Source organism: Lissotriton vulgaris, unplaced genomic scaffold, assembly GCF_964263255.1.
Source record: "Lissotriton vulgaris unplaced genomic scaffold, aLisVul1.2 SCAFFOLD_1381, whole genome shotgun sequence".
In the NCBI taxonomy this organism is placed as follows: Eukaryota; Metazoa; Chordata; class Amphibia; order Caudata; family Salamandridae; genus Lissotriton; species Lissotriton vulgaris.
Window position 1 is genome coordinate 10,573 of NW_028251395.1, and position 72,089 is coordinate 82,661.

The following is a 72,089-nucleotide window of genomic DNA, read 5'->3' on the forward strand; positions in this document are numbered from 1 at the left end:
GCAGCACAATCTGCATGAATTTTTCAAGAAAGGACAGATGTCCATGATGCATTTGTTCTTGCGCAAATTATGTTGTATGTTATTTTCTTATGGATTTATCACATATGGAATGCAAGTGTTATGCTCTTGATATATGTGCTTATGAACTACTGGTAAAAATAACATTGGCAAAGCCAATAGATCTTAACCCCTAAATAGGTTTGCCACCTTTCCAAAAAAAATGTCACCATTTGTTGTTGGTTTAAGAGCCTGTAAAGGCCCAAAATAGGACTTTAAACAAAATCGTATGTATTCATTTGTAAAATGGCTCTTCTGTCTTAGTTTAAGTGAATTATTTGTCATGGATGATTTACTCATGTCTAGAACGCAGATAAGGGCTTAAAATTCCTGCATTAGGTGAGTTTGCTTATTTTTATTTCAACTGAGACATTAAAATGATGGTGGCTCTGCTAGGGAGCAAGTTAGGTGGCAACCCTAAACCTGAACCATATTGGATTTTCCAATTATTTTTAGGTGACTTCTGTGGATGCACATGCATTCCTGGTTGTCAGCTTTGAAAGGATATTTTATGCTTTAACCCCTCGCTGCTAGGCCTCCCCCCCCCCCCCTACGCTAAGCCTTTGGCTAATTGGGGTAGTTCGCGCTTAGGCCCCTGTAACGTTTTGACCACATACGGTATGCATGCCAAATCTGCCTCCTTTTTTTCCAACATCATGGGAATTCAAAAGGTGCCCCAGGTTTTTGGATTCCCTTTGAGGGGATCCAGAAATTAGAAAAAATACAGCAAAATGTTATGTTTTTGGGGAAAAATGGGCTACAAATGAAAGCGTCTGATTTTTTCCCTGCAAATGGTATAAAAAAAAGGGTTGTGATGCTGAAATCACCATCTTCCCAGCTTTCAGGCACAAGCAGACTTTTGTCAGAAAACCAAAATGTTTTACACAGTTTTTGTCATTTTTCTGGGACATAGCCTATTTTTGGTATTTTTTGTGCTTTCAACCTCTTTCCAGTTAATGGTAGAAATGGGTATGAAAGCAATAATGGATCCTGGAAAGCTATACATTTTAGATAAGTGGACAAAATTCTGAATTCAGCAAGGTGTCATTTGTGTAGATCCTTCAAGGTTTCTTTGTAGAGACTAACCGTTGAATATAGGAAAGATTGAAAATTAGTGGGAAAAAAACAGCCATTTGTGTCAACGTTTTAACCTGTAACTGAGCAGGGTCTTGCAATGTTTTTTTAGTATGTACCTAGCAATTCATTTGGGAAAATACATACATGGAAAAATCGGTATGAAAGACACCTATGTATTTCTGAAATTGCAACAAAATATAGAGGGGCAGATTTACAAGCCCCGTAAGCCACATTTGTGCTGCTGTTGCGTCACTTTTATGACGCAGCAGCAGCGCAAAGCCAGCACCATGCTGATGGGTATATACAACATGACACATCTAGGGAGATGCATCACATTGTAAAGCCCTGCACCACATGAGGGCGCTCTGGCATGGGGGGGGGGGGGGGCGCACCGGCGCAGGAACGCCTCAGTAACATTTACGGCCATGCTGCGTCAAAACCCTACGCCTGCTTGAAGCAGGCGTAAGGATTGATGCAGCATGTTAGGCATAGGGGCACCCAGAGCCTCGCTGGAGCTGAGTCGCTCTTGCGACGTGACTCCAGCAATGCACTGCCTTTCCGCCAGGGGATGCAACACGCATCTGACCATCTGGGGCACCACGGTGCAGTGGTGGTGCACGGATGGTTTGGCTTGTTGCAACTGTTCTGGCGCATCCCTACTGATTAGCAGAGATGTACCAGAAGTTGTAAATCTGCCCCAGAGTTTAGAAACAGTATATATTTGCGCATTTCCGAAATTGTTAGTACCCATACTAGTATGAGAATTACGGGCCATTTTTCAAAATGACTTCTTTTTTCACATTGTCTTTCATTTGGAAGGCAGAAATGCATCAAAAATCTATAGGTAATAACAGTTGCTCTACAATTCTGTGTTACTGTAAGTCTCCCGATAAAAATGGTACCTCACTTGTGTATGTAGGCCTAGTGCCCGTGACAGGAAATGGCTCAAAATGCAACATGGACACTTTCTTTTAACAGTGAAAACTGACCCTTTTTTGTAAATTTCCATCGCTGTAGATTTTGAACCCTAGCTCTGCTGGCACATAGGGAAACCTAGCAAACCTACACATTTTTTTAAATTAGACTAAGGGGAATCCAGGACTTGACTGGCTCTCACCAGGTTCTATTACCCGGACCCCCTTGCAAACCTAAATATTTGTAAACAAACCCAAATGTTCCTCACATTTCTGTGGTGGAAAGTTCAGGAATGGGCGTAAATCCACAAAATTCCCCCCACTTCGAGTTCCCCAAAGTCTTCTGAGAAAAATGTGTAGGTAGGCCTCATGCCCGTGACAGGAAATGGCCCAAAATGCAACGTGGACTCACTACATTTTTGCAGTGAAAACTGACCCTTTTTTTGCAAAGTGCCTAGCTGTAGCTTTTGAATCCTAGCTCTGCCGGTACCTATGGAAACTGAGCAAATCTATACTTTTTTTAAAGCAAGATACCTAGGGGAATCCAGGATGGGGTGACTTGACTGGCTCTCACCAGGTTCTATTACCCAGAATCCCTTGCAAACCTAAAGATTTGTAAAAATAACACATTTTCCTCACATTTCTGTGATGGAAAGTTCTGGAATATGCGTGGATACATGATATCCCCTCCACCCAGCATTCCTCAAAGTCTTCCAAGAAAAAGGTACCTCACTTGTGTGGGTAGGCCTAGTACCCACAACAGGAAATGGCCCAAAATGCAACGCGGACACACCACCTTTTTTGCAAAGTGCCTAGCTGTAAGATTTTGAACCCAGCTCTGACGGCATCTAGGGAAACCTAGCAAACCTATACATTTTTTATAACTAGACACACAGGGAAATCTAGGATGGGGTGACTTGCTCATACCAGGTTCTGTTACCCAGAATCCCTTGCAAACCTAAAAATGTGTAAAAAAACACATGTTCCTCGTATTTCTGTGGTGGAAAGTTCTGGAATTTGCGTGGATCCACAAAAGTCTGCTCACCCCATATTCTTCAAAGCCTTCCGAGAAAAATGATACCTCACTTGTGTGGGTGGGCCTAGAGCCCACAACAGGAAACGGAAAAAAAACTCAATGAGGACACACCACATTTTCATAGTGAAAACTGACCCTTTTTTTGCAGCGTGCCTAGTTGTAGGTTTTGAACCCTAACTCTGCCTGCTACTAAGGAAACCTAGCAAACCTATACATTTTTGAAAATTAGACACCAAGGGAATCCAGGATGAGGGGACTTGACTGGCTCTCACCAGGTTCTGTTACCCAAAATCCCTTGCAAACCTCAAAATGTGTAAAAAACACATTTCCCTCACATTTCTGAGGTGGAAATGTTCTGAAACCTGTGTGGATCCACAAAATTCCACCCACCCAGCATTCCCCAAAGTCTTCTGAGAAAAATGGTACCTCACTTGTGTGGGAAGGCATTGTGCCCGCAACCAGAAATGGCCCAAAACGCAACGTGGACACACCACATTTTACAGTGGAAACTAAAACTATTTTGCAAAGTGCCTAGCTGTAGACTTTGAACCCTAGCTCTGCCGGCACCCAGGGAAACCTAGCAAACCAATACATTTAAAACTAGGCACCCAGGGGTATCCAGGATGGGGTGACTTGTCTCGCTGTCTGGCTCTCACTAGGTTCTGTTACCCAGAAACCCTTGCAAACCTCAAAATGTGTTTTTAAAAAAACACATTTCCCTCACATTTCTGTGGTGGAAAGTTCTGAAATCTGCATGGATCCACAAAATTTCACCGACCGCGTTTCCTAAAGTCTTCCGAGAAAAATGGTACCTCACATTTGTGGGTAGGCCTAGTGCCCGTGACAGGAAACGGCCCAAAATGCAACGTGGACACACCACATTTTCACAGTGAAAACAGACCCTTTTTTTCAAAGTTCTAGTTCTAGTTCCTAGTTCTAGGACACCCCCGCGCCGCACGGCCACCAGCTGCTGCGTGTGTCTCCCCGCCTTGTGCCTCACTGCCCCGGCTCCGCCGCGTGACCACGCCCCCTGCCACCGAGCGGCGTGGTCTGTGCTAGCTTCCTGGCCTGTGTACCTGTCTCTGTTGTTGTCATTCGATTTGTATTGATTTGTATTGACTTGTAAGCTGTTCTGTTGAATTGTTTTATTCCCCCATTTGTGCCTGTTTTGCCTTCGTTTTTTGCCGTCCCCGTCTCATCCCTCCCCGCTTCCCGCCATCACCGCTAGCCCCGCCCCTTTCTTTGTGTACCCTCCCCGCTCCCGCCTCCCAGCTGCTCCGCCCCCCGCGCACTTGGCCATATATGGCGACCGTGCGACGCAGGTGAGTGTGACCTAGTTCTAGGACACCCCCGCGCCGCACGGCCACCTGCTGCTGCGTGTGCCTCCCCGCCTTGTGCCTCGCTGCCCCGGCTCCGCCACGTGACCACGCCCCCTGCCACCAAGCGGCGTGGTCTGTGCTAGCTTCCTGGCCTGTGTACCTGTCTCTGTTGTTGTCATACGATTTGTATTGATTTGTATTGACTTGTAAGCTGTTCTGTTGAATTGTTTTATTCCCCCATTTGTGCCTGTTTTGCCTTCGTTTTTTGCCGTCCCCGTCTCATCCCTCCCCGCTTCCCGCCATCACCGCTAGCCCTGCCCCTTTCTTTGTGTACCCTCCCCGCTCCCGCCTCCCAGCTGCTCCGCCCCCCGCGCACTTGGCCATATATGGCGACCGTGCGAACGCGCAGCGGTCACGCGCAGTGGGCGCGCCGATTGTGCGCCGAAGGCACGCCAAAGGTAAGCCCGTCTACGCCCGTCCGCGCCTGGACCGCGCCCAGTGCCAGGACCCCTGGCCCACGGGGACCCCGACCGACCCGCCTGACGTACACCGCCGCCACCCTCATTGCTCTCAACACCGGCCGAACCCCAGGATGCTACCGAGCCACCCCACGTCGCCCCCACGGACCCTTCAGCTGTCACGCATGCAAGTTCACCTGCATCCGGACCTGCCCTGCACCAGCACCCGCCAAGCCGAACACCAGCAGCAACCACATCAAGTGCATCCTGCTCAACACCCGCTCCGTCCACAGACACGCCATCGAACTCTGGAACCTCCTAGACACCACAGCCCCTGACGTTGCCTTCCTCACGGAGACCTGGATGAACGCCTCCTCAGCGCCCGACATCGCCATCGCCATCCCAGAGGGCTACAAGATCACCCGGAGGGACCGCACCGCCAACCAGGTGGGAGGAGGCATCGCCATCATCCACAGGAACACCATCCGTGTCACGACCAGCACCGACAACACCCTAACCACCGCCGAACACCTGCACTTCCAGATCCACACCGACCCGAAGACCACCCTCAGAGGCACCCTGATCTACCGACCCCCGGGGCCACGCACTCAATTCAGCGAGGACATCGCCGAATTCATCAGCCCGCACGCCCTCCCCTCCGCTGACTACATCCTCCTGGGGGACCTCAACTTCCACCTGGAGAACAACAACGACCGCAACACCAGCACCCTGCTCGACAACCTCCCAAACCTTGGACTCAAGCAACTGGTGAGCACCCCCACCCACCTCGCCGGACACACACTCGACGCCATCTTCTCATCCAGCAAAGACATCGCTTTTAACCACGCCACAGAACTCCACTGGACGGACCACAGCTGTGTCCACTTCACCTTCGAAAGAACGACGATCCACCACCACCAGCAACAGGTCGCCCGTAGAAGCTGGAACAAGATCACCGCCGACCAGCTCGCCGCCTCCCTGAGCCAGCACCCTCCGGCCAGCTCAGCGAACCCCAGCCAGGCCGCCGACAACCTCACGAAGTGGATCAGCAACTGCGCAGACGTACTCGCCCCTATGAGGACCCCGCCCAGCAGACCCGGCAGCAAGAAAGCCCCATGGTTTACCGACGAACTCAAGAGCTCCAAGAAGAACTGCCGAGCCCTTGAGAAAGTCTGGAGAAAGGAACCCACACCGGACAACAGGACCACCCTCAAGCTCGCCACCCGGAAGCACCACCAACTGATCCGCGCCACCAAGAAAACGGCTTTCAAGAACCGACTGGACAACAACGCACACAACTGCAAGGAACTCTTCAAAATCGTGAAAGAGCTCTCCAACCCCAACGCCGGAAACAACGACATCACCCCATCGCAAGACCTCTGCAACTCCCTCGCCTCCTACTTCCACAACAAGATCACGGACATACACAACAGCTTCAGCACTCAACCGACCCACGCCACGACCACAGCAACGCCGCCCACCACCACCCTCCGAGCCTGGACTCCGATCAGCACTGAAGACACCATCCGCATGATGAACTCCGTCCACTCTGGATCTCCAACCGACCCCTGCCCTCACCACGTCTTCAACAAAGCCGACGCTGTCTTCGCACCCCACCTGCGGGACATCATCAACACCTCCTTCAACACCGCCACCTTCCCCGAGAGCTGGAAGCACGCCGAACTCAGCGCTCTACTCAAGAAACCCACAGCAGACCCCACCGAACTCAAGAATTACCGCCCCATCTCGCTACTCCCGTTTCCAGCCAAAGTCATCGAGAAGACCGTCAACAAACAGCTGGCCGCCTTCCTCGAGACGAACGGATCCCTCGACCCCTCACAGTCCGGCTTCCGAGCCAACCACAGCACCGAGACCGCCCTCATCGCCGCCACCGACGACATCCGAGCCCTGATGGACAACGGAGAGACAGCGGCCCTCATCCTCCTAGACCTCTCCGCAGCTTTCGACACGGTCTACCACCGCACCCTAGTGCAGCGCCTCGGCAACGTCGGAATCCAGGAGAAGGCACTGGAATGGATCGTCTCCTTCCTCGACGGAAGAACGCAGAGAGTCCGCCTACCACCGTACAAGTCAGAGGCAACCGAAGTCATCTGCGGCGTCCCTCAAGGATCCTCGCTGAGCCCTACCCTCTTCAACGTCTACATGTGCCCCCTCGCGGCCATCGCACGTCAACACAACCTCAACATAAACTCCTACGCCGACGACACCCAGCTGATCCTCTCCCTGACCAACGAGCCCGCCGCCGCCAGAGCCAACCTGCACGAAGGGATGAAAGAGATAGCCGAGTGGATGACGACCAGCCGCCTGAAACTGAACTCAGACAAGACGGAGGTCCTCATCCTGGGCTCCTCGCCCTCCGCCTGGGACGACTCCTGGTGGCGCCCCGCCCTGGGCACCGCACCCAAACCGACGAACCACGCACACAACCTGGGCTTCATCCAGGACTCCTCCCTCTCCATGACCAGGCAAGTCAACGCCGTCTCCTCGTCATGCTTCAACATCCTGCGCATGCTTCGGAAGATATTCTGGTGGATCCCCACGGAGACCAGGAAGACCGTCACCCAGGCCCTCGTCACCAGCCGACTGGACTACGGCAACGCCCTCTACGCCGGAACCACCGCCAAGCTCCAGAAGAAACTCCAGCGGATCCAGAACACCTCAGCCAGACTCATCCTCGACATCCCACGAAACAGCCACATCTCCGGACACCTGAGAGACCTGCACTGGCTCCCCGTCAACAAAAGAATCACCTTCTGGCTCCTCACACACGCACACAAAGCCCTACACGATCAAGGCCCGAGCTACCTCAACAACCGTATCAACTTCTACGCTCCCAAACGCCACCTCCGATCAGCCAGCCACGCCCTCGCCGCCGTCCCACGCATCCGGAGAGCGACAACAGGAGGAAGGTCCTTCTCCTACCTGGCCGCCAAGACCTGGAACTCCCTCCCGGCCGACCTGCGCCTTACCCAAGACCACCTCTCCTACAGGAAGAAGCTCAAGACCTGGCTGTTCGAGCAGTAACGGCACCCCCCCCCCCACCCCCCCAAGCGCCTTGAGACCCTATGGGTAGGTAGTGCGCTCTATAAATGTCTTTGATTGATTGATTGAAAGTGCCTAGCTGTAAATTCTGAACCCTAACTCTGCCTGCACCTAGGGAATTCTAGCAATCCCATACATTTTTAAAAACTAGACACCCAGTGAAATCCAGGATGAGGTGACTTGACTGGCTCTCACCAGGTTCTGTTACCCGGAATCCCTTGCACACCTCAACATGTGTAAATAAAACTAATTTTCCTCACATTTCTGTGGTGCAAAGTACTTAAATCTGTGTGGATCCACAAAATTCCACCCACTCTGCCTTCCCAAATTCTTCAGAGAAAAATGGTACCTCACTTGTGTGGTTAGGCATAATGCCCACAACAGGAAACGGCCCAAAACGCAACGTGGATACACCACATTTTACAGTGGAAACAAACTATTTTACAAAGTGCCTAGCTGTAGATTTTGAACGCTAGCTCAGCCGGCACCTAGGGAAACCTAGCAAACCAATATATTTTTAAAAACTAGGCACCCAGGGGAATCCAGGATGGGGTGACTTGTCTGGCTCTCACTAGGTTCTGCTACCCAGAATCCCTTGCAAACCTCAACATTTGTCAAAAAAACTAATTTTCCTTACAATTCTGTGGTGATAGTTTTGAAATCTGTGTGGATCCACAATATTCCACCCACAATGCGTTCCCCAAGGTTTTTCTGAGAAAAATGGTACCTCATTTGTGTGGGTAGGCCTTGTTCCCGCAACAGGAAACGGTCCAAAATGCAACGTGGACACAACACATTATCACTGTGAAAACGGACCCTTTTTTTGCAGAGTGCCTAACCGTAGAGTTTGAACCCTAGCTTTGCCTGCACCTAGCGAATCCTCTCAAACCTATACATTTTTTTAAACTAGACACCCAGGGAAATCCAGGATAGGGTCACTTGGTTGGCTCACCCCAGGTTCTGTTACACAGAATTCCATGCAAACCTCAAAATAAAAAAACACAATTTCCTCACATTTCTGTGGAGGAAAGTTCTGGAATCTGTGTGGATCCACAAAATTCCACCAAACCCTCATTCCCCAAAGTCTTCTGAGAAAAATGGTACCTCACTTGTGTGGGTGAATCAAGTACCCGCAACACGCAAGGTCTCAAAAGCTATTGAGGCGACTTCAAAATTAACTATCACAAAACCACCTAGTTTGGCAAGGGGGGGTCCCATGAGTTTTTGGCCCCGGGCTCGGCGGCCATCTAGGGAAAATACCAATCCCACACAATTCTAAAAACTAGAGACCCTGAGGATTCCAGCAAGATATTTCTTGCGTGCGTCCCCCAGGATTTCTCTACAGAGAATCCCCTACAAACCTCAAATTTAGATGAAAAAAACACTTTTTTCTCAAATTTCTGTGTGGGAAAGTTCTGGAAACTACATGGATCCACAAATTTCCTTCTATACAGCATTCCCCCAGGTCTCTCAATAAAAATGGTACCCTTACTCACATGGGTGGGTCAAGAACCCAAAACCTATTGAGGCGACATCAAAATTACCTATCACAAAACAACCTGGTTTTGTTTGGTGGGTCCCGTGAGTTTTTGGCCCCGGGCTCCGTGGACACCTAGGGAAACCTACAACACTCACACATTTCTGAAAACTAGACACATGGGGGAGTCCTCCAAGGTATGGCTTGCATGGGTTCCCCAACATTTCCCTACACAGAATCCCATGCAAACCTCAAATTTTGTTTCAAATATCTATTTTTCCTCACATTTCTGTGTGGAAAGTTGTAGGATCACAGGGTTGACACAAATTTCCTATCACCCAGCATTCCCACATGTCTCCCGATAAGAATGGAACCTTACTTTTGTGGGTAGGCATAGTGGCTGCAACAGGAAATGGCCCAAATCGTACTGTGGAAACTTCAAAGTTACCTATAACAAAAAAACGACCTGGTTTTGGAGGGGGACACCTGGGATTTTTGCCCCGGGCTTGCGGCTATCTAGGGAAACCTACCAAACCCATACATTTCTGAAAACTAGACACCTCGGGGAGTCTAATGAGCTATGGCTTGCATGGATCCCCCAAAGTTTCCCTACCCAAAAATCCCTGCAAACCTCAAATTTAGCTGAAAAAAAACACATTTTCTACATATTTTTGTGAGGAAACATAGTGGTAGCACAAACGGCCTACCCCAGAGCGTTTTCAATAGTGTCACAAGTAAAATGATACCTCACTTGTGTGGGTGTCCAAAGCAGAAGTGGCTAAAACGTATTTTTTAAAAAATGTAGCACTTGGAATTCTTGGTGCTATACACTTTTTTCCTATGTCTTGGGCTCTTCCCAGTCAGAGGCCCTTGCCCCACCCAAACAAGTGAGGTATAATTTTACTCGGGAGACTGAGGGGAACGCTGTGGGCTAGGACATATGTGCCGGCACAGTGATTCCACCCAAAAATATGTGGAAAATTTGTTTTTTTCAGCTAAATTTGAGGTTTGCAGGGAATTCTAGGTAGGAAAAGGTTGGGCGACCCATGCAAGCCATACCTCGCTGGACTTTCCAGGGTTTCTAGTTTTCAGAAATGTGTGGTTTGGCATTTTTCCAAGATGGCCGCTGAGCCCAGGGCCAAAAGCCAAGATGACCCCCCCCCCTTGCAAAACCAGGTTTTTTTGTGATAGGTAATTTTGATGTCTCCTCAATATGCTTTGGGCCCTTGCCTGTTGCGGGTACTTGCCCCACCTATGTGAGTGAGATATAATTTTTATCAGGAGACCGGGGGAGTGCTGGGTGGTAGGGAATTTGTTGATCCACGTAGATTCCAGAACTTTCCCACACAGACAATTTTAAAAAAAGTTATTTTTTCAGCTAAATTTGAAGTTTGAAGGGCATTGTGGGTAGGAAATCGTTAGGGGACCCACGCAAGCTATAACTTGCTGCACTCCTCCGGGTGTCTAGTTTTCAGAAATGTGTGGGTTTGGTAGTTTTCCAAGATGGCCATCGAGCCGGGGCCAAAAACCCAGGTGACTCATCTTGCGAAACCAGGTTGTTTTGTGAAAGGTCATTTTGATGTCGCCTTAGTACGTTTTGGGCCCTTGCCTGTCGCGGGTACTTGACCCACCCTAGCAAGTGAACTACCATTTTTATTGGGAGACCTGTGGGAACGCTGGGTGGTAGGAAATTTGTGGATCCACATAGATTCCAGAACTTACCCGCACAGAATGTTGAGGAAAAAATGATTTTTTCATCAAAATTTGAGGATTGCAGGTGATTCTGGGTAGGAAAATGTTAGGAGACCCACGCAAGCCATACCTCCCTGGACTCCCCTGGGTTTCTAGTTTTCAGAAATGTGGGGTTCTGTAGGTTTCTCTAGATGGCTGCCAACTCGGGACCAAAAACTCAGCTGCCCCTATGTATCCGAAAATTACCTTGTTTTGCAAGGGGGTGTTCACATGAGTTTTTGGTCCCGGGCTTGGCGGCCATCTAAGGAAACCTACCAAACCCACACATTCCTAAAAACTAGACACCCGGCGGAGTCCATTGAGGTATGGATGCATGGATCCCCTTACATTTTCCAACGTAGAATGGCTCTCACCAGTTTCTCTTACCCAGAATCCCTTTCAAACCTCAAAATGTGTCAAAACCAAATTTTCTTCACATTTATGTGGTGGAAAGTTCTTAAATCTGTGTGAGTGCCAGACACGTCACCCCATCCTGGATTCCCCTGGGTGTCCAGTTTTTTAGAATGTATAGGTTTACTACGTTTCCCTAGGTGCCGGCAGAGCTAGGGTTCAAAATCTACAGCTAGGCACTTTGCAAAATAGTGTCAGTTTGCACTGTAAAATGTGGAGCATCCACGCTGCGTTTTGGGCCGTTTCCTGTTGTGGGCACTAGGCCTACGCACACAAGTGAGGTACCATTTTTCTCAAAAGACTTTAAGGAACGCAGGGTGGGTGGAATTTTGTGGATCCAAACAGATTCCAGAACTTTCCACCACAGAAATGTGAAGAAAATGTGTTTCTTTTCACAAAGTTTGAGGTTTGCAAGGGATTCTGGGTAACATAAACTGGTGAGAGCCAGACAGGTCATCCTATCCTGGATTCCCCTTGGTGTCTAGTTTTCAAAAAGGTACAAGTTTGATAGTTTCCCCTATGTGCCAGCTGCGCTAGGGCCCAAAATCCACAGGTAGGCACATTGCTAAAGAAAAATAGTCTAGTTGGCTTTCTGCCACCCTGGGGGGAATCGGAGGGGGGGGGGGAATTTGCCCTGAAATGTCCCCAAGGGGAGCAGAAAGACTCAGGCTAATTGTGGAGGGGTGGGGTCATTGGTATGCTCATTCTGGGCAGCCTCTATCCATGCAGCCAGGGTAGTCGCTGGTGCCTAGTGGGCTTTCTGCCCAGCCAGGGCAGATAAGGGGCCACTGCCCCATCTGCCCCCGGGGGAGCACAAAGACTGGAATTTCGCTGTGGTGGCGGTATTGTCATGCCCATTCTCAGCAGCCCCCCCCCCCCCTACATGAATACAAAAAAATCCCTGGTTTCTAGTGCGCTTTCTGCCCCATGGGGGGGGGGGGGGCAGATTTGGGGCTACTGCCCCCATATGCTCCCCAGGGGGGCAGAAAGACTGGATTTTTTGTGGGCGAGGTGGGGGTATTGGCATGCCCGTTTTGGGCAGCCCCCACCCCTGATTCAAATTGGCAAAAAAATCCCTGGTGTATAGTGAGCTTTTTTCCCTTCTGGAGGGGCAGATTGGGGGCTACTGCCCCATCTACCCACCAGGGTGCAGAAAGGCTGTAATTATAGCAGGGTGGGGCATTGACATGCCCATTTTGGGCAGCCCCACCCTAATTAAAAATTTCCCTCAAAAATCCCTAGTTTCTAGTGGGCTTTTTGCCCCCCCTGGGGGCTGATTGGGGGCTATTGCCCCATTTGCCCCCAGGGGGACATAAAGGCTGTAAGTATGGCAGGGGGCATTGGCATGTCGTTTTAGGCAGTCTCCACCCTAATTAAAATTGTCCCAAATAAATCGCTGGTGTCTAGGGGGCTTTCTGCCCCCAGGGGGGCAGATTGGTGGCTACTGCCCCTATTTGCCCCCCAGGGGGTGCAGAAAGACTGTAATTGTGGCAGGTGATGGGGTCATTGGCTTGCCTATTTTGGGCAGCCCCACCCTAATTAAAATGACCCCCAAAAATCCCTAGTGTCTAGTGGGCTTTCTACCCCGAGGGGCAGATTGAGGACTACTGCCCCATCTGTCCCCCAGGAGGGGCAGAAAGTCTGTAGTTATGGCCGGTGTGGGGGCATTGGCATGCATGTTTGGGCAACCCCCACACTCATTGAAATTGCCGCAATAAAAATCCCTGGTGTCCAGTGGGCTTTCTGCCCCCCATGGGGGCAGAAAAACTGAATTTGGCCAATATTTTTGCCCCTCCTGGGGCAATCCCCAAGCAGGGATCCACTGGGGAGATTCCCCCCTTTCCAATGATACCTCTTCCGTCTTTCTACGTGCTCAGGGGGCTGAGATAGACCCCTGAGCACATAGAAAGTAAAACTGAAATGAGCCTAAAGGCTCATTTCAGTTTCGGTTTCTGTGAAATGACGTCAGCGCAACGTGCGCTGATCACCATTTCATAGAAACCACGGGGGCCTCTGGAGCTGGGGAAGCTCTTCCCCAGCTCTCTAGGCTTTGGGGAAGAAAAAGAAATCCCTCTGGTGCCTGCACATGAGGGATTTCCGGTGCTTTGTGCCAGGGTAGCCAGGAGCCAACCTGCGCACACGAGCACCATTGAGCATGACGGCTCCCGGCCGTCGTGCACACTGAAAGGGTTAAGAAAATCCATTCAAAGATGATATCTGCAAATGAACACACATCTATGTCAGCCATCTAAGAATGGATTTTCTTAAAGCTGATTAAAATACATTAGGAAATGTCTGTCATATTTACGTGTGCACATGGAAGTTCTGTCAGACATATTGTAATGGTTCAAAAAAATTTTATGATTATCATCTGCCAATACAACATTGAGCTGAGCTAAGAGCCCGAAGTCTCTAGAGGATGAAGGACATGTTGAGAGGGTTGTTTTAAAAAAGAGAAGGTGACGGCAGAAGATGTAGCAGCAGGAGTAAATAAGAGAAAATAATACTTCATATTCACTGCAGTGAAAGATCTGATGCATGTAGTGAAAGGAATCCTGCCATACAATCAAAACAGAGTGAGAAGAAAAGGCTTGAATGAGAGACAAACACAATAAGAGGGAGGAAAACAAGACAAGAAAACCATCCAAACATGATCAAGGAACTGACAGAAGGACTACTCTATGTTTTGTATTGCTCAATTGGGCTTCATTAATAAACAGCTAACACGAAAGAGGCCCCAAAAAGCCCCAAAACTAGGGAGTCAGCCAAACTCCCTTTTCTAGGTTATTCGGGCAGGTGGAACAACTCATTGAAGTTTTTGAGTGATGAACTAGTCAGTGGTGGCATATGGCATGTTATCATAATGATGCCATGGAGCCCTTAGTTGCATATGGTGGCTGGCAATTGGCCCTGTCTTCCAACTGTTTGGAAGGGTTTGACCAGTGCTCAATTTATCTTGGCAAGTCAACATGATGTGTAAAGGGTAATTTGGGGGTAGAGTTACATGATGAAAGTGGGCTGATTATTCATCCTGATAAGAAAGTTAAGTTAAATTTGTCAGAACTTAAGTAAGATAAGCAGTGAACGATGTAAAAGATTCTGTAAATAAGAACAGTGAGATAAAATAGAATTAGACAATATGCAGGTAGGTGTGGCTCCCTGAGGATCCTGTATACCCATGAGGACAAATGACCAGTATTTCATTAAGAAGGAAGCAACACGTAGGTCAGATGAGGGGGGGCAGTAGGACCTCTCTGAGTACTGAACACTAGATCATTGGACAACATGTAGTCACACCTCATGACAGAGGACCAGTAAGCAATGAACTAATGAGGAAAGGGCAAAAATTAGAAACATAAGTGTGGGAAAGGGAGATAATTATATAGCAAAGTAAAAGTGGAATGATTTGTTCCCTTCAAATATATTTTGATGAAAAACTTGTGAACACTCAAATGAATGACTTAAAAACATCCTATCATAAATTTCATATATCAACTTTTTCTAAACTCAAAACCTAAATAAAGGGGTACAAAGCCAAATGTTTGGTATTTTGCATTGCAAGTTTAGGTTGTCTTATATTTATTTAAATGCCTCAGCTACAGCTGAGTTTCTCTGCATGTTAAAATATATTTAAAGCATTTGAATAGTGCACATTTTGTCTTTGTTGATTTTCGTTTTTATCAGCAATCACATATCATGTGTGTGCTCCATGTCATAGGCCTGTCTCACAAATTGCACTCTTGATGGACCAGGAGGGGTGACCAAAGCACTACCCTAATAGTGCTGGAAGGCCACTGCCTTGACCCAGAGTTAAGCTCTGTGGCGGCAACCTACTGGGTAGATGATGATAGGAGTGAACAGGTCATTTTTACCCTGTGTCACTGGAGTTAGGTCTGCAGGCTCACTCCCCATTTTAAAAGTTCCACTGCTGTGTGCCTAACTGACCCTCGTGCTACTTGCCTAAAGTGCTGCGTTGGAGTGGTGACTCTGCACTGGTTATATGTGTGCTTGGAAATGGTACAGTACGGGGATAGAGCAGTGCTGTGAAGAACATGCATGGGGAGCGCATGTACTGGGTGTATGTTGGCAGTGTGAAATACATAATATGAGAGATGTAGTGCTGTGCAGTGCATGCACAGTGAAAACATGTGCTGGGTATTTGGGTGCTTGCGAAAAGCATAACACATGAAAGGTTAAGTGTTGTGCAGTATGCGTATGATGAATAAGTGCGCTGGCTGTGTGTGTTTTTAAGTAGAACATCATTGCACAACAAAGAAAGGCTACTGTAATGAACAGTGCCCAGAGTGAATGTGTTTGCTGAATGTATGTGTGCCTGTGAGGATACTATGCATGAATGTAGCAGTACTGCATAGAGTGTGCACTGTGTTCACACACTGTGTGTAGTGGGCCTGAAAAGGTACATTACATGGAGGACCCTGGGTTCCAATTGGGAAGCCTCTGCCTACCTAATGAAGACATTACAATTATAGGAATGCCCCAGACAGCTTTGCTTAATGCTGCGTTCCTGTGAGCAGGTGGGGACACATTGGAGAAGGCAGAGAGAGACACCCGCCCCCCAGTCACTGTGAAATGGCGAATGGGGGATAACTCCAACCACTTTAGACGAAAGAGGGTGCTACAGGGATTTACCTGTTAAAAACTGGAGCCCTAACCTCAAGAGAATTATTATTGCTTGTCAATGCTGAAATACATTTTTGAATGCGTAGAGTTAAAAAGAAAATAATACTTTTTAATATAAAAACAAAACATTGATTTAATGACAATATTAGTTATGAGTCGTGCTAAACAACCTGTTTCTACACTTCCCCTATGATGGAGCCTTTGACTGATTATCTACAGCTATCACAGAGAGTCAAGTGCGGAAGGGGTACTAGGCCCAGTTTCTCAGGGTCCATAGTAGGTCGGAATATAGGAGATCAGGAGTAAATTACCTCAACCACTACGATTGAGCCCATGAGCTCATGCATACCCTGTGGCCCTCTGAAAGAAGTCCTGACACTGTTACTCTTAATTTCTATAATCAAACTCCTCAAATATTATCTCATGTTAAAGTCCCCGGCATACAAGACACCAGACCCCATGAACTGTCTAACCTATCCAATAAGGCCTTGATTGGAGTTCTTTGTATTGCACACCATTAGTATTTGTCACCGACATTTGGCAGCATGCATTCACAGGCCACAATACCCGTGATCATTTTAAGTGTCGTCTTTAGGATTTTTTGGGTCCTTGGCAAAACATGGTTTAAGGGCCCCTATACAGTCCAAACTCGAATGTTATTACCAATTTCCTGGAAATTCAAGCCTGCATGATTCCAAACAGCACTAAATTATATATTAACGGGGTCACATAATTAGTTGAAATATGTCTTGACCAGGGTGACAAAAGTCCTTAAAATGACACAGGGGTAAAAAGAGTCAGTTGTAGCAGTAAGCAAAGAGTGTAGATAGAGCAATAGAATAGTCAGAGATCAACAGGAGAGAAAGTTCACTTTCCAATAGAGTCTCTTGGAAGGGAGGGGAAACTGGGCAATTGCCCAATTTGCCCATCTTGCCTGATCATCCTGTGGTCACAAAAGCCCACCACCCACATACCATAACGCTCTATTAGATTTTCAGTGCTGCATTTGGTTATCGTTTGAGCATTATGTTGGGGTCGTGCCAGGATTAAGTACCTCCGACCACAATGACTGAAGGCCCAATACGCCCAGAACTGAATACCGAATGATCAATGATGCCACCACATCCACTATACATTCTAATACTGAGTGACTGCTGCCTCCATATCTGCATGAACTTTAATATTAAGTGATTGATTACCCTGCAATTCATGTACTATGAAATTACATAATAGCTACAAGGACAGCTTGTTCTCTGCTGAAAATGTACTTGTTCCATAACTACACTCATTTGTTTCAGTAAAACTATAAATAATGCGAGAAGGCACACAAAAGGAGAACACCCAGAGTACATTTATGTCTAGTACCATGAGACAATGAGGGGTTTTGTTTTTGACCACTTACCTCCTTCAGGCACTGCATATGGTTTGCAGCAGCAGATTACTGCCCTCCGACGGGGACGCATTTGCAACTAAACGAAGAGCAGACAGAATCATTAGGTCATTCTCTCTAAAACCAGATTTAATCATTGAGTCATTTTGTTATTCAGTGTTACACCCTGTGCCACTCAACCACCTTCTTGTTGAAATGTAGTAGCTAACTACTGAAGGGAACACCTACATACTCAACTATAATGGTCTCCATGCCACTGGTCTCACTACATTCTATGAGCTTTCTTGGTGTGATGCCCTATATCTCACTCCTGTCTTGAATGGGAAATAAATTGTTTAGTCCAGTGTAACTCTTTCACTTCACATTGAAGGCCTCTAGTAGGGTGAGCACTAAACATGATGTTTTTGCAATTTGGGGAAAAAGATCAATCTCCTGCACTTTTTTTGTAGAGACTAATTTGATTGTGAACAAATCTGTGAACATCCCAATATCAATCACTCTTTTCATCAAGGGGGACACTTTAAAGTAAGCACTATAATATACTCGCTACTTATTCTCCCTAACTTTTATTCTCCCATTGTGAGTGGGGAAGAAACCCTATATCCAGCTCCAATCATGTCTCAGTCACCAAACTAAAACAAAGTTCAAAGCTCACTACAAAAACTGTTCCCTTTCCCTGTGTTTATAATAATACTAAGTGGCTCATTATGATGTCGGTCGGAAAGCACGGCGACCAACTCGGTGTCGGAAACATTTCCGACCAAATCAGATTTTGGGAGTTTGACTGACTGATTACAATGTTTCCGAACTTTTCCCAGAAGTACTCCAATTGACTTCAATGAGAGTGTGTTTTGACTTACAACACAGGCTCCCATTGGAAAATGGGGTGGGTGCGGAAAATCATGCGCCCTGGGAAGCCTGTCACACTGTGCATGGTTGTAAAAAGGGGTCCCAGGGTTACCCCCACATGCCCCATTGGGAGTGCCCTGGGTGAAGGGGGCCTACTATGGGCCCCCAAGGGTGAATTCTAACAGCCGATCTGTGTCAGAACAAACGATTTGGACAGGCTGTCCGAATCAGACATCGTAATCCATTGGTCGCAAACGAGGTCCGTAGACCTGAACAAGTCGGCTCCGACCAATTCGGTTCCTCAGAAGACCATCGGAACAGAGTCGCAACCGAGTAGGACAGTCCAAACGGTGCACAATCATCGTAATCGGTCGGTCGGAAGGGTTTCAAAGTCGGTTGGAAAGACAGGTTCGGAATCAGATTCGGACAAACCCAATGCCGCTCAGAGCCTTTTCGTCTGACATCGTAATGAGGTCCTAAATTGTTTTCTACTCCTATTTTAAAACACATGCATGCCTCGTGTTTTTCCCTTGCTCTCTTGCATCTTCCTTTAGGATCTTTCTACTATATTTGCTGCTATTGTCTCAGGCCTTAACCTCTAAACTTTCACCCTAATTAGTAGTAAACATTTGTATATCTGAAACTCAATCCCTGGTAACGACAATGAAGCAAAATACCTCATTTAAATTTACAGGCAGGAAATAAGAACTCACATTTATGGACATCTTGACCAGAGTAAAATTCAAATGTCAGCTGTGGTTGATGGTGCACACCCAACTGGATGGTAGGCAAACAGCTAGAAAATTAAAAAAAAAAAGTTAATGTGTGAAGTCAAGAACTTCAGTTGTCACAATAGTTTTCGAGTAAAGAATTCCATGAGTTGTGAGAGTCTGAGATCAATGACAGAGCCTGCGACATTAGGAAACATTAAACAATAAGAGTCATATATACCAAAAAATGCTGGAGCATGGTGTTATGCCAAATTTGGCAATGTCATGCTTCGACATTTTTCAAAGTCAGGGAGGTGCCATATTTACACAAATACAGTGCAGCCCAGAATTTTCTGTAGCTCTGGTCTAACAAAGGTGCCTGTGCTGCAGAGGTGATTGTGCACATGCAGGAGGGACAACTTCCCACAGATAAACAATCAATAATGGCGATTTGCTGAGTAGATAGAGAAATATGTGGAGAAAAATGTATAATTTCTCCTCGTATCACCAGTCTAAGACCAAGTATTACCTGGCCTTAGTTTTTGGTGCTGCCCCAGCCTTGTAAATCTGGGGCAGCCTCATAAAGCAATGAGTGTTGCGGTGGAACGCCCACAGCAACACCCATTGTATGTCCACTTGCCACAATGGACTGTGGAGGCAAAGGGTATATTTACAAGATGGCGTTAAGCCACGTTAAGCGGTTTAGCACCACCTTGTAAATATGTGAAATGCTGCAACGCCACCAAAGCGTCAAAAAAAGTGACACTCCAATGGCGCAAAGGACTTGTATAAAGAGCCCTTATATGTTTTTAAAACACTGTTGATTCCAGACAGGTCTGTGAACATACAACTTTATTTTTTAACATGAATAATTTCTGATGAAAGGAATTATTAGAGAAAGAAAATCACTTTTATAACCAGAGTCAGGTGAGGAGAAGGGAGAGTAGAGAGGAAAACAAAACGTGATTTATGTCTAAGCTGTTGTTTTCATGAAACCCCAAATACCCCAATATGTCAATATCAATTCTCCAAAAACAATGGGAAAACATTCATACTGTTATGTTCTGTACTAAAGACTTTATTGCATCTCATCCCTAAAACATAACCAGAATTTGCCTCTATCAGAATCTGTGGGAATGCACATTTTCACCAAGTAACACCCACTTTCTATAAATGACTACTAAAAAATTGCCTAGGTTTGGGATGAAACAGGTTGACACTGTGAAACCTTTACAACCTTTTTTTATTTATTCATAGTGCTTTATGTTACATGGAATCAGCTCAATTGTGCTAATGAAAACAATGCCCTAAAGCAGCACCTGTCTTGTGACACAACTATTCTATGTGCCTTTGACATGTCATTGATGTGTATATTAAAGATGAAGATAAATTCAAAGATGTGCATCTATTAGTGCTGTACTGCAGCATAATTGTTAAAACATGTTGTTGGTTGCATTTGTTGCATTTCAAGCTGTAAGTTAAAAGTATAAGTATTGAAGGCCATAGAGGGTAAGCACAGTTTCAGATGGCACGTAGACCAGTCAAAAAGCATTTTAAATCACCTAATCAACTAATTTATAAGTGACCGGAGTAGTTATGCAGACAAATCAAAATGAGGAAGGGGAAGGTCTACTGGAGGGGTTATAGTGAGCATAAGGGGCATAGGGGAGCAATGCACTCCTCCGGTCAGCAGAATGTGTGGGTGAAATTGGTATTGTGTGAGTAGAGGACAGCCCTTGCCCCTGTGTATGTGTGTGTGTGTGTGTGTGTGTGTGTGTGTGTGTATACATATATATTGTTAGAACTGGCAGCCTTTTGGTGGTCTTCCCCCAACTTTTTTCCTTCTTCATCCACTTTTACTGACCTTGTTTTTGCTGGTATTAGGACTTTGTGCACCTTACTACTGCTAATCAGTGTCGAAGTGCTTGTTTTCTCTCCCATAAACATGGTAACATTGGTTCGTTCCCAACTTGCATATTTAATTTACTTATAAGTCCCTAGGAACATGTTAGTACCTGTACCCAGGACCTGTAAATTAAAGACTATCAGTGGGCCTCCAGCACTGGTTGTGCCACCCACTGAAGTAGCCCTTTAACCATGCCTCAGTTCTTCAATTGCAGGGCCTGTGTGTGCTGTTCACACTGCCATGTCGACTTGGCAAATAAAACCTTTCGTTAGGAACTAATCTTCAATTTTTATACATATAAATCAACCCTATGGTAGGCCCTGGACAATACAGAGGGCAGGGTGGAATTTATTTAAAAGGCAGGACATGTAGTTTTAAGTTTTGCATATCCTTTTAGTGAAAACCCCTTAAATCCTTTTTTACTACAGCAGGGCCTTTGTCTCCGATAGGAACATTGAGATTATCTAATTACATTTTATAAGTGCAATTTCTAATTATGAAGAGGTAGACATTTTGTGTTTGGTGTCTCTAGAATCGCAATTTAAAATACAAACTTATGGTGAAGTCAGGTTTTAAGTTGCTATTCTGAAAATGCAACCTTTAGAAAGATAGCTTTTTCTGACTTTAGCCATTTGCTACTTGCTGTTTGTCTCTGATCACACGTCTGGGGTAGGTGACAGTTGGGGCTTGTGTATCCCCCCTAGACAGGCACCAACAATGGGACACTAAGTGTGACTTGATGGGCCAGCCAGGATCATGGTTCTTTGGCTCAGCGGCCTAACAGGGTCCCTGTAGCCGGCGCATGTTCTATCGCTGTTGGCCTTAACTTTTGACTTTGTCCCATCCAGTGCTACCAGATATCCCAAATAGTGCTTTTAGGCACTAGTTTAACAAAAAACTTTAAAATTCAATGTCTCAAGTTCTACTTATTGGATTTTGGTTGTTTTGGTATTGTATATTTATTTAGTGAAGCTCTATTTTCTTACCTGGTGTGGAATCTTTTTGTGTGGCATTTTCACTGATTTACTGTTTGAAGTTTTGTGCAAATACTTTGGACATTGCCTTTAAGTGAGAGAAAATCACACAACCATACAGCCACTTAGACACCAACTGGCTGACTGATACAGACATTCACACAACCATTCACTCACCCAAACATTTACTGAGACACCTAATCACTCACTTATACAGTCAGTCACACACCTACTGAATCATCCAAAGAGGTACTCACACACTCACTGATGCACCAATACACCTGGTATATAAATTTAAACCATCAAAAACCTTTAAAAAACGCTCACACTCACTGGATGATGTCATCAGTGATGTCCTTTGAAATGTCATCAGTGATTTCCCTGACCGTATCATGAGTGATGTAATATGTGAGGTCATAAGCAGGGCATTGTGGGGTGTGAGTTATAGTTGTATAGTTAGCTCACTAACTATAACAGTTACATGTCAGTGGTTTTGTATGAGTGACACCTGAGCCTAACTATAATGTCCCTGTAAGTTTGGTGTTTTTTGTAAATATATATACATATATATATATATATATATATTCATTCATTCATTCAAGAATCTTTATTCGGTGATTAAAAAACACCATAAAAGCACATTCATATTTACATAGTAAAAAGTCATTAAACATTTCAGGATTCTTTGTACAATGGATTTACACGACATAACTGCGACAGTAAAACCATGTTAAACATTTAAAAATAAAAATAAAAAGAATTCAGTCTTCCCCTCTAGTGAGCCTTAATCGTAGTGCTACCTTAATAAAGTTCATAATGCTACACAGTGTCAAGGGGTCCTCCGCTTTCTGTAGGAAAAGTAATGCATCCCTAGCATGGACCAAGTTAGCTTTTCTCAAATTGTTTACCAGGTATTTGCGTCTGGGCATTGAGTAAAAAGGGCAGAGTAAAACCAAATGAAGGGAGTCCTGCGGAGACCTGTTGTCGCAGCCGCAGGGCCCCTTCTGTTCTAGTGTTGTAACAAACCCCGCTGGAGATGCCAACATGAATGGGAGTAGGTTCAATCTGAATCGGCACATCAGGAACCTGTCCTGTACATTATGCATGAGAAACAAGTATGGCTCCATACCTTCCACACTTTTTACTTGGTGATGGGCCCTCACAGTCTTTTTACACCCTTCGGCCTCATCTCTGCACAGGGTTTTCCGCTCCAGAAAAATTCTCCCCACATGCTGTTTGTTCTGGGCTACAATCAATGCGGGATGAAAGAAGAGGTTCCCAAAACCTAGTTCCTCTAAGGTATTTTTCACATAAAGGAGCCAAGGAATGCGCATACACTTGTCCCTCTTTAGGCAATCTGATAAGATTTCTCTGCCCAGTGACGCCTCCGGGTTCACCCAAATTTTTAGCCAGGCGATAATAGGCCTCAATTTTATCAGATCTTCTATATATGGCCTCCCTAACTCTCTATGGGCAATCAAACCAGCGGTACATTGTGGAACCCTCAGAAGTGACTTCAGGTATTTATTTTCTTCTCGTTGGATGCAAGTGGTATTAACAAAGCCCCATACTTCTGCCCCATAGAGTACCTTGGAGCATGATACAGAGCTGTACAGGTTTATCACCTGTTCCGGGGACCATCTTCCTAGCCTCCTGCCATAGCTAGCGATTGCCCCGTTAGATGCAACCATTTTACCACAGCGTTCCTCCACCAAGGTATCAAATCGCAAGGCGCCATCAAATGTTACGCCAAGGTAGGGAAACGTTTTGACCACTTCCAGAGTATGGCTCCCTATTTTGTATGTGAATTTGGAAGTATTTTTTTTCCCTGCCAGGAGCACATAGGATTTACTAAGATTTGCAGAGAGGTCCAAGGCACTCATAAAACTGACAAATCCATCAATCAGGGTTTGTAGACTCCTCGGTGTGCGTGCAATCAGAACCGCGTCATCTGCATAAAGCAGAACAGGAATGTGACGCGACCCCACCCTTGGGCAATCTGCCTTCAGACCCAGCAGGAACTGCTCTAGATTGTTGATATAAAGGGAAAACAAAAAGGGAGCAAGAATGCAGCCTTGACGGACTCCACTCTTGCAGGGAAAAGAACTAGTCAATCCCCCCTCCCTGTTAAAGCGGACCTTGGCAGTGGTGTCACTATGTAGTTCTCTCAAGATGTTAATTAGACCGCTCTCTATCCCCATACTGAGCATCATGCCCCACAATTTGTCCCTGTTGACGTGGTCGAATGCTGCTGCCAGATCCATGAAACCCATGTAAATGGGTTCATCACTAGCTATAGTGTACTTGGCAGTCAGCATATATAGGTTCAGGCACTGGTCGCTAGTGGACCTCCCTGCCCTAAATCCATATTGAGTGTCCGAGAAGATGTTTCTTTCATCGGTCCACTCGGACAGTCTATTAAGGATTGCCCTCCCCAAAAGTTTTGCTGACACATCAATCAGGGAGATCGGGCGGTAGCACTTTGGGTCGTCCCTATTACCCTTTTTGAAGATTGGCACAATTACTGCCATGGACCAGGACCGGGGCAGCCCGTGAATAATAGCAGTATTTATTACCCTTGTCATAAGAGGGGCCCAGAGTTCGATGTTACTCAAAAACAGGTCAGGGGGGATTCCATCAGTCCCCGGGGCTTTGTTTTTGGTCAAACCCTCAATCCCTGCAATAATTTCTTTGATGGAAAATTCCACCAATGTGGCCTCGATTGAACTGCCCTGTGGGTCTACAGTGGAACCAGACTCATGATTATACAGGCCCCTGTAATGGTTGACCCACTGTTCAGGGAGAATATTGGCCCCTATATCCGGGGAATCTTTTTCCTGGAAAGTTGGGTTATTAATTATTTTCCAGAAACCTGTTAAGTCCTTTCTTTCCCCCGCTTCTCGCAAGTCTGCCCATGCTTCCGCCTGCAAAGCAAGCTTCCTCCTCTTAATCTCCTTTTTGTAGACATCTCTGCACTCTTTAACTTTATGGGGGACCCTTGGTTTGGTTTTAAGGCAACTTTTCAACTCCCTCAGGGCTTTAGAGCAGTCTTTATCGAACCAACGGGGGTTCCCGTCGTTCTTGAGTGGCGCACTAGTCTTTAGTAAACCATCGACCAGCTTAGCTATCTGGTCGAAAGCATCCATTACCCTCGGTCCGTGGACCTCTATGTCCAGACAATCGTTAATAGCGAGTTTCCCGGCCTCTACCAGACCCTTGTAAAACGTTTCCCCGTCTATTTTTTCCCATTTTAAACTCCTGCCCTGGTCTGTTACTCTCTCAGTGACTGTAGGTTGGGCTCTAATTCTTGGACCTGCCAAGTACAGCAGTTCCAGAACAAGGGGGTTGTGGTCACTAAAACCACTCCACTCGATCCCTACACTGGTTGTCTTATTAATTAGTGCCCTAGACACCAAGATGTAATCTATAAAGGAAGAGCATCCTCTGCCCTTAAATGTAGGGGGGAGTGTACCATCCTCCTGTGTCCCTACCATATTAATGGTATGTTCAAGATCATATTTGAACCGTAATGTCCTAAGAGCTAGGCCCAACGGCGTATGAGAGAAATGCGGTCCCTTCTCCATGGGGCATTGGGACCAATCTATATTTGTTTGGACCAGTGCCGGGCACAAATGGCAGTTAAAATCTCCCATGACCACCAACCCATATGGGGGCCCATTTTTTTGACATGTTGTTACCTGGCCCAACCTGTTATCTAGTTCGGTAACAAGGGGGGTATTAGGTCCCGCAGTCTCATTATTATAAATATTTACAGCGATAAATCTAAGACCTTTTCCGGTGAACCTGACTGCCTGAATCCTATGAGAGTTACAATCAAGGCAGGCATAATTTCCCGGTAGGCTCAAATCTGTATAGATAGCCAAACCTCCCATGGCTCTCCCTGATCTTGATTTTTGCGCAGGTACAAAGAAGGACTTGTACCCTTGCAAATGGAAATTGTTCTCCTGGGCCCAGGTCTCCTGCAAGCATATTATATGGAATTTCCTGATGTATTCGAGCCACTCATTGTTATTAACTTTACCAGCCAAACCGGCTATATTCCATGAAATAATTTTTAGTGTATCTCCCACCCGGACCCCGCTTCGCTGCGGCCCACCTAGTGGTTCTCGCCCTTGTTCCCCCGGGACCAGTCCTTGAGCCCCCCCTGTGCATGCAATGTCAGCAACACTAGGTACATCCAACACCTGTCTCTGGACACAACCTGGTGGCACATGGCTGTGTTTCTCCTGCTCTGCATTTTGGGCACCTCTACCCCCAATAGCCCGCCTGCAATTTTCTGTTTGTCAGTCCACCCCCTCAAGGCCATCCAGACAGTGGAACCGATTAAATGTATGGAAGGGTGGCTCTGGGCGGTTAAATGAGGGCCTGGGATTGAACTCGTGATGAACACCCCTTCGGCCCACCCTTTCCCAGTTGTCATAAGGGTGGGTCCCATGTACACGAACCGGGGCAGGTGGGAAGAAAAAAGACACGTGGAGTGTTTGGATTGTTGTCACCTGTGATCTATTCCTTCCCTGGCATATGTGAGCAACTGTTCCAGTGTCCCTGAAGCTCACCAATATGCAATCCCCTATGATGGATTTACGTGTTCTCCCTATCCAGGGTACCCTTCTGACCATTATTATCTCATTACTTAAATGTACAGGTAAGGGTCTGTTCTGGTTTAACCACTTGATCACCCTACTTTTTAAGGTACAAAAATCCTCGGCTTCACCCTCCTTTAGTGGGGGGACGCCCGCCATGACTACTGTGAAGTCATTCGCCTCTGGTGGTAAGTTGGGTCTGCGTGGCCTAGAGGGCGGCTTCAATAATGGGGTGGGTGCAACACTGTCTTTGGACTGTGATGGAAGAACGGTGTTTGCAGTTGCAGGGGGGCTAGGTCCTGTAGAATTAGATGGCTTATTTGGGGCAGGGTTATTCCTCGTGTGTTTGTGATGGTGCGGCCGCAGTGGCAGCCTGTGGGGGAGCAGGATGTGGTACGCTTTTCGGGGCTTTTGGGGTGACAGTAGGTTTAAGAGCCTTTTCGTGGGAATTGGCCGGGTTTTTCATGCTGCTTAGTGTGGCCTCGAGAATGATTAATCTAATTTCCACTCTTTTAATGCTTTCGCTGATAGGTAGCAAAAGTGACCTGAGCAGGAATTCCAGGTTGCCCAGTGGAACAACCGAAAGGGGGGCATTGGTAATGTTACTAGCCATCTCTTTAGTCAGAATGGGAACCGCAACATCCTGTGCCGTGGGTTTGGGGTGTGAATCACCCGCCACTGTCACAGTTGGTGGGGTATGTTTAGAAGGCTTCCCAAAGTCAGAGTGGGAGATCTTGGGTTTATTTTTAGCCTGGGCACCCTTCGCCTTCCTCCTGCGTTTGTTTGGGGGGGGCCCAAATACTCCCTGCGCTGCAGCTGGTTTAGGTTTGGTTGTTCTAGACTTTGATGGTGGGGGAGGTTGGGAAATTAAATCAATCGTCCCCCTGCTTGGGCTTATGCACCTCACTGGGGTTGAGGTCAATGGTATCTATGGGGGCGTTTTTGTGACCTCCCTAAGCAGGATTGGGACGTCTTCGATCAATGTTAGGTCTGCGCTGGGTGTGGGAGGGTAATCTCCTAGGGGTCTGCCTTTCAAGTTGTCTATAGAACGCCTCCGCTCGGCTCTAAGCCGGCTTAATGTGTTCTCCTTATCCCCTTCTCCCCCCGCCCGAGGAAAATAATTATCCAAAGTCATATTTTTGGTTCCTGCCTGTCTTATGGGGGTGCTTTCTCTAGCCGGGGACGGCATAGTTTTTGGGGTGTGATACAGCTATGTGGTAATTTATCGGCTTATGTACTTAGGGGTAGTCGGCGGAACCAAGAGGGTAGGCCCAGCCCGGCCTACTCCGGCCTCTGACGGCCACAGACGGTCCCGCCCTTGTCCCGGGCTTCTCCCGGCACGCTCCCGCTCGCTCCCGCGAAGCGGTAGCCCTACTCAGCCTTGTACTCTGCTACGCCTACTAGGTGACCAATAGGCGGGAGGCGTGGCCAGCGGGGAGAGCAGCCCAGGTGTAGCTGGTTGGGCGCGCAGGGGCTCCTGGACACTGGAGTCCCTGCTTCAGTGCTCGCAGCCCCGCTGACTCGCTCGCCTGCCCCGCACTCCAGAAGGCTATCCCAGGCAGTCAATCAGGCAACAAAGCGCTGCGGGACCCGCGAAGCGGGTCCGGCGAGGCGCTGGCTGGTTCCTTGCTTGACAGGGCGCGCAAACTCCACACAAAGCGCCAAGGTCCAAACGAAGGTCTCTAAGATCCGCTGGAGGGTCCCAATGGGTCAAGGTTCAGTCCGCCTTTAGCTCCGTCGGCGGGGGGCGTGGCCAGCGGGGAGAGCAGCCCAGGTGTAGCTGGTTGGGCGCGCAGGGGCTCCTGGACACTGGAGTCCCTGCTTCAGTGCTCGCAGCCCCGCTGACTCGCTCGCCTGTCCCGCACTCCAGAAGGCTATCCCAGGCAGTCAATCAGGCAACAAAGCGCTGCGGGACCCGCGAAGCGTGTCCTGCGAGGCGCTGGCTGGTTCCTTGCTTGACAGGGCGCGCAAACTCCACACAAAGCGCCAAGGTCCAAACGAAGGTCTCTAAGATCCGCTGGAGGGTCCCAATCGGTCAAGGTTCAGTCCGCCTTTAGCTCCGTCGGCGGAGGGCGTGGCCAGCGGGGAGAGCAGCCCAGGTGTAGCTGGTTGGGCGCGCAGGGGCTCCTGGACACTGGAGTCCCTGCTTCAGTGCTCGCAGCCCCGCTGACTCGCTCGCCTGCCCCGCACTCCAGAAGGCTATCCCAGGCAGTCAATCAGGCAACAAAGCGCTGCGGGACCCGCGAAGCGGGTCCGGCGAGGCGCTGGCTGGTTCCTTGCTTGACAGGGCGCGCAAACTCCACACAAAGCGCCAAGGTCCAAACGAAGGTCTCTAAGATCCGCCGGAGGGTCCCAATGGGTCAAGGTTCAGTCCGCCTTTAGCTCCGTCGGCGGGGGCATGGCCAGCGGGGAGAGCAGCCCAGGTGTAGCTGGTTGGGCGCGCAGGGGCTCCTGGACACTGGAGTCCCTGCTTCAGTGCTCGCAGCCCCGCTGACTCGCTCGCCTGCCCCGCACTCCAGAAGGCTATCCCAGGCAGTCAATCAGGCAACAAAGCGCTGCGGGACCCGCGAAGCGGGTCCGGCGAGGCGCTGGCTGGTTCCTTGCTTGACAGGGCGCGCAAACTCCACACAAAGCGCCAAGGTCCAAACGAAGGTTTCTAAGATCCGCTGGAGGGTCCCCTATATATATTCACTGAAAAAACCATAGGTTATAGACCATTTATAGTTAGGAATTCGCATTTACAAAACCTTATTTTACTCACACAAAACCATTGAAATTCCATATATAGTTAGTTGCACTAACTATATATCGCGCACCCGCAATCCACTGCTGATGATGTCACATATTACATCATTCATGACATGGTCAGTGACATCACTGATGACATCATTGATGACATCTCAAATGACATCACTGATGACATCTCAAATGACATCACTGATGACATCTCAAATGACATCTCATTTGACATTACTGATCACATCACTGATGATATCATTCATGTGATAATACGATGAACCTCTTCAGACTCTAATATAACCTTAGATACAATCAGTGTAAACAGACACTCACAGACTGTCACTCATCCATGGAGTTACTCACACACCTAGTCAGTCATGCAAAGAATCAATCACACCTCCATTTCCTCAACTATACAGTTATACAAACTTTACTTATTCAAACATATACTAACACATATTTACTCTCTTATATAATCCCTGATACAAGTTCACAATGATCCATACAGCCACTCACACATTCACTGGCTCTTATGCACAGTTATTTATATATGTCAACTCTCACATGTACTGTGTTTTACATATGTACTTACTTTGACATGTAGCACTGAGATATCCATTCACTCACCAATACACTCATGCACACAGTCAACCGCCCATACAGCTGTTTCCACATGCACTTTTGAAACCATACATCTAGTGAATCAACTGCTCACACATCTATGCACAGAGTCAGACACCTCCCAGCCACCCACACACACACTCAGTCTCCCATACAAATACTTGGGCAACCAATCAATAACCCATATAGTTACTCATATAGCTACTTATCAACACATGCAACAGTTTACAGAACAACAGACATAATGATGCACAAATTAAGACAGTTTAGTCACTAACCCATGCACTCAGTGAGACACATTTAATCACTCACTCATACAGTCAGTCATGCACCTACTAAATCCTTCATCCAGACACTTATACATCCACTCATTCTTCAATATGTAAGACATATTTTAACTTTACAGAAACATACAGTCACTGGATGTTGTCATCAGGGATGTCATCAGTGATGTCCTTTGAGATGTCATCAGTGATGTCATCAGTGATGTCACTGACCATGTCATGAATGATGTAATATGTGACATCATCAGCAGTGGATTGCGGGTGCGCGATATATAGTTAGTGCAACTAACTATATATGGAATTTCAATGGTTTTGTGTGAGTAAAATAAGGTTTTGTAAATGCGAATTCCTAACTATATATGGTCTATAACCTATGGTTTTTTCAGTGAATTTTCAAGGTTTTGTAAATGCTAATTCCTAACTATATATGGTCTATAACCTATGGTTTTTTCAGTGAATTTTCAAGGTTTTGTAAATGCTAATTCCTAACTATATATGGTCTATAGCCTATGGTTTTTTCTGTGAATATATATATATATATATATATATATATATATATATATATATATATATATATATATATATATACATACATATATAAACATATATCATCTGTATATCTATATAAATACAAACATAAATGCATGCATACATATACTTATATGCATACAGATGCATGTTATTTACATGAAAGTTGAAAAAACACTAATAAAAGCAAAGCTAAAAAGCCACCTCATTACAAACAGAATGGCTTTAACTTAAACGAGGGCGAGATCTATTGCATTTTCAATGCTTGTTTACTTTGGTTCCATCAAGAAGGCATTCAGATGTGTCACACATTTGCCATAAATTCTGAATGTTAGCACTCTAGTTGCACATTAGATCACTGTAGTAAAGCTACTGCTCACCAGGGACGTCTGCTGCTGGTATTCAAAGTGCATGTTTCAGTCTGCATGTCAGAATTTTTTTAATGAAATAGAAGAGGATTTGAGAAGTCACTCAAAATGATCCCTAATTTTTCTTTCTGAAGCACTAATCATATTTCTATGGCAAAATTAACCCCCTCATGTTGTTCCTTTTTAAATTGAGTGTTTTCAGACTTACCACTTCATTCCAATCAAGATGGCTTCTGGTGTGCCATACTTTTGTCATAAGTAAGACTGTTAGCGCTCTAGTTGTTCTTTAGAACACTCTGGGACATTCTGTTATTGGGCTATACTTGGGGTACATCTGGGTGATATTTTGGCTACATTTAGGCTCTTTTGTCTCTGGTGGCCATCTTGGGAGACTGTATGTCAGAATTTTTTAATGAAATTGAAGAGGGTATGAGAAGTCACTCAAAATGTGCCCTAATTTATCTTTCTGCAGCACTAATCATAATTCATATGGCAAAATATACCCCCTCATTTTGTTCCTTTTTAAATTAAATGTTTTAAGAGTTACCACTTTATTCCAATCAAGATGGCTTCAGGTGTGCCATACCTTTGTAATAAGTAGGACTGTTAGCGCTCTAGTTGTTCTTTAGAACACTCTGGGACATTCTGTCATTGGGCTATACTTGGGCTACATCTGGGTGATATTTGGGCTACATTTTGGCTCTTTTGTCTCTGGTGGCCATTTTGGGAGACTGCATGTCAGAATTTTTTAATGAAATAGAAGAGGATTTGAAAAGTCACTCAAAATGTGCCCTAATTTTTCTTTCTGCAGCACTAATAATACCCTCTATTGCATAATATACCCCCTCATTTTGTTCCTTTTTAAATTAAATGTTTTAAGAGTTACCACTTTATTCCCATCACGATGGCTCCAGGTGTGCTATACCTTTGTAATAAGTAGGACTGTTAGCGCTCTAGTTGTTCTTTAGAACACTCTGGGACATTCTGTCATTGGGCTATACTTGGGCTACATCTGGGTGATATTTGGGCTACATTTGGGCTCTTTTGTCTCTGGTGGCCATTTTGGGAGACTGCATGTCAGAATGTTTTAATGAAATAGAAAAGGATTTGAGAAGTCACTCAAAATGTGCCCTAATTTTTCATTCTGCAGCACTAATCATACTTTCTATGGCAAAATATACCCCCTCATGTTGTTTCTTTTTAAATTAAATGTTTTAAGAGTTACCACTTTATTCCAATCAAGATGGCTTCAGGTGTGCCATACCTTTGTAATAAGTAGGACTGTGAGCGCTCTAGTTGTTCTTTAGAACACTCTAGGAGGCTGCAGTAGAACACAAAGGAATCACAAATTTGCAAGCATTCGCGACAAGAATTTGCAATTCTATTAAGGACACGGAGGCGAGGATTATGCTTCTCCATCTTTAATGAAGCTCACAGCAGCCAATGAAAATGCTTGCTTTTCATAGTAAAACGTTAAACAAACTACACATCCCATCAGGACTAGCCCAAAGGCACGCCCCCCTAGTCCATAAGAGGCCTCTGCCTGCCGCCATCTTCCTCTTTCTTGAAGGCGAACAGCTCCAACAACTTAGATAACTTGATAACTCCTCCAACGTGGAAGAAACTTATTCGGTCGCATTATCCTTGCAGTCGTCGACTTTCAGTCACTCTTCTTATCTGGCCCTGCAACAAAGGATATGAGACCGTAACCACCATAACCATTGGGTGGGCAAGCATTTAATACATAACATGCCGGGTGGGATAATCCTCGCCTCCGTGTCCTTAATAGAATTGCAAATTCTTGTCGCGAATGCTTGCAAATTTGTGATTCTATTTCAGGACCGGAGGCTTCAGATTATGCATGTTTAACGCTTACTAAAAACAACAGAGGTAATATCCCCCACCGGCTTATAATAGTATGTCTTGAAGGTCGATTCTGATGACCAATCTGCGCTACGCATTATATCCTGTATGCTGGAACCCAACATAAATGATTTAGATGCCATGGCTCCTCTGACTGAATGAGCCCCGAAAATGGTGATATCTACACCTGCCTCTTCCATAATATAACGAAGCCATCTGGCAATGGTGGCAGCTGCCACCGCTTTAAATGGTTTCTGAATGGCAATCAACAACTGAGAACAGCCCTGCGGTCTATTAGCCGCTGTACATTCCTCATAGGTTTTCAAACATTTTACAACACATAATTTATCGTTCTCATGAAAAGCATTATAAGAAATATGACGAGATAATGTCTTAGTGCGTCCTGAAATGGAAAAAGAAACTCCCTCTGGAGTAAATACTCTACCTGTAATTTCCAGCGCCCGTACGTCCGATGACCTCCTGCATGCCGAGAGGCAGAGTAGCATGGCTAACTTAGCTGACAACTGTTTTCTGGATAAAAGCGAGTTAACCGGCCATTTGTTAAAGAGCTCCAAAACCAAAGACACGTCCCACAACCCAGTGTACTTGGGTTTCGGTGGGTTCTCCACCCTAATTCCCTTGAGCAATTTGCATACCAGTGGATGCATGCCTACTGGTTTACCATCCAGCCGAGCGTGGCCTGCTGAGATGGCTGACCTAAAGTTATTGACCGACCTATAGGCCAAACCCTCGGAAGCCTTGTCCGTTAAGAAATTCAGCACGTGGGATAAGTCTGCCCCCACGGGATCCAGATGTCGTTCCATGCACCAACCCATCCAGTTCTTCCAGGCCGAGGAGTATCGCTTCCGCGTGGATGGTGCCCAGGCTTGCTTGATGAAATTACAAGTCCTGCTCGAAAGGCCTGGCAGCTGCCACTGTTCCCTGAAAGCCTCCAAGCCATCAGCTGGAGCCTGCCTTCCATTACCAAGGGATGCTGTTCCTGATGAGGGCCCAGCAATAGCGTTGTCGATTCCGGGAGGAGTCTGGGACGGTCGCAGCTCCACTGCATCAGTTTGGGGAACCATGACTGTGACGTCCACCAAGGCGTCACCATCACTACTTCTGCCCGTTGCTTGATCACCTGAGACATTGCCCTCGGGATCAGCAGGAAGGGTGGGAAAGCGTACTGCGTCCCTTCCGTCCAATTCTGGAGAAATGCATCCGTTGCCAGAGCCACGGGATCCGGTCTCCAGCTGAAGAATCTGGGTACCTGATATGTTAGTCTGGATGCAAACAAGTCCGTCTCGAACGGACCCCAAATCTCCTGCAGCCAGTGGAACACCTTCGGGAGCAACTTCCAGTCGCTGTAGTCCCTGAGGTATCTCGAGTTCCAGTCCGCCACCTGATTGGACTGGCCCGGCAGGTATTCTGCTATAACTGATATCTGATTCTCTAGACAGTAATGCCAAAAGTCCTTGGCTATCTGTACAAGCATCGACGACCTCGTGCCGCCCAACTTGTTGATGTATCTCACCGCTGACACATTGTCCAAACGCAGGAGGATACAACAAGATGTCTGCCTCGGGGACAGCGTCCGCACTGCGAACGATCCCGCGAGCAGTTCGAGACAATTTATGTGAAGCGAAAGCTCGTCCGGAGACCATCTGCCACCGGTAGAGACATCTCCGCAGCGAGCCCCCCAGCCCCAACGACTGGCGTCTGACTCTATTGTTACCTCTGGAAGAGAGCCGAAGATTGCTCGACCGTTCCAGGCGTCTACATGACCTAGCCACCATTGCATTTCTGTCCTCACCTCCGCTGTGATGGGAAATGTTGTCCGAGTACGACAGACCCTTCCGTAGGTGTCTGATCTTCAACTGTTGAAGAGCCCTGTAATGAAGAGGGCCCGGGAATATCACTTGCACCGATGATGCCAAAACTCCTACCACTCTCGCAATCGCCCTGAGCGAAACTGTCTGACTGATCAACAGTCTCCTGATCTCCTTCTTCAGATCTTTCAGCTTGTCCTTCGGGAGGCTTAGCTGTGCTATCCTGGAATCGATCGTGAAACCCAGGAAGTCTATCACCTGAGTGGGTATCATGACTGATTTCCTGGTGTTGACTACAAAGCCCAGGTTTTGAAGCAACCTTGTCGTCAGAGCAAGGTGACGCAAGAGTGCCTGACAACACTGATCCACTATCAGGATGTCGTCTAGATAGATTATGAGGCGAACACCGCGTTCCCTGAGGTACGCCACCACTGGTTTCATCACCTTGGTGAAGCACCAAGGTGCTGAGGAGAGCCCGAAAGGCAGAACCAAATACTCGTACCACCGGCCTTTCCACCGGAATTGGAGATATCTGCGATGCGGGGGAAATATCGGCACAGACAGATAAGCGTCTTTCAAGTCCAGCCGGACCATCCAGTCTTCCACCTGCAGTAGATCCGTCAAAAGATGGATGCCCTCCATCTTGAAATGATTGTACGTTATAAACTGGTTGAAATCTCTGAGGTTCAAAACTAATCTGTTTCCGCCTCCTTTCTTCTGTATAACAAAGATATTGCTGCAGAATCCGCGAGGACCTTGACAGACCGGTGCTATCGCGCGCTTCTGCAGCAATTCTGAGATCTCTTCGTCTATAAAACTGAGATCTTGTTGGGAAAAATGGAGATCCGCCGGGAGCCCCGATTGAACGAGATGAGAATAGAACTCCAAGCGGAAACCCTGCACAGTTTGTAGCACCCATGCGTCTTGTGTCAGTGCTCGCCACTGCTCTAGGCAGTGCCGAGTCCTTCCCCCCAAAGGTAGAAGTGTAAACTCTGTTACTCTCACCTGCGTTCTGCTGATGCTTGAAGGTCCCCCTGTTGTTATTGGAGTGATAACGGCTCCTGTCGAACCTCCTGCGGGAGGGGTAGAAGGTTCCACCGCGGGTGGAGTCGTATTCATTTTTTCCTCTGCCAAAGTCGCCTCTTTGGGAACCTTGCTGACCTCCACGGCCCGACGAGCGGCCCCCGCCTCGTCCGGCCCTGTTAAAAACTCTCTGACTGAGAGCTCTCTTTATCCCTGACTGCGTCTTGTCCAGCGCCGTAAATGTCCCTACATATTTGGACACATCTTTGACAAACTTGTCTCCAAATAGTTGGCCCGCTGCTAGGGGTCCCGGCTCAGCGTCCGCTAGCTCGGTCAAGTTACTGTCCATTTTCATCAGCAGGGACTTCCTCCTCTCTGACGAAATGGCGCAGTTGGCGTTGCCCAGCAAGCAAATGGCACGCTGGGTCCAGCCAGCCAATACGTCCGGATCCACGGGGGTGGAACTCTCCTTGGCCGCTAGGGCCATCTCTAAGATCTTCGCCAGAGGGCCGATTGTGTCTAACATCTTGTCCTGGCAGCCTGACCATGCTCTATCCAGACCTCGTTTGGGGTCCTTCGAGAACTTCCGAAGGAAGATCAAGAGGCTTGCGTCGATCTCTGGGGTCTCCGCCACCTTGTCTGGGATGTCCGGGCGAGGGCATTCTGATTTAAGGCGATTCCTGACTTCCCTCGGGAAGCTCCTTCTCAGATTGTCGTGTATGTATGCCGTCACCGCCTGAGGCGGCACCCAGTCCTGTGACCTGGGGTGTATGATCTCCGTAGGATCGAATGTGAAAGGAGTATGCACCTGGGCCATCTCCACCTGCACCTTCTTCGGAGGAGGCTGCTCTTCCGATGTGTCGGTATCCGTGCCCGTGGAAGCGTCCGTGTCCGTGTCAGTATCTGTATGGACCCTGCGCTTGGACTTGGCCTTGGCGCCAAAATAGGAATGATCCGCTGTGTCCGGTAGGGTAGCAAGGGCCTGTGCATGCGGCCATGTGGCAGAGTCAACAGCCTGTTGACTGGAAGTGGAAGCTTCCGCTCTCTTCTTCTGCGGTTTGGTATAGCTCTGTGTTTTGGTCATCTCTGTTGTGTTATGTCTTCTATCTCCAAAAGCGCCGGGACGCCTCTTGGCTGCGGCATCTGTGCGCTATACAAAAGTTAATAACATAACATAACAACATAACATAGCCATGCCTCTTGGCAAAGCCCTCCAATTGTTTCCGGATTGGGCGAAGGGCTGTGGCTAGGGCTTGCTGCACTGTTTGTGGGACCGTGGTCTCCATAGCCCTATTGACAGTCGATTGCACAGATGCGTCCAATGCAATGACCAAATTGTCCTCAAGGACAGCCTCCTGCTGTCCGTCATAAACCTCCTCCTCTGCATTTTCCTCATCGTACTGACCCCACTGCGACATTTCAGGGATGGTTGGTCCTGTACGTCAATGAAGAATTGCCAAATCACTGTTCAGCCACAGGAGGGTCAAGGGGGGGGTTAACCCTGCAAGCACACTGGATTCTACAAATTACAAACCCCCTCAGCAAAGCTGTAGTCATAAGGGGCCAAAGACCCAGGCCAAAACACTGTTCACAGAGCGTGTGCGCACTCTAATCACTGGCCTCAATATTTTACAACCTTTACAGGCGTTTATTCAGAGTAGAGGGGCCACCGGTAACTCTCCGTGTTCAAAACGCTATGTCTGACAGTTTGGGGATCGCGCCGTGACGTGCAGCCCAAACGTGACTGAAATCCTACTAGAAACAAGCCCAAATTCAGCGCGTTTGGACGCACGCCGCGGCCGAGAGCCACCCGGACCCTACACGCGTCATCGGCCTATGAGGGACGCCGATGCGCATGCGCGAGACGCGCCTACAGGGAAACCAGCCGGGACAAAAGGCCCTGAAAGTGAAACCCGGTGCCCGTCTACTCCCGGTCAACGACCGCCGCTACCTCACGCCACAAGGCGTATCAAGCCACACAGAGGAATGAATCGAAACACGCTAGGCGCCGCGACGCTAGCGGAAAAAGCACAATACACTCCCTGAAGTATCGATCACCTCACAAGTAGGTAACTCGATAAGCCAATATGCGCTTTAAGCATAGAATAAAGGGTACACTTAATTGTCAATAAATTAACATAACATCATTCACATTGACATGTCGCTAACAGCTAGAGGGACTAAACAATGTGCACTTAGCTCTTGCTGTGAGCAGCAAAGAAAGAGGAAGATGGCGGCAGGCAGAGGCCTCTTATGGACTAGGGGGGCGTGCCTTTGGGCTAGTCCTGATGGGATGTGTAGTTTGTTTAACGTTTTTCTATGAAAAGCAAGCATTTTCATTGGCTGCTGTGAGCTTCATTAAAGATGGAGAAGCATAATCTGAAGCCTCCGGTCCTGAAATAGAATCAACTGACAGTCTCTGTCCTTGTTGGATGTACATGTTTTACTGAGAATGTCAGACTTCATTTTCACATGACTGAGAAAGATAATTAGAATTTACAGAAAATATGCTTTCAGTTTAGCTTATAGATCCCCTTCCAAACCACTGTGGGAAAATCATGAGATATTAGTTTTCTTTCAAACAATATTCATGATATCACAGCAGAAGGTTTTTTCACATGGTAAAATCACCTTAGAACCCACCACAATTCCTAAAACGAGTATGGTACCATCAACAAATGATTTATAATGTAACTAAAGTCCTAAAACCCTCTATTAACTACAATGCTTTTTAATGAGGTGCTATCATGTATATTGGTCCCAAGATGGCTGCCAACACTTCTTGGATGAAGTGCTGACAGCCAATCAGCTCAGATGTGTGGTTAGGCTCCGCCCAGATATATATCTTTTTTTGAACCTAAATTACTCAAAATCCACTGGAGCACATATATTGAGACCTAGCAAAGGCACATCGGGCTAACAGTCCCTACAATTTTGCCAAGTTTCGTGCAAATCCATTCAGCCGTTCGAGCTAAAAGTGAGGCTAACCGCCCTATGGAAATTAACATGGGAAAAACGTGTTTTGGGACCCCCCTTTTTTCTCGGCCCCCCCTTGATGAAACCCCCCCAAATTGTCAGGGGCTGCTCAGAAACAAAATGTTCTTTTTTCCTGAAAATTTCAGCCAATTCCGTCCACAAACGCCAAAGTTATTAGACATAGAATTTTCAAAAATCCCATAGAGAAAAAATCCTAACTATATATACCTACTGGCGACCGCCAGTAGGTAATATATATATATATATATATATATATATATATATATATATATATATATATATATATATATATATATATATATATGTGTATGTATGTGTATATATATATATATGTGTATGTATGTGTATATATATATATATATATATATATATATATATATATATATATATTACCTACTGGCGGTCGCCAGTAGGTATATATAGTTAGGATTTTTTCCCTATGGGATTTCTGAAAATTCTATGCCTAATAACTTTTGTGTTTGTGGACGGAATTGGCTGAAATTTTCAGGAAAATGGCACATTTTGTTTCTGAGCAGCCCTTGAAAATTTGGGGGGGTTTTGTGGAGGGGGGCCGAGAAAAAAGGGGGGTCCCAAAACGCCTTTTTCCCATGTTAATTTCCTTAGGGCGGTTGGACTCACTTTTAGCCCGAACGGCTGAATGGATTTTCACGAAACTTGGCAAAATTGTAGGGACTGTTAGCCCGATGTGCCTTTGCTAGGTCTCAATATATGTGCTTCAGTGGATTTTGAGAAATTAACGTTTAAATCAAGATATATATCTGTAACAGCGCTCCGGGCAGCGATCCGGTTAGCGAACCTTTCGCGTATCGGAACTTTGCGATGCGAAGCTGATTGGCCCTCCGGTGTCTGTCAACATTCTAAACAGTCCGGAGCGGCCGCCATCTTGTCTCTCGGTAGGATCGAGAGACAAGAGGAGGCCAAAACAAAGGGGGAAATTACCATAAGGGGGCATAGTAGATCCTCGTTGACCCCCTAGGTTTTATGTGGAGGTTTTAAAAGGGCCTAGGAGGGTCCAAAAAAAAAAAAAACAATTTTTTTTTTGCGTGGTAAGCGCCAAGTTCGCGAACCGGAAAGCGTTCTGGGCAGCGAACTTTATGGATAAAAGAATGAAAGACTTTTCTAATACTGTATGTTAATTGTTTGTTGTTTTTCTTGTTTTTTTTTGTTTTCTTTTTTTTAAAGTGTTTTTTTTATTTTGATTCTTTTTCATAATTTATTAAACTTTCTAACATTTCAGTGTCTGAAATGTCATTATTTTCTTGAAATATTGTTTGCAATCTGTGTGGTTGCAAAATGTCCTCATTTGCAAGGAGGACATCTACTGCTTGGACACATTGCAGCAGTTCATTATCCAAGCTTTCATCCATAAATTCCATGTCAATTTGTTCAATTAATTCCTGGCTGCTCTCTTGCAGGTCCATCTCAAAAGAAACTTGCTGCTCGCCTTCCATTTTGCCTGAAATTTGGATTAAAAAAATATATATTAGTAGAGATAGGGCACTGTTGGAATTAATTTTAGATAGGCAGTTTTTATCAGTGAATTTATCTTTTGGCAGTGTATAGTATGAGAGTGGAAATAGGACTATAAAAAAGTGTATGTGATTTAACCAAGACAAGCCTTACTCCATTCATAACTATAACAGAGAAGTCTATCTAAATACATTACTACTACAGAGGGATAGTGTATATCTAGCAGAAAAAGTCTACTATATTAAGTTATAGTGCACAATATATTAAATTATAACTTACCTTCACAAAGAAGTTGAAGTTTTTTGAAGCTATTGAAATAGGAGGTACAACAAGAAGTAGTAGTCAAAATGGCTGTGTTTCCTTCTCTCCCTTTATATATATACAGGTATATAACCAATCAAATGTCAGGTAATAAAAGTAGAAAATGAAAGTAACATTTTCATTGGTTGTCAATTCCAACAATTCAGATGTGTTTTGTGAAGTAATTTACCTCACGGTACTTGGAGAGGTCTACAGGCTAAATGGCTAAATGAAATTTCAATGAAATTTGTGAGAATGGAAGGGATTGTTATGTAGTATGAGCTAATCTATATTTGGTGAGAGTGTCTCTAGTCGTTTTTCTGTAAATTACTTTCCCACCTTTTTTTAAGGCCGCTTTCCGGAAAGCGGCCCGGTTAGCGAACCTTAAGCGTCACGGGAGTCCACCATTTTGTGTTTCGGTCGCATTAAGATACAAGATGGAGGGCAAATAATGTTTAGAATGGGTAGAAGGGGTCATGGTAGACTTATCTTGACCCCCTAGGTTTTCTGAGCGTGGCTGAGGAGGCTTATATGTGCGGAAAAAAAACATTTTTTAAAAAAATCCGCGAGGTTAGCTTTCGGTTAGCGAACCGGGTAGCGCTCCGGGGAGCGAATTTTGTGGAAAATTAGTGAAAAAAGTTAGAGAAAAATAATAATTGTGAGTGATCAGATGTAGGGTAGCTCTGAGAAGAGCTTTTGGGTTTATGGTACATTTAGGTACTTATAAGTAGGTACCAATGCACAGTCTTAAATTCAGAATGAAAATTCTGTTGCCCTCATCTGAGAAGTGAACTCCATCTCCTCTGTAGATATCTTGCATGTAGTAACGCAAGTTATTGTTGTACAGAGAGCCCATTCCATGGTCTCTCATGTAAGCTGAAACAGATTTGTTTACATGCTTCCTCGCTTTCTCAATTTGTGGACAAAATTGGTTGGACCACCTCCATTTCTGTCTTTGGCATATATTGGAATATACCAAGGCAGTTTGAGGAAAAAGTGCCATTAATTGCTCAAAGGTGTCCTTTAAAAGCATTTCCAGACCTACCCCTGTCAAAGTGCCCAAATCATTACCTCCACAGTGCACTATTAACAGGTCAGGTTTTGGCAAATGCATACAGGTTTTCACCAATGGTATCAATTGGTGACATTTTAATCCTCTTTGGCCCAACCACTTAATTTCCACATCTTGTAAATTGAGGTTAGGTAAATTTCTGCTCTCAGCATACCTTTGAGCCCAGTGGATGTAACTATGTCCAACAATCCAGACCTTAAACATGGTGGGAGAAGGTTGTTCTGCAGTCAGATGAAGTCTGGTAATGAAAGGGCAGTTGAAACAGTAGGAGTTTCTAAAGAAAAAAAACTGTGGATTTACAATGTTAATGATTCATTAGCAGTGATTGGTGCATTTCCATTTCTGAAAACAGAAAGTTAGGGTGCATGGATGTGTTCTTTGAAACATGTAATTTGAATGGTCAAGGAAGAAACATTTAATGAAAGATTGCTCTGGATACGCAGGTGCACTGAGAGTTCAGAGTTCAATTGAAACATTGTTGTGTGAATTTGCAAACATGAGAGGTCTTCCAGGAGGTGGTTGCTATGGAAACAAGGCAGAGAGGGCAGAGGGGGGAAGGGTTTTGATTTGAAAAAAGTGAGGGAAGAGGTATGATTGGCTAATATGAGAGATATGTGAAATGAATATCTGTATTTCTGTGCTTTCAATAGCTGCAGCCTTTGGAGTGCATCCTTTTTCTTCTGCTGAAGACAATTTGGTGTATTTCTGAGACTGTTTTCAAAACTCAAAAAATATTTGCTAAGGTGAGAAAAGATTTATTTAATTTAGATAGAGAATAGTATGATTTAAGGAGAAAATGATGAAGAAAGCTGTGTTTTTAAAATGTGGTTTTGTCTCTAGTGATATACTAATAGAATTAGTTTCATAGAGAAATTGTAATTGCATATTTGGTGTAACATTCTGGCATGCAGTAACACAAGTTATTGTGGTACATGGAGCCCATTCCATGGTCTGTTATGTAAGCTGAAACAGATATGTTGTTTTTAAAAACGATTTAAGAAATCAATTACATTTCTGGATATGTACTGCTAGAGCTTCATAGGTTGTTTTGAGCCATATTTATAAGGTATTTGAGTGTCTAAGATGTTATGTTTTCCTTTTAAAATGTAAAGTGTTCCTCATGGGGCAAGTGTCTTGTAAATACGCTCCCACTTGTGCTTGGCAAATTTAGATTTTGATTATGGGAGTTACCTAGCCATGTTAATAGTGTCCCAAAAATGGTGCTAGGGCATTCCAGAAAACACTTTCATGTGTCTCAAGGACATTTTTAGTCATTTCTTCATGAATGCAGGTATACAATTGATTTATATGCTGTGTTTAAAAACGAATTTTGAAATCAATTAAATTTCAGGATATGTACTGTTAGAGCTTCATAGGTTGTTTGGGGTCATATTTAGAAGGCATTTTAGTGTCTTTGATGTTATTTTTCCCTTTTTAAATGGAAAGCGTTCCTCATGGGGCCCTGAGCAGTTCTTAGCCATGTTATTTAATAGGAAGTGGATAACATGGCTAAGAGCATTTGCTGGAAAATGCATGAATATCGCTGACTTTTCTGCGATATTCATGCATTGCGGCCTTTTTTTTCGCATTTGCGAGCAGTTCTTAGCCATGTTATCCAATGGGAGGTGGATAACATGGCTAAGAGCATTTGCTGGATAATGCATGAATATCGTTGACTTTTCAGCGATATTCATGCATTGCGGCTGTTTTTAATCGCATTTGTGATAAACAATTACATTTCTTGATATGTACTTTTAGAGCTTCATAGGTTGTTTGGGGTCATATTTAGAAGGCATTTTAGTGTCTTTGATGTTATGTTTACCTTTTTAAATGGAAAGCATTCCTCTTGGGGCAAGTGTCTTGTAAATACGCTCCCACTTGCGCTTGGCAAATTTAGATTTTGATTATGGGAGTTACCTAGCCATGTTAATAGTGTCCCAAAAATTGGGTTAGGGCATTCCAGAAAACACTTTCATGTGTCTCAAGGACATTTTTAGTCATTTCTTCATGAATGCAGGTATACAATTGATTTATATGCTGTGTTTAAAAACGAATTTTGAAATCAATTAAATTTCAGGATATGTACTGTTAGAGCTTCATAGGTTGTTTGGGGTCATATTTAGAAGGCATTTTAGTGTCTTTGATGTTATTTTTCCCTTTTTAAATGGAAAGCGTTCCTCATGGGGCCCTGAGCAGTTCTTAGCCATGTTATTTAATAGGAAGTGGATAACATGGCTAAGAGCATTTGCTGGAAAATGCATGAATATCGCTGACTTTTCTGCGATATTCATGCATTGCGGCCGTTTTTTTTTCGCATTTGCGAGCAGTTTTTAGCCATGTTATCCAATGGGAGGTGGATAACATGGCTAAGAGCATTTGCTGGATAATGCATGAATATCGTTGACTTTTCAGCGATATTCATGCATTGCGGCTGTTTTTAATCGCATTTGTGATAAACAATTACATTTCTTGATATGTACTTTTAGAGCTTCATAGGTTGTTTGGGGTCATATTTAGAAGGCATTTTAGTGTCTTTGATGTTATGTTTACCTTTTTAAATGGAAAGCGTTCCTCTTGGGGCAAGTGTCTTGTAAATACGCTCCCACTTGCGCTTGGCAAATTTAGATTTTGATTATGGGAGTTACCTAGCCATGTTAATAGTGTTTCAAAAATGGTGCTAGGGCATTCCAGAAAACACTTTCATGTGTCTCAAGGACATTTTTAGTCATTTCTTCATGAATGCAGGTATACAATTGATTTATATGCTGTGTTTAAAAACGAATTTTGAAATCAATTAAATTTCAGGATATGTACTGTTAGAGCTTCATAGGTTGTTTGGGGTCATATTTAGAAGGCATTTTAGTGTCTTTGATGTTATTTTTCCCTTTTTAAATGGAAAGCGTTCCTCATGGGGCCCTGAGCAGTTCTTAGCCATGTTATTTAATAGGAAGTGGATAACATGGCTAAGAGCATTTGCTGGAAAATGCATGAATATCGCTGATTTTTCAGCGATATTCATGCATTGCGGCCGTTTTTTTTCACATTTGCAAGCACTTCTTAGCCATGTTATCCAATGGGAGGTGGATAACATGGCTAAGAGCATTTGCTTCAAAGGTTGTTTGGGGTTATACACCATTTTTGGGAAATTATTAACATGCCTATCTAACTTCCATAATCAAAATCTAAATTTGCCAACCGCAGGTGGGAGCGTATTTACAATAAATTTGCACCATGAAGAACGTAAAATAGCATACTAGACACTCAAATGCCTCATAAATATGACCCAAAACATCTTATGAAGCACTAGTAGTGCATATTTCCAGAAATGTATTGGTTTTCATTTAATGATTTACTTCATTGGTAGGCCTTCACATGTTTTTTTACCTTGGTTTTTTTCAGTGAAAATGTTATCTGCAACCATGTGTTGGCCTCACCTCAAATAAACAAAACAGGTGATGGACTGAATGTGGATCAATGACACACATTCACCCCAGTCTAAAGATCTGGGCCTAAACAAATCTTTCGATAGTCTACATCTTATCGTCATCCTGAATTAATGATTTAAAATATTAGGGAGTGATTTATGAGTGTTGTATGCCTGTTTTGTACCATTGAGTGTCATTTTTGTGATGCAGTGCTGGTGAAAAACATTTGCTATGTTAAATAATTAGTAGGGCATTAAGTTTTAGATGACTGTTATTTATTTACTGTTTGGTAATAGTGGTTAATAACATTTTATATTATATTTTTCCACAGATTCAACTGCAGATTCTTTCATAGTTTGGAAAATGCCTACAAAAAACAGAATGAGAAAGGCGAGAAAACGTCAAAGACAGCAGGATGATGTTTTATTGCAGCAGTCCTCTTCCCCAAATACTTGTCAAAACAGCAAGAAAGGTCCGGGTAGGAGCACGAAATCATTCTTAAGAAATATTTGTAGTAAAAAAAGTTTTGCTCAAAAAAATGTTTCAGTTCACAAAAAGAAAAGTAATTTAAATGGAAAGGAGAGACCCATCACAAATGTTACTGGTAGAGGAAGAGATAACTCTGTGCATGATAGTAGAAGGAAACAACAGTTTAGGGACATTCGAAATCGAATGTTCCGTAATAGGATATTAGTTAATTTATTGAAAAATATTAAAAAGAAAGGCCAACAGAAAGCGGCATTTTATAAGAAGAAGAAAAATGTAGAGAAAATTATTGATCATGCTTTTGAAATTAAGCGAAAGTTGTTTATTTTGGTAATCAATAGAATTAGGAAACTAAGCAAGGTAATTTCTGATTTCAAAACAAAAAGTAGATGGAAGAGAGTAGTAAATCGTACTAACTTTTGTGAAGTTTTTTCCGGAGAATGGATGCATAGTTCAAGTTCTGAGGCATTTTTTAATGAGGAGACTTATTTTCAGGATAATGATTTGGTGCATGCAGTTGACATCAGTGGTCGAGCTTATGAAGTGAAGGATGGTTGTCCAGTTGAAAAAGAACAACTTGTGACAACAGAGACAGAAGAGGCGCTAAGTGATGAGGTTTTAGGAAGACGTCCTAAGGGTCCTGTGTACATTTGGAAGTGTAGTTCTATTTGCAGTGTGCGACAGGTTTCCATCAATTTGCTTTGTGATTTTATACGGACATTTAATAAGAAAAGTTTGAAGCAGAAAATGAAGTTGTTGCAAGATTTAGATCCTTGCAGAGTGAGACAAATGACAGGTTTGCGTGGTCATTCACTGGCTTGTCTTTCCAGGAGAGTATGCCAGAGTGTTTTTCATCATTTCAGGATGCTAGCAGTGCATCATAATAAAGTGAGAAAATTAGTGAGAATGTTGTATTATGCTAAGAGTCCAGCAATTATGCTTAAACAATTATGTGCTGCTCTTTTGCATGGTTCTGAAATAGATGTGAAGAATATTTGTGAAGAAATTGAGTTTTGTTACTTTGGTAGTAAAGATGAGAATGTTCAAATTGACCCTGAAGTAGAGGGTAATGTGGAAGATAATGTACAGGTTTCCAGTACAGATAATTTTGAGAAGGAAATTGCCACGTTTCAGATGAAATCAAGTGAGAGGCCTAATTTCACTTGTGTATGTTGTCGACGCACTTATTATAAGAATCAGACTAAGGTAGTGGATTTATATGCAAAAAGTGAAAGGGAAAATAATAGTGAATGGAAGGATTTTGCCACATACTTGATGGTAGAAAATTATTTTGATTTGGGATCGGATCAACGTGTGTGTACTTATTGTTGTAATAAATTAAACCAAAACCAGATGCCTGCTAGGGCAGTTCATAATAATCTGGAATTGGTTGAGATTCCTTCTGAATTGAAGGATTTAAATACTTATGAATCTATTTTGATTCAAAGTATCCATCCCTTTCAGGCTATTGTAAGAATGGAGCCAAAGACAGGGAAGTTGCCTCCAGCAGATTTACAGAGAGGATTAAAGGGAAGAGTTGTTTATTTGCCTCTAGATTTGAACAAAAACATTAACACAATTGGAATAGAAAAAGTGGAAGAGGAACCTCTGGTTATCTTGGTTAATGGGGTTCCGACAAAGAATAAGAAAATATGGCAAGATTTAGTGGATGTTAGGAAAGTCAAAAAGGCAACAGTGTATTTGAAGAAAAATAATAAGTACTATAAGAATGTATATGTTGCAGAAGAGGAAGTAAGTGATGAAGAGGATAGCGATTTGTGTGCTGGCCAAATTGAGAAAGTAGAGGCCTCTAAAAGTGAAGAAATATATGAACATTATAGTGTTCATCCTTTGCATTCCAAGGAAGTCATGGGGAATGCTATTGAGTTGTTTCAAATGAAACAAGCCAAAGGGAGTCCCATTAGTGTTTGGGAGGAAAGTTTGGAAGCTCGGTGTTTCCCACAGCTATTTCCCACAGGTCAAGGAGGAAGATATGATGAGCGACCTCATCAAATTCCTGCGTCTGAATACCGGACTTTACGATTGTATGCAGAAGATCCTAGGTTTCGGCAATGCATTCCCTATTTGTTTCATCTCCTGTTTGAAAGCGATCTGTCTGGACTGTCATATGCAGTGAACCACATCTTAAAAAGTGGTATACAGATGCGAAACATCTCGGCAAGTGACTTTATGCATAAAGTCAATGTCCAAGACAGTATTTTGGATTCTCACTTAATTAATCTCATGGCGTGTCAGCGTGGTACTAATGAGTACTGGTACCGTCGTCATGGTGATTTAAAATGTATGCTGAGGAACTTAGGAACTCCAACATGGTTCCTCACTCTGAGCTGTGCCGAGTATGGCTGGGAAGACTTACTTGAATTTCTACGAGAGGCAAATGGAAATATTGAAAACATTGAATTCAAGACACCTGGAGAACTGTGTTCTTTGGATCCAGTGAATGTATGCAGGTACTTCAATCATAGATTTGAAGCTATGATGTCTTTCATCACAAATAAAAAGAATCCACCTCTTGGAGAGGTGTTGGATTTCTTCTGGAGAAAGGAGTACCAAGCAAGAGGTGCCCCTCATATACATATGTTGTTGTGGATCAAGGATGCACCTAAATTTGGAACAGATCCGGATGACTTAGTGATGAATTTCATCGAACAGTATTCTACGTGTGCTGTTCCAAACGCAACGGAGAAGAAAAGTCTAAGAGAACAAGTTCTACGTTTCCAAAGCCATCGTTGTGGAAAGTACTGTCGTCGTAAATTCAGAAACAAGGACAAGTTCTACACCAAATGTCGTTTCAACTTTCCACGACCGGTGATTTCTAAAGGAAGAGTGAACAGTTTGATGTCTTCGCTGCGACATAATGTGACGAGGAAATCACCCAAGAATACATACAATTTGAAAAGGAACGAAGAGTCCAAGTACATCAATGACTACAACCCAGTGATTTTGTCCATGTGGAATGCTAACATGGATATACAGTTTGTGGCTGACAACTGTATGGCTGTGGCTCGGTATGTGACATCTTACATCACCAAAAAAGAAAAGACCGAACTGAAGGATATGTGGGAGGACATTTCCCATGAAAAGAGCCTCAGCAAGAAGTTGTACAGTTTCAGTCTGAAGATGTTGTCGCATCGAGAAATCGGAGCTTACGAATGTTCTGATCGATTGTCTTCAGCAAGTCTCTATGCCAAATCCAGGAGTCTCGTTTGGGCGAGTCTTGGTCTTGCTGCAACGCGAAATCGAGTTCTAAAACCTGTCCGGGAAATTGAGTATTTGGCAGAAAAGGAACCAAACAGTACCGACATTTTGAAGACCAACATGTTGGATACATATTATCCAAATCGAAGCAGTCACCTTGAGAATGTTTGTCTATATGAGGTTCTCCAAAATTATATATTCAAGAGGAACATCAAAGAAGATATTGAGAAAGGAGTGTTTGCTGTAATTGGAAGTGAGGGATGCCTGGTCAAGCAAAGAAAATGCCAATTAGTAAACCATCGAAAATTGAGTGGTGAATCTCCAGAAAAAAAGGAGTTTTTTTATTTAGCACTTTTGCAACTTTTCAAGCCTTGGCGTGCAGAAGAGGAACTGCTTGGAGATTTCCTCTGTTACGAAGACTCTTTCAATGCAGCCAAGGAGTCCATAGAATGTCCTGCTTTTTCTAAATATCAAGAAATGCTAACTTTGGAAATTGAGCAGGAAGCAACGATTGCAGCCGAGATTGCCAGAGACAGTTCTCAGGACAGTCAGAGTTCTGTTTCATTGAGTCAAGATCCACTTGGAGGACCTATTATCGAAAATGAAGCTGCCACTGCTATGAATGAAGTAGAAAGAGCCATGGCACATGCTCAGGAGGATTCAGTTAACTTAGAAGACTTGGAAAAACAACTCAACGTTGAGCAGAGGAAAATATATGATGAAGTTACCACGGAAATTGAGCACGGATTAAGTCATGAGAAGAACAAGTGCTCATGTACATCGTTGAAGCCTGTCCGACTGTACGTGAGTGGAGAAGCGGGAACTGGAAAAAGTTTCCTCATTAAAGCAATCTCTTGTTATTTGCAGGAAAGGAGTGAGTCATCGCTGTCTTGTGTTGTCACCGCTCCTACTGGACTGGCAGCACATAACATTAAAGGTATTACTTTGCATCGTCTACTGATGCTGCCGGTGGAGCATGACAACAAATTACAATACAACAAGTTATCTGGAGATGCTTGCTGTGAAGTTTCAAGAGTCTTGAGGAAAATGAAACTACTTATCATTGACGAAGTAAGCATGGTTTCCAATGTCATGCTTGCCTTTGTGCATTTGAGAATGCAAGAAGTACTTAAAACTGAATATGATGTGTTATTTGGTGGGAAACACATCATTGTTTTCGGAGATCTTCTGCAGCTGACACCAGTAAAAGGTCAACCTGTGTTCAAAATACTCACGCATGAAGATACCAGGAAGTGCCTAGGGAGCATTGGCAACGTCAATATATGGTTAAACTTCAATTATGCAGAACTGCATCAAAATATGCGTCAGGCAAAGGATGAAGATTACAAGAATATTCTACAAGATATTAGAATTGGAAAAGTGACTGAGCATGGGAAAGAAGCTTTAAATGCACGATTACTGTCAAATTTATATCCCAAACAAGAGATTGTGCCTGAGAATATTTTTCAGAAAATTACTGAGAAGAAATCCGGGATATGTCTCATGCCAACTCTTGCAGAATGTGCCATCTTCAACAACAAAATGTTGAATTTAGAAAAGCAAGAGATTGTGAAACTTGAAGCTATTGACAAATTAGAGCATATGGGATCAACAATTATTTTGTCAGACAATTTGAAATCAAAATTGCATTCATTAGAGAAGACTATATCTAAAACAGCGGGTTTTGAAAAGACTTTGAATGTGTGTTTAAATTGCCGAATCATTTTGAGAAGGAATTTACATGTAGAAAGAGGTCTGGTAAATGGATCAATGGGTAATGTTGTTGATTTTGAGAAATACAGAAATAGAGATGGAATAGAATTTTTAAGAATTAGATTTGATGGCATTGAGGAAGTACAGCAAATTGGTCGTTGTTCTGCTAGGTTTTTGCTTGTTAAAGACTTATATGTTCGCCGTAAACAGTTTCCTGTTTGCTTGGCATATGCGGTGACAATCCATAAATCGCAAGGTTTAAGTGTAGACTGTGCATTGGTGAATATTGGCAGTTCTGTGTTCAAGGAGGGTATGGCATATGTGGCATTGTCACGAGTTAGAACTTTATCGGGATTGTACTTAATTGACTGTGATGTCACAAACATTTGTACGGATCTAGATTGTGTTAAGGAATACAATAGGTTAAGAAGAGAGTATGCGCCACATTTGCCTCAATATCCTTTGTTTGAGAAACGTGTGGTAGGCCGCAAACGTAGAAATAGCAGTAATAGTAGGGAGGTTGTTGCAAAAAGACTAAAAGTCAATGAACCGAAAATTGTTAGCAGAAAGAAAGTGGATTCTGTTGAAGATGTTGTCGGTTTTCAATTTGAAAACAGTTCTGGTGTCAAGTGCTATGCAAATGTAGTGGTTAATGTTCTCTTTTCACTAGAGAGTTTAAAAGAACAGATTCTGTTGAATTCAGAACAAATTTTATGCTGTTTGTTGAATTCTGTTTTCGAGAAATGTAGCACTGATCGAACAAAAGTAGAAAGTGTGTCTGAAGTTCGTTATCTGTTAGATGAATGTTCAGGTCAAACAGACTTCTCTGAAAATAATCAGCAAGATTGTCAGGAGTTTTTAATGTATATGCTTGATATATTGCAAGATGAGGGTGTAGATGTAGATCAACTGTTTGGGCTTTCTTATCAATGGCAGCATGACTGCGAGAATTGTAGGGTATCAAGTACTACTAGTGTAGACTCAGAAAGATTTATATATTTAACTTTGCCAGACAGTAAATCAGTCTCCTTTAATAAGCTAGTAAATGCAGCGGATCACAACATGGAGTGTAGCCAATGTAAATCTGAAATGATGTCAACATTACTTATACGTAGATATGGACAGTATGTCATTTTAATGATGCAACGATGTAGGCCTGATGGATCAAAATTGTCAACTTTAATAAAAAAATTTGTGGCTTCTCAGCTTTCAATATCAGGAAGGACTTTTGTAACTGTAGCAATTATCTATCACGATGGTCCTTCAACAACTTCAGGACATTATACAGCTTATTTAAAGTCTCGAAACGGCTGGTCATTCTGCAATGATTCCGTTGTAAGTTTCAAAAAAAAATTGCCGTTTGACCTTAAAAATTCTTACCTGGTGTTTTTAAAACCAAAATTTTAAAGAAAGAATCTCGAGATTTCCTGTGAAGAATTGGAAAAGGTTCATCAAGTTGAGGGAATGTAAGTCTGCAATGCTGTCTAGATTATTGGTCCAAAACTTTTAATTATAATGTTATTTTGTAAAATCCGACTATATAAACCTGATGCAAGTAAGTCTGCTTCATAGTAAGCAGTATCAGTGTCATAGGAAAAGGAGAACATGAGTGACAAAGAAGGGTAAGATATTAGTAGTCCAGGATTGTGAAAATTATCTTAAATGTTTTCTTTTTGAAAGTTGCGAATATAGAAAATGACGGGATTTGATTGGAAGAATTACAAGACTTGTGAATAGCTGCAACATGATTTGGCCAAGTGGAAACATGTGGTAGAATGTGAGAAGTCTTTTCTTGTATGTAGCATATTTTTCGAATCGTTGGAGGTTTTCTTTCAGAAAGTGGCGGGCTGACAATATTTATAGCACAACACAGTGGACGCTGTTCATAGGACATCCTTCGACGTCATTGAAAGTAAGTTAATTTTAAGGAGTTTTGAATTCAGATTTCTTATGTTGAATGGGTTTTTTAAACACAATCATTTTGATTGTGTTTTTTTTCCCCGCTGTTACATGATGAATACCTTCAAGTCACTGATTTAAGTGAAATTTGATACATTCTGAGAACAGCAAAAATAAACCATTTAACATGTATAATTAATGTTTTGCTTTTTGTACTTATGATATACATTTAGAAATGTGAAGTAGATATGGAGAAACTGAGTCTTCTGTAAGTGTCAATTTTAATGCTTACAGTGCTGTACTTCTGGGTACTGTTTTTTTTTTTAAAAAAATGAATAGGCCTCACCTCAAAGAAAGCTCTTGAAAGCACACATCTTATTTGCATCCTGAAACAATCATTTAAAATGTTAGACACAATTTTATGATGGCTTTACATCTTTTTTGCGCTGCAATTGCATCACTATTGTGAGACATTAGCAGTGCAAAAAAAGCACCATGTTCCAAAATAGGCCTCAGTTCATCAACATCAAGATACAGTTTCTTTAAAATATATATCTTTAGGATTGTGTAGGGGACGTAGAGAAGCAGAGACTTCTGTAAATGTCCAAGTTGTTGAAAAACTGTTTGTTCTTGAACCTTTTCCCTTGTCTTTTCTAATTTTTAAATACATGTTTTAATATTTTTGGAAATGTTTGTTCTCTGTTTTACAGATTGAAAGTATGAAAAAATATTTTAAAAAGGTAACAAGAATTATAAGGTAAATGTTTTCTACTCTTTTTACCCGCAATGCACTGCTGATGATCTCACTGACACTATCTCTCATTTACTCTCTATAGCTGTCTTTCTTTTTACATTATTCTCTGTTTACTTCCCTTATACTAACTCTTCTTTTTTTTAAAAAAATATTTTTTTGGTTCGCTTCCAGTTCGCGAACCGGTCAGCGAACTTGAAGCGAACCAAAAGAAATAGAGCTTGCCAGAGTGATAAACATTCTAGCAATTTTATTTGAAAGGGGGGGTAGTTCTGAAAAGAACTTTTTTTTTTGTTTTTGTTGTTTTATTTATTTATTTATTTATTCTGAACATTTTTTGATTTTTTTGTATTTTTAGAACAGTTTTATGTTTTTTTTGTGTTTTTTATGGAGGGGAAACAACAAAAAAACAGGCATTGAAAAGGGCTCAACAGGAGCAAAAAAAAAATTACTTCTTGGGTGCATTAGGGCACTTATGGTTTTCGAACACCATATTAATCAAGTTGACGCTCATGTTCCCATACGACAGCATAGCACCACAATATATACACGTAAACCTCATATGTTTAAAATTTGGCTGAATGTTTGGCACAGTTTCCTGTGCCTCTCTTCCAGTCAAAGACATTGTTGAGGTAGATCTGGCCACAGGAGTTGTCGGGGGATTGTCTTGTAGGTCCCTTAACTCAGCCCGGCTGTAGTTTAAGGGATGCCACCTGGTCATATGTCGATGCATAGTATAGTTGCCCATACTATATTTTTTCTCTGTGCCTCTAGACAATCTGTAATCACAGATGAGGCAGGTGGCATATTTAGCATTCACCTTCTTCTCCCCTGGAGGGATGGAAAAAAACTGCCAGATGAAACTTGTTTTTCTCTTAGAAACACGGGGCAACTCCGGGATAAATTGTGATTGATCTCTTTCCTCTTCTTCTTCTTCCTCCTCTTCCTCCTCTCTGTTGGAGGTAAATTGACTTGGTGGTCCTCTCTTCTTATGAGGAGGTGGAGGTGGTGGTGGGGGTGCACCAGCTGCAGCAAGTATGGAAGCCATTGCTGAACTCTAGGAAAATGGTCTTTCTCTCACCAAGATGAAAGTCAGAGTGAGGAAAGAAGGAGGGGTTTACATGATTTGGGAAAAGCAAAAGTTCTGAACCAATGAAAAGTGTTATTTTTAGGTCACATGACCTAGTCATACATCATTTGGAAACCAAAAGTGAAATGAACCAATGAAAAGTTTGATAAACAAGTCACATGACCTGTTCCGCTTACGTTACGCGGTGCGCGCCGTGTCTCGGATCGCTTCCGGTTCGCGGTCCGGAGCACTTCCGGGAGCGCTAACGCAGCGCGTCATTAGACGCATTACGCGACAACGTGATACGTCGCGCTTCCGCGACGCGTCACAGTTCCGCTAACGTAACGTTGACCGGTTCGCGGACTAGGTCGCGGCATCAAGATGAGCTAACGGAAAGCTTCCCGGTTCGCGAACTAGAAGCGAAGAAAAAAAATATTAAAAAAAAAATTATTAATAAACATCTAAAATATATTTTAAGATTTAAAGAAGAATACATTTTACAGCTACAGATGTTAGCTTTTAAAAAACCAATGAAATTCACAGAAAAAACCATAGGTTATAGACCATATATAGTTAGGAATTTGCATTTACAAAACCTTGAAAATTCACTGAAAAAACCATAGGTTATAGACCATATATAGTTAGGGATTTGCATTTACAAAACCTTATTTTACTCGCATAAAACCATTGAAATTCCATATATAGTTAGTTGCGCTAACTATATATCGCGCACCCGCAATCCACTGCTGATGATGTCACATATTACATCATTCATGACATGGTCAGTGACATCACTGATGACATCACTGATGACATCTCAAATGACATCACTGATGACATCTCATTTGACATTACTGATCACATCACTGATGATATCATTCATGTGATAATACAATGAACCTCTTCAGACTCTAATATAACCTTAGATACAATCAGTGTAAACAGACACTCACAGACTGTCACTCATCCATGGAGTTACTCACACACCTAGTCAGTCATGCAAAGAATCAATCACACCTCCATTTCCTCAACTATACAGTTATACAAACTTTACTTATTCAAACATATACTAACACATATTTACTCTATTATACAATCCCTGATACAAGTTCACAATGATCCATACAGCCACTCACACATTCACTGGCTCTTATGCACAGTTATTTATATATGTCAACTCTCACATGTACTGTGTTTTACATATGTACTTACTTTGACATGTAGCACTGAGATATCCATTCACTCACCAATACACTCATGCACACAGTCAACCGCCCATACAGCTGTTTCCACATGCACTTTTGAAACCATACATCTAGTGAATCAACTGCTCACACATCTATGCACAGAGTCATACACCTCCCAGCCACCCCCACACACACTCAGTCTCCCATACAAATACTTGGGCAACCAATGAATATCCCATATAGTTACTCATATAGCTACTTATCAACACATGCAGCAGTTTACAGAACAACAGACATAATAATGCACAAATTAAGACAGTTTAGTCACTAACCCATGCACTCAGTGAGACACATTTAATCACTCACTCATACAGTCAGTCATGCACCTACTAAATTCTTCATCCAGACACTTATACATCCACTCATTCTTCAATATGTAAAACATATTTAAACTTTACAGAAACATAGTCACTGGATGTTGTCATCAGTGATGTCATCAGTGATGTCACTGACCATGTCATGAATGATGTAATATGTGACATCATCAGCAGTGGATTGCGGGTGCGCGATATATAGTTAGCGCAACTAACTATATATGGAATTTCAATGGTTTTATGCGAGTAAAATAAGGTTTTGTAAATGCAAATCCCTAACTATATATGGTCTATAACCTATGGTTTTTTCAGTGAATTTTCAAGGTTTTGTAAATGCAAATTCCTAACTATATATGGTCTATAACCTATGGTTTTTTCTGTGAATATATATATATATATATATATATATATAATGCAAAAGGAGTGTTGAATACTATTAATACAATTTAAAGTAATTTTACATGGTCACCTTTTATTACATGGGCACAATAAAGTGAAGAGGGAGATAGGTTGGTTTTCTTTGTAGGTCAATGTTTGTTGGAAGTTTAACTGCTAGGAGAGATGAAAGTCTATGGCAGAGATTTATTGCAAAGTCGGTATGGGTAGGTTGTGAGAGATAGGGTTTGTGATTTAGGGAGGGTATACGCGTAGTGTAGTGAGGACTGGCAGGAAGCAAGTACTTTGAGTGGGTTGTAAAGACCATGATTTGCTGAGGTGCTAAGGCAGCCTTTATCCACATAGTGAGAGTAGATCTCGAGGACGATTTGTCAAAGCGTCACAATTCACAAAGGCTCTTGTAGCACAGTCAGCAGGGCGAATGGCACACTGCGAGCAAGCACTGATTTCTCAGATGATCACAGCTCACAGAAAGAGGTGGTGGTACACTCATCATTCATACATGTAGTTCACACATTTGCTGTGCGCTGATCATTCAGAGGATGAGGGACGCGTTGTTCAGAGTATTATAAATTGCTCCTATGACTTCATAACATTTAATTTGAATATTTATATATTTATCTGTATTCATCCTGCATTATGAGTGATGTCATTTTTTCAAAGATGATGTGGTTTGTCCAACCAATTTTGATGTCTGATGTGGATTTTACATGCTTTAGTCATGCTGCTTATAGTAAAAACCCTCATTAGAATCTAATTGGCAAAAGCCATATACAGTTGGAGGGGACATTTTTCCATTTCTCTTCTAATTAAATTACACTGCATGTGAAGTAATAAGTCAAAGGGCTTATCTTACTCACTTTGAGTTCAGACTCACAGTATCCATATTGAAATGAATCACAGTTTTTCTCAAGCTAACACAGCTTTAACGTTTTCTCTCCAAGTATCCAAGGAAAGTGAACACTGTTGTAAATTGATAAATCCATTCCAGGCCATTCTGACCGGGCTCATTTAAAAGAATACCTTGCACCTGAGAGACTATCCATGCATTCACAGATTACTGTCTTTTGGCTTCAATTATAAACTTTCTAATTAAGCAGACCAAGTATAAGAAACTGGGTTCTTAGTTGAGAGGAGTAGAAGCACCAATCAAATAATAAACTGATTCCTTGTCTGGGTGAACTACAAAAGTCACTAAGTAAGCCTGTGCTTACCCTCTAGTACCTTAACACAAAAGCACTCACGCTTTACTTAGTGGTAATGTGTATAGTACTTAAACAAATAAAGTACTAAAGTGAAAACACTGCACAAGAAAAATCTCAAATCTTTTTACATTGCTAGAGCTTCATGTTAGCAGTGGTCACAGTCTACTGCTGCTGATGCTGGTTCTTGTAGAGGACGCAAAGAGCAGGTTCTCACAGGATATTCACATCAACGGGCATCTCAGATGGTTGTCAGGCAACACGAGGAGTCCATTTGTAGTCGCACAGGGACCCAAAACCTTAGAATCTTCATCAGGGACTCAGGAATTGTGGTTGTCAGGCAGGAAGAGAACACTCTGATGCCAGTCAAGGGTCACGACCTTGACTGGGGGATCAGCGCTCACTTCAGCAGAGGCCAGCAACAGGACTCATGCCGGTCCATGCAGGTCCAGTTGGTGCTGGTTGGCTTGACAGTTGCAAGGAGACCTCTGGAAACTTGTTTTTTCCCTGTAGCTCTAACAGGAGGTTAGTCAACTGACATTTTGAAGCACTTATGTGGAGCCTGAGCTCAAGTCAAGCAGGTCCAATCTTCATTCTTCAGATAACAGGGCAATCCATTTCCTGAATCTATCACAGGACAAGCAGTGTTCTGATGAGAGGTTTTGAAGGTGCCGCTTGTATCCTCAGTGCCAGCCTATGCGGGAGGGATGGCGCGTCTGTCTAAACTTGCCGCTTACCTATGTTTGGCTCCAAAATGTGTAGGGTAACAAAGAGTAGACAGGCATATTTGTGAGATGCATTTGTCAGTGGCACAGCAGGCACCCCTTAGAAGTCGGGAAGGGCTGGGCTAGCCCTAAGGCTATGCTTTGAAGTTCAGGAAGGCTAAGCACACCCTTCCAGGACATCCCAGTCAGGAGGGGAACACCCAGCCCCACACCCAAGGCCCTTTAGTCATCACATCTGGAAGTAATACACAAAACACAATGGGAGAAACATCCAGAGTCATGTGATCCTGGATCTTGGCAGAAATGCACATTTTGTTCATGCAGAAAAACACACACTTTCCAAAACTGGGTTTTTCAGAATTACAACTTAAAATCCGGCTTTATGATTAAAGAGGATTACAAATTACAATTTATTTGAATGGAAACACTGACCCTTGATCTGGTTCCAAATTGAAGTTATGACTTATAAAGCGTGGCAAGGTAACCCGGTGTTAGTCTATGTGGGCTTTACAACATTGAAAACTGCCTTTAGGAGTTTTCCATTGTCAGGGCATGTAAAACTGAAATAAACATGTCCTACATTTTAAATACAATGCACCCTGCCCTATATATTAGGAGTGAATTATATGTATTAAACAGGAAGGTTTAGGCCTAGCAAAAGGTTTGTAATGACTGGTTGAAATGGCAGTTTAACAGGTTACTACAGATTTCAGTGGCAGGCCTGAAACACGTTTTGCAGTGCTACTTTAGAGGGTGAGGAGGGCACAATGCATGCTGCAAACCACTAGTAACATTTAATTTCCAGGCCCTAGGTATATTTAGTACCATATACTAGGGACTTACAAGCAAAGTAAATGTAACAACTCAGACGTAGGCCAACTTTCCCCTGTTTGTTAGGAAGACCACAATTTCTTTACCACTTATTAGCAAACTGTGCAGAGGCATAAAAGCCAACAAAAGCGGGTTCAGCGAATGAAGGAACAAATCTAGGGTGACCTTGCATAAGGTGCCAGGTTGAACACCACCTCATTCTGTTTTTGCCTCAAACATCTAAAGTACATATTACCAGCTCACTGACTAGTAATATTTTGGTAGGTTGTAAGGCTGACCAACAGATATGAAACCATCACCACTGACATTGATTAGATGCAAATATAACTCATAAGCATTTATTCTTTTTAGTATTTGATAGGTCTACAAGCCCAGCCCTAATGTAGACATATATTAGATATCTCTAGATCAGGGGTCTCCAAACCGGTCTTGGGGGGCCGGATCCAGGCCAGATTTTTTGGATCCCCCCATTGAGATACATGTAGTAATTTTAAAAATCTGGCATGGAGCTGGCCCTCCAGGACCGGTTTGGAGACCCCTGCTCTAGATGGTGAATATTGTTTGAACAGAAGACAAGTAATCCTTCTTCCTTTTACCAAACCCTGTATGTTTTCCTCTTGCACTGTACCACTACCCAGGTTCATAACACGGATGTGCAACTACCTGACAGCCTTCAAACACAAAAGTCATATGAAAAGACAGAATGGCCAGCAGAGTTTAATAGCATCATCTCTAACCCAGAAGAGCAGTAAAAAACAAAACTTACTAGAAAATCTAAATGTGAGCAATAGCAAAGCAAAAATAGAGATGTCTGTAGAATTATGAGGACAATAAATCACCCAAATAAAATTCATTCAGAAAATCAACTCTGAACCAATAAGGAAATGTTGACGATGAAAGAATTTCACAAATTAGGTAAGGCGTAACATTTACAGACTTCAGCCCCTAACACTTAAAACACTTCACACTCAATTACCATATTTCTAGAAGTTTTAAACCTAAATCAATCATGAAAGAAAATTAAAAAGGAAAACATAAATCATAACCTTTTACGAAGCAAGAAATCATCTAAAATGGTACATGTTGCACCAATATAAGTTGGTACTTATTTGAAACCTAAAAAAGGAGAGGATCAGAGAGATGTAAATGTTGGTTGTATAACCTATTAAATATAACAAAAAAATGACATAACCAAGAGGTCTGTGTTGTTCTTATGTACCTTGATAATTCACACCATTTACTGAGAAATATTTCCAGATATTTTGCAGCACTTGTAACTGAATTACCAGGAAAGTCATGTGTGTTCCATTGAAATGGATTGAGTGCAATGTTATTGTGAAAAGTGAAACTGCATATTTTTAATACAGATGGGCTTTAAATTCACAAGACACTCATTAGTGTACCTCATATCTAAAACATTTCGGGGCATATTATCAAGGAATGGCGTTAAAATTATTGCTGCTTTAGCGACAGGAAACTGCCTAAAAAATGGCTGTAATGGGCTTGCTAATAAACCGTAGAGAATTCCAATAGAAGCCCATGTTAACACCAGAACATGGGTTTCTATTGGAATTCTCAAGGGCATATTATCAAGCCCATTATCGCCACTTTAGTGGCAGTTTCCGGCTGCTTAAGCGATGATAATTTTAATGCCGTTCCTTGATAATATGGCCCATCCATCTGTATTATTAAAGAAATGTAATAGCAGAGTTTCTTTTATTCTGTAACCCACACCCTTAACTCTCTTCGTCAAAACCTTAAAAACGATTCCCCTAAATACTTAAGCCATACCCTTGTCCCTGTAAGTTATACTCCAATTTGTTAAACTCTATTCCCCCCTCTTGATCCCATACGTCTTCTGCTGGGCATCACCGACGGACTGGATGGCTCTAGGGCTGAGATGCTCTTCCTTAATACAGCGTTGGTGGTTGCCAAAAGGGACATTGCTGCTCTTTGGCTGGACACTACCGCACTCACTCTAGGGCGCTGGTGCAGAGGGGTGGACTGATGTGCTGCGCAGGAGCTGCCTCTTTATGTCGCCAGGGGATGCCCTCAGAAATTTCTCTGCATGTGGGGCAAATGGGTTGGAGTAATATAAAACTGATAAGGAGTGGTCTGCTCTTCAGGTACACATGGATATGTCATTATTGGTTTTACTTGTGTAGCCTTGATGTCACTGTGATGTGTTTTTCCCTATTCTGACAGTGTATAATGTAGCTCTGAATGGTGCTGTTTATTGTTACATTCAAAACTCAATAAAACAGATTGTCAAAAAATAAGCTCTATTCCCTTAACCCAGTGGTTCCCAATCTTTTTTGACCTGTGGCTCCCTTGACCTAATTGGCAGTTGGCTGTGGCTCCCCACCATTTTTTTACCGGTGCACCGGGGTGCAGCGGCGCACACTTTGGGAACCACTGGTCTACATGAAGAATGGAGCCTAGACGTGATGAAGGATTCAGAGAGTAACCATTACCATAAAACCTTATTTGCATTCACAAAGATCTTATAAGTGCATCTAAATGCATACAAAACCATCATAGAGTAGCATAAAGCACTCCCACTAAAAGTAACCAGGCTAGAGAAAGGCTCAAGGAGCTCTGTTACGTTACAAGAAGTTTACATGGGGTATGCTCTGATGAACCCATAGACGGCTCACCAGATCCCATCTACCCAGTGTTTTAAGTGAACTGGGTACAGAGGACAAGTGGGACAGGTCCAAAACTGTATAGTCTCTCAAAAAGATAATTGAAGACACTGGCCTGCATTACGGATGGACTATTGTAAGACGTACATACCCATAATACTCTGACAATAACATGCATTTTTGTTCTGCATTGAGAAGAAGAGGTAGTGTCCACGGGAAAGCGCACATTGGTGTTTAAACAAGTGGGCTTAGTGGAGATCCATGCAGGATGCAAGCACAGTATTATCAAAGATGAACAGCACCTGTGACCAGATGGATCTATGTCTCAGGAACACCACTTTCCATTCCTGGACTTTGCTTTTGCATCATTGTTATCAGGTTCGTTGGTGCAATTGGCTCAATTAACCTGAACCAAGACTACAACTCTCAAAATGCAATATGCTAAATCAAAACCCAGAAGTGGAAAGTTATGGCCTGGTGACATGGAGTCATCAGGACTCCCTACTTTTGATGCCCATCTGCACCATGACTATTAGAAGAACATGACAAGAAATGTAGTAACTGTGCATGTTTAGGTGGTATTCATAGACCTGGGAAAAGTGTAGTTTACACTGGTATAATTTGCATAATTTTAGGGATTTCATGTTATGCATGTTAAGTGAAATTCCCAAAATTATGCCACTTCACATAATGACACACAATTCACAGTAAATATTTACTGCAAAAGCGCGATATGTGACAATAAGTTTTCATCCAACATGTGGGACCATAATGCAGAGTGCTCTTGTTCATGTTGCTTTTCTTTCTTTACACTATTTTTAGCGCAAAATGTAGCTCTTGTCAAAAATTGACTCAATGTCACATTCTGCGCTAAATTTCATTCTGTGCTAAAGTTTAGCGGGAAATGATGAATTTGCATTTCACATAAGTATGCACAATTTTGTCATTTGGCATAAATATGCAAAAACAAATTACATTAATTCCGCACTTTGGGACCACAGCTATATAGCATGCCTTTACAAGTTCAAAACTGCCCCAATTTGCAAACATATGCCAAATGAGGGGCGTTTTTTTTATTGGTGGCCATGTCTATTTTCTGTCCCAGTCCAGCACTGACCCTTAACCACGTCCTGAGATCATAGCAGCATATACTGCCATGTAAAAAAGAAAGGGAATGACAACTACTTGTCATGGAGAAAGGACAGGGTTTGAAGCACACAGGCACGAGCAAAATAAATGTAGGAAGTTAAGACGATAAGATTCTAAGAAGGGCCGAGACAAAAAGAAAGAGGGAAAGAGAAGCATCGACTGCAAAGTCAAAAATGCCCAATTAGTGACCCCAGCCCATTACATGAACTACATAGCCCGGCTCTTCGTCTCCTGAGATCTAAAGGTACTCAATACATTACGGACCGTTCTGTTGGGGCAAATTGGTAAATCATCTGTAAATTGGGATTTGGGCAACATTCAACAAATCCCCGCTGCGTGCTTTAAAGAAGACAAGATACATAGGAAAATCATAAATGAAACTTCGGGGTCTCTGCATGAGCACGTATCCGTGCGTGACAACACTTGCAATCCAGCGTCGTCTGTCTGTGATGTCACACGCATTACTCGGTGTCTGAGCAGCAGGTCGTTTCCCTTTAGGGTGTGAACAAAGGAGGGGGAGGAATTGCGGCTGCAATTTCCAGGACCCATCCTGCGAGGCAGCGCAGCGCCCCAGGCTTTTCATCACGGCGCACCGGGGTGCCGCGGCGCACACTTTGGGAACCACAGCCTTAACCCATTAACCATACCGCTCGTAGTCGAGTTACGCGTTTGGTGACAGTGTGAACTTAAAGCCCACTCCTGCATCTTATTTGGAACTGCTGCCGTCTGGTGCCCTTTGTTTTATTCCTGACCTGGACCCGCTGCTGGCTTGAACTTGGGCTGCCCAGGGGGAGCGGGACTGCGAGGACCAGAGGTACTTGCGCTTCATGACCACGCGCACCTGGTGCCTCTTCCCGCCCCCTCCTCCCTGCTAACCCTTAAAACACGACTCGCGGCCCCCGCTCCGCGGGAGCCGCTCGTAGTCGAGTTACGCGTTTGGTGACAGCGTGAACTTAAAGCCCACTCTTGCATCTTATTTGGAACTGCTGCCATCTGGTGCCCTTTGTTTTATTCCTGACCTGGACCCGCTGCTGGCTTGAACTTGGGCTGCCCAGGGGGAGCGGGACTGCGAGGACCAGAGGTACTTGCGCTTCATGACCACGTGCACCTGGTGCCTCTTCCCGCCCCTTCCTCCCTGCTAACCCTTAAAACACGACTCGCGGCCCCGCTCCGCGGGGGCTGCTCGTAGTCGAGTTACGCGTTTGGTGACAGCGTGAACTTAAAGCCCACTCTTGTATCTTATTTGGAACTGCTGCCGGCTGGTGCCATTTGTTTTATTCCTGACCTGGACCCGCTGCTGGCTTGAACTTGGGGTGCCCAGGCGGAGCGGGACTGCAAGGACCAGAGGTACTTGCGCTTCATGACCACGAGCACCTGGTGCCTCTTCCTGCCCCCTCCTACCTGCTAACCCTTAAAACACGACTCGCGGCCCCGGCTCCGCGGGAGCCGCTCATAATCGAGTTATGCGTTTGGTGACAGCGTGAACTTAAAGCCCACTCTTGCATCTTATTTGGAACTGCTGCCGTCTGGTGCCCTTTGTTTTATTCCTGACCTGGACCCGCTGCTGGCTTGAACTTGGGCTGCCCAGGGGGAGCCAGACTGCGAGGACCAGAGGTACTTGCGCTACATGACCACGCGCACCTGGTGCCTCTTCCCGCCCCCTCCTCCTCCTATTTAGTAACGCCCAAACACGCGCACGCGGGACGCACGCGGGCGGGCGCCGGGCAAAGCCCGGGCAAAGGGCGGGCCGTCTATGGCTGTCCAGGGCCGGATAAGGCCGGGCTGGGCCCCCCTCTAAGGTTTCTTCCTCCATGGTAAGATTTCCCACCTATTAACTCTGTTAACAATCATCATAGCCTCTAACTAATAACTGATTATGGCTCGTATCCCTGGAAGGGGGGGGGTGGGGGAAACGGAGCACCACTGGACCTGGGGGGAGCTTAAATGGAACATTGGATGACTTTTTCATAAGAGCTGCTGGGGTTGATGACAGAGAGATTGCACTCACGGGAAAATGCCTATCACATGAACTTTTGGGTGCTAAGCGCTCCTCGCCAGGGGACTTGAAAAATGCTGTTACACCAGTCCATGATGGACCAAGATGCTTAGTTATGACAAGCCCTAATGAACAAGAAGGGGTATCACTTGATGATAAATTTACTGACTTGGACGCTGAGTTATCACCTCTGAACATCTCCTCATGCAGTAGCTTATCTTCAGAGGGCTTCCACCCGATAGTGGCCAGGAAAAGTATACAGGCCATCGACTTACAAACTATAGTACCTACTTGTCCCAAGCAAGTTGGCAAAAGAAAGAGAGGAGGAGGCCGCCATTTGGGGAGGAAACCTAAAATCATTAAATTGTCATATAAACCACGAATACCTACCCCTAAAAATGTCTCATTTAAACCTAATAAAACAGTAAAAGGTCTTATAGCTACGGATACCCTGGGTCCACAATTACAAAACATTGCACAAAGAACGGGGAAAGAGAAAGAGTTAGAAATGTCATTCTCTAATATGACACCTTTATTAAGATCTTTTACTCTTCCCCTGATAGAAAGACTAAGGGTCATCAACGGGAAACTTGACGCCCTAAGCGAAACAATTCTAGAAAACTCACGAAAGCTGGACATCTTAGTACCACCAGAACACAATAAGGACAGTATGCCTGGGCATAGCAATACTGTAGCATCTGAAGCTAAGACAGCTATTTGCGCAGTTACCAAGGTTGTAGCTAAAGATCGAAACAATATTGGCCACCTGCAGAAATCTGCAGGAAATAAATCCACTGAAAATAGGTCACAAAACACACCAATAGTGAAACCAATTGAGAATAAGGGGGTAGACGATGGGCAAGCTAAACTGGAAGATCAGGTTCCTTTGCCTGTAATTAATTTACCGCCTGACTCCTCACCTCTGGTACTTCTCCTTGGAAATGTACCGGTATTGAATAAGGGAACAAGGGAGAACCATGATCAGCTTAAAAATAAGGTGGCTCACTGGATTGCAAATAACACCACTGAGGGGAGCAAGATATGGCATAATATCATAATGGCACGAAGGGTGGCCTGGGTGGGCAAAACAGGGGAACTGTGTTATAGTGAACTTTAACAGCCCCGAACCAGTGGGGAGAATCCTTAGTGAGGTCATGTTTTATGCAGGGACACGGAGTCAAGGAATTGAGATTTTTCCTCTTGAGTATTTTTACAGAGATTTGAATAGAACAAACCCCAATAGAGGTAATGGGTGGGGATACAATAGGATACCGCACCCACAAGTAAGTCAAGGATGGGGATGTCCTAGAAAGAGTCATTCATGTCACCCACATCACATACAGCGGGGATATGTGGGGTATGTCCCCGTTTTTGAAGGACTAAACAGGTTGGCAGACCTTTCCGGTCTTAATGACTGTGGATGACTGGGTGGTGAGGATAATAAAGCTACACAGATATCCACACATGCCGCACTGTTGGGGAAGTCCCCATCACCGTATGCCTCGTCTGATCACGCAATTCAGGGTAATGGAGTAATAGGAGAAGTGCCTACTCTGCTAAGTTCCCCCACGCTGGAAACAGATGCCACTAAAGAAAATGTACTAATGGATAACTCACTCAGGACTACGCCCACTGTAGGGGATAGCGAGGGCACATCACTAACTACTCCGATTAGTAAAAAACGCAAGTATGAGCAAGAAGTTATAAGGATGGGATTAATGTCAGATCCTCAGCGGGTGAACCCCGATAACGATAAACCACGGTCAAAACAGTTTTCCCCCAGGCAGCGGGGTGGCCAAGTGAGGATTGTTTCCTGGAACGTGTGTGGGCTAGAGAGCAAAGTACACAATACAATCTGGGGGGAGTTCGTGCAGGACATTGACATCCTATGTATACAGGAAAGTTGGCCTATAAACGAGAAACACCTTGATGGTTTTAAAACTTTCCATATTCCTGCAGTACGTTCTCTGTATGGTAGGCATAAAGGAGGGATATGTATTTATGTGTCCAATTTGTTAAAAGTTGTCAAGATCGCTAGTAGAAACTGTTCACATTATTTTCAACTGGTTTCAGTTATTCTAAACCACTGTGTAGAGCTACTAATAGTTAATTTTTATAACAACATAAAGAATGAGGACTTTGCTGAAGTCTTGCACAAATTACAGGTGGAATTAAGTGGCCATAATCTGTCTAAGGGGGAAAATACCACATTGATATGGGTAGGGGATTTCAATATGAATATATGTGACTGTGAAGCATGTGGGTTTCAGGATTATGGAAGGGGAGAAAATGTGGGTAGGAGTCACTTTATGCATACTGAGAGAGGAGAGATAATAAATAGTATTATGGCCAATTTCGATCATGGATTTGCTAATATGCTGTGTTCTCCTAAGGTTGATTTTAGTGCCACATTTTTAGCTAGGAGGCTTCATTCTATCATATACTTTGTGATTGTACCGAATAGATTTTCTAATTGCGTGGAAGACTTTGATATTCCCATAATTGAGTTAAGTGATTATCTACCCCTTAGTGTGACTATAAGCACCTCAGAGCTTACTAGCGTTTCTACTATTGAGTCCCTGACCTGGACACAAAATATCGCTATAGCACGCCAAAACGGACTGGCATTAAAATGGAGCATTGTAGATCCGATTAAAAAATCTAATGAAATTATAACTACGGCCCTTAAATACATTATGGTCTGTCTGGATGAGAATTCTTCTTATGGACAAACCCTGGAGGCTTTTAGTAACATCACTAGTATCATCCAGGACAAGTTAACTAAGGTACAGAGTAATAACTCTAATAAAGGGATGGGCTGGTTTGATTCTCGGTGCACTAAGGCGTATACTGCCCTTAAGGTGGCCCTAAGTACCAAACCAAGGGAACATGACGTAATAAGAAACTGTAGGAAAGTGTACACCCAGGCAAGGCGCCAACGAAAAAAGGAATTCAAAAATCTAGCATGGCAGAATCTGTTGAGTGCTTCACAGTGTAGAGACTCTAGATGCTTTTGGCAGGCAGTCAATGCACCCTTTTTTACTAAAAAGGAGGCGGCAAGGCTAGACATTGCCATAGATGAAAAAACTTGGATCGATTTCTTCTCAAAGGTCTACAGTAACACACAGGGGCAACCCACGAATGAGGACAAGAAAAGAGGGTATCTGCTGAAAGGGGGTGGCCATCATCCAATAAATATGGAGATTTCCCTTGAGGAAGTACAGTTAGCACTACTTGCCAGCAAAAATAATAAAGCCCCGGGACCAGATGGGATCCCTATTGATCTTTTTAAACTTAATACAGATTTATGGGCCCCACTTTGCACACGGGTCCTTGAGGCTTGTTGTGCTAAAGGCTTTATTGGTACTTGGTTGGAATCGGTCATAATACCAATATACAAAAAGGGGGATAGGGAGAGTCCAACTAATTATAGTCCAATATCCCTATTAGACTCCCTTATGAAAATGGTGGGGAGAGTGGTCCTAAATAAAATGCAATCATGGGCCGAGGAACATGGCATTTTAAGCCCCGTGAAGTATGGCTTCTGGGAAGGGATGGGCACCGTAGAGCAGGTCCTACATTTTGGTTTGCTTCAAGCGAAATATACACGGGCTAAAGAGGATGTCTTTATGCAATTTTTGTCGACCTCTCTGCCGCCTTTGATTGCGTGATACATACTAAATTGAAGCAAATACTTGAGGAGATGGAAGTCGCACCAGCCATTGTATTATTTTTACGGCAGCTCTATTCAGGGGCAACAGCTAAAGTAAGACATGGGCTGAGGGGGGAGTGCACGGGGTCCTTTACCATAGAAAAAGGCGTAAGACAAGGCTGTGTGCTGGCCCCTTATCTCTTTTCCCTCTACACGAATAATCTTGAGGTTGAACTGGGGGCCAGCAAAATCGACTCCCCAAGGTTTGGTAATAAGCAGATAGTAACACTCTTGTATGCGGATGACGCGGTATTGATGGCAAGAACGAAGATGGGTGCGAAGAAGGCCCTTACAAAGCATTTAGAATTCATGGAAGTAAGGGGCCTTAACATCAATGCAAAGAAATCATATGTGATGCGTTGTGGCAAAGGTCGTGCAACCTCCAAATACCTCAAAGTTTCAGGACTTGAAATTGAGTAAATTAAAACCTTCCCATACTCGGGGGTATTAATTGATGGTTCTGGCACTTGGGGACCTGAGGTTAAGAATAGGACCCTTTCCTTTAAACGATCAATAGCAGCACTGAAGAACTTCTCCTTTAAGTTGGGTAAAAAAAAAACTGAAATCATGTTAAAAATGTATGTGGCCAAATGCAGAAGTATCGCATTGTATGGGGCAGGGATCTGGGGATACTAGGAAACATCATTGTAACAAATTTTGGTTGGTTGGTTGATTGCTTTATTTCGATATGCATATATCATAAAAGCGGTACAAAAGATAAAAACAGCATGTCGAAAAAAGTGTGACTGTACATTAGATAAAAGAGTAAAATACATTTGATCAGCATAAATTAATTAAAAAGAGAATTACATTGATATGGACAGTCTTCTAAGTCTAATCAACCAAGCCCATTTTAAAAACTTGGCAATAGCACAGACAATAGGAGGGGCTGTGTTGGTTAAAAGAATCCGAAGGGCAACAGAGTACTGGCGGGTACCCAATTCTCTGCAGATAGGTCCAAGCCAACGTGATCTGGGGCGACTATAGTCCGGGCATTCGAAAAGAAAGTGTGGCACCGTCTCAGGTTTATCCGGACAAAGGGCACAATAGCGTGATGAGGACTGGGATTTAGTCCACCTGGAGCATCGGTCGGCCAAGGGTAGGGTTCCCAACCGGAATTTGATGTACAAGGACCTGTCCATGGCGATTGTTATTATGTCCATGTACGGCTCGTAGGCGACGACATCTTTTATCAGCAGAAAGGCTGCGGTGGTTTTGCAGTGCTGCTGATTACTGATGCGCTTCACACGAACCCACTCCCAAAAAAGTTTTTTTAAGGTCTCCTTCGGGGGAGCGGAGTGGCTATGCCAGCAGGAGTCCAGGCCTAGGTCCCCTAAGAGATGTTTAATGTCCTTTAGCCATTTAATGCTATGCCAACCGTCGGAGTGCATCACCTCAGCTAGGCCATCAGCATAAGGTTTTAGCTCTGGTACCCTCCACAGGCGAGCCCAGAGCAAGAGGGGTCGAAGACGAGCCTGATCCCCTATTGCTTTACAGCCAGCATCCATGAGCACTGGGATAGTCGGACTACTCGATGGGATGGCAAGGAGGTCTTTGATGAATTTGTTTTCAGCCTTGCTCAGTAAAATCCACTTTGCCCAGGCCCCACAGTTCGGCTCCGTAAAGTGACGCAGAGACCGCACGTGCTTTATATATATCTAGTAGAGGGGCAACGCAATGTTTTGTTGAGTTGTTAAACTCCTTAAGGAGGGCCCCCCCCCACCCTTTTGTGGGCCATTGTCATTTTATTGATGTGGGCGGTCCAGCTCATCGCGTCGTTAAGTCGAATTCCCAAGTAGTCGAATTCTGCCACTCTTTCAAGGGGTGTAGAGTTCAGAATGGGAGGGCGGCCAAGTTTGCGGGGTGGGTGCATAACTAGGTACTTGGTTTTTTCCACGTTGATGACAAGTCCCCTGGTGGTGCAAAAGTCCTGGAAGCGATTCAGTAGTGTCTGGAGACCTTGGGGGGTTTTAGAGATGAGGAGGGTGTCGTCGGCGAACAGCAAAGTTGGAATTTGTACGCCTCCCAGAGTGGGAGCGTCTGCTGGTTCGCCGAGTAGATGGTCTACCACCCCATTGATATAGAGGGAGAATAGGGTAGGGGCCAGGACACAGCCCTGCCTTACTCCCCTCTCAACCCTGATCTTGTCGGTCTTTTCCCCGTTCAACCCCCATCTAACCTGGGCATAGGTGTTATTATGCAGTTTAATAAGGAGGTTTAGTAAATACGGGGGCATCCCTAGACCGTGTAGCACCCTCCAAAGTTCCTCCCTAGGAACCAGGTCAAAGGCAGTCTTTAGGTCAATAAAGGCCAAGTAGAGACTGCCTTTGCCTAGCTCCACCACCTTCCAGTGCAATAGCAGGAGCCTAAAGACCTGTTCGATAGTTCCGGTGCCTGAACGGAACCCGGCTTGCATATCGGACAGGATGTGGTTTTCGTCCACCCATTGTGAGATCCTCCCCAAAATGGCTTTCCCCGCCAGTTTCTGGCTCGAGTCTATTAGGCTTATGGGCCTATAATTCCCAGGTAGATCCCGGCTGCCCTTTTTGTAGATGGGGACTACCTCAGCACCTCTCCAGGAATCTGGCACAGGGCTTCCCACAGCGATTGCATTAAGGAGTGCGGAGATAACAAATTTTATAGATACCTGCTAGCTCTCCCAAAGGGCACCTCAGTTTTTAATTGTCATACGGAATTAGGGATGGACCATATTACAGACCTGATTAAAATGCAACCTATTCTGCTTTGGCGCAGAGTATGGGCTCAGAAGCTCTCGGCCTAAACCAGGACATTATAAGGGATGTCATGGGCCTAGATAATGCGAAGCGCATTGCCTGGCTTGAGTATATTAAGAAAACATTAACTGACCTCCAACGGCCTGAGCTATTTAGTAACCCGGACTTAGTTAGGAATGTTTCGAAAAAAGAACTGATGAGGTTATGCATGGCCCATTTCGACTTATTAAGATGTGCAGGGGAGTTAATGAAGAAAACAGTAATTGGTCACCAATTGTCGCTAACCACCTATACAATACAACCATATTTAACCATGAGTACTGTGGGCTTTGACCGATTCATCCTGACCAGATTTAGGTTTCATTTATTTCACCGGCTGGTCACATTTCCAAGTAAAAATGATTGGTCTAGAACCTTAGTTCCTTGCCCCTGTGACAACATGTCGCTGCAATCCACCTTTCATGTAGTACCGTTTTTTAAACTGTACGAGAGGGAGCGAAAAAGATGGATTAAATAGTATTTGAGGCAAGGTGTTTGGCGGCAATGCAGACCTGCGTTTCTTAGCTTGCAGCAACTGGGAAATGTTACTTGTACTATGGTGATGACTGGATTTTTAAAAAATGTTTTAAAAAATCGTAATTCAATGATTAGCTGATTCATAATAATGGTTTAATCCTATCTTAAGATAAATGTTATTTATTGTTAGATGAAATGTAATGCTGTACATATATGTATTGTTGCTTTTATGATTTTAAATCGTAAAAATCGAAAAAAACTAATCTGAATCTGAATCTGAATCATTAACCATACACCCAAAAGTGTCATACCTATACCGTATATGAA